Genomic DNA, 72,089 nt, shown 5'->3' on the forward strand with positions numbered 1-72,089 from the left:
TTTGCCTTCAAATTTTGGTTTCTCCTTGCACTCATTAGCTTTATGACCATGTTTACTACAATTGTAGCATTTTCCATTGAATTTTACTTTTCCATTGCTCCAACATTCATTTGATGTATGACCTAACTTACCACAGTGATTGCAAGTACATCTTTGATTCCTTTGGGCACCTTGTTTGGGAGATTCACCTTCTTCTTTGTAACCAAGTCTTGCTTTACCTTTTTGCCTATGAAGATTCTGCTCACTTTGTTGATTCAATTGATACATATCTACTTGAGATTTCATCATCCTCTCATTGATTTGTTTTTCAAAGATTAGATTAGCTTTCAATCTTTCATTGATCTATCTTTCAGTGATTAGATCATTCCTTAAGCTTTCATTTTCAGATCTCAGATTCATGATTTCTTCATTTACATTGGAGAGTTGATTGATAAGACTTTCTTGCTAAAGGGATTGATTTTGATTTGCATAGTTCCTTGCCTCCAAGTCGTCACTTGCCTTATTCCTTTGTTCCAAGATTTCACACACTCTTATTAACTAAACTTTTTGTTCTCTTTTCAATTTTCTTACCTCTTCTTGTAGAGAGTCATTCTTTGCTAGGAGTTCTTTGATTGCCTCATTAGCTTCATCTGAATTGCTTGATGGGAAAAATTCTTCAATCTTTTCTTCAACATACTAATGATCATTCATTTGTCTTACAAGTTCCTTCCTTAATTTTAGGGATTGGGAAAGATGCTCTTTTTCTTCCTTGAGTTGAGCTATGGCCATTTCTAGATCTAGTTTCTAATTCTCAATAGCTTTGTAAAGTCTAAATATCTCCATTATCCTTGATCTTTGCTCAAGGTGTCAAACTTTATCCTGAGAACCACAATGCTTTGATACCAATTGTTGGAAATAATCAAGACTAGCTCGGTTACTGAGAGGGAAGGGGTGAATCAGTAACCTCAAAAAATTTAAATCAATTCAACACTTAACTATATAAATCATTCACCATTCATTCTTCTAATCTACTGCATGCATGAGAAAAGATAAACATTCATAACACATGAACACAGTATTTTGGTGACCCAAAAACCTTCCAAATAGAAAGTAAAAGTGGGGTGGGGATGATACGCACAAAAATTCACTAATGTAGTATAAAATTGGCCTATTAGGGCTTACATTGATCACTTCTAATGATCTACCCTGTTAAAAGCAATTTGGACTGCTAGGTCCACCTTGTTAGAGGTTTTACAAACATACAATGAAGTATGTGCTCTATTAAGAGATTTATACAAAGACTATTAAGTCTACCCTGTTAAAGGATTCAGAAAACTAATTCACCTATTAGGATGAAACAATAGATCTAACTTACAACTTGATTTCTGAATAGATCTTGAAGTACAGATCACCTCTTGTGACTGATATGTCTTTGTTGCTCCTTAATGACCTTGCTAAATACTCTTCTCTATTACTTATTCACATTTACTCTCCTCAAACATTACATATTCATTCCTTGACATACTCATCATCATCATATTTTAAATGATACAATACATTACATATATACCATTTCAATAATTATAATTGCAAGGTCAGCTAAAACACAAGTAAACAAAATATTACTGAGTCAGCCAAACAGTAGAAAACTCAGGTTCTTCAAGCTGACTTGGTGACCTTCTGATACTCGATGTCGACTGCATTGCTTGGCATCATCATTCACTCAGTAGAAGTAGAAGCTCAGTCCATATTAATCACACAATGTAGCTTTGAACTCAGTAACCATTGGAGACTCAGTAGATATAGTGTCACTAGGTAAATATGGAATCCTTTGTTTACGTTGTTGTCACTCGATAAACACTACATATCCATCACTCAGTAGAAACTAACTTCATATCATGCAAACTAATAACTCGATAGATACTATGAAGCTTGGTGACCACTATTGAACTGCACATTCACTCAGTAGCTTTAGGAATACTTGGTGTGAATTGCTTAACTATTGAACTTACAAGGTAACCACTGAATTCTTGATATAAACTGTAGACTAAGTGATGAGCTCGATAAGCATTTAGAATCAAATAAGTGTTGTCACTAGTGACAAATACAACATAATGCAAACACATATATCACAAAAAAAATCAAACCCATAAAGAGGAGACAAGGTTCAGATTGAAACTTTCAACAAACTTTTGTATTCATTTCCTTTAAACCAATACATCAAATGTATGCAAAAACTTAGCAAATACGCAACGGATGACTACATTATCTAAATCCTTAATAGAAATTATAATCTTGTTCATAATAGATAAATTATTTTAGGATGGTGGTATCACAATAATAAAATTGGAACCAACCTTGTGGTATCATAGTAATAAAAATTGGAACCAACACAAATTGGACCAATTGTAAATAGCATAAGTAGTAAAATTCTATAGACTTTAGACTCTTACTCTAAATCAAAGAAATCCTTTTATAGAAAAGGATTCCAACAAGCTTTAGATTAGAGGATAGATGTCAAAATCTTTACTGGAAAATAAATATAGATATATTTCTAAAATGTTACATTTAAAATATTCTCTCTATTCAAATAAAACTAGGGAATTAGCTACAAAATTGATAGGTGACACTTACTGCAAGATCCTTCAACTTAATTTTATTTGACTTCTATGGCCTTTAATCATGAATATCTTCAACTTCTTCCAAAACATTTCTTTCTTTCTTGGTGAGTCATTCAATGAATCTAATTTCATCTTTGCCATCTAAATCTGATTTTGTTCCACCTAAGAATTAGATCACCATCATTATTGTGTAGATTGAGCATTAATGCTCATCTTTCTTAGTCATTTCCTCCTTCTTGAGCTCTATAATCTGAGCCTTAAATCCAATGTTTTCTACCACCTCAAGTTCTTCTATCCTCTATGCTTTCTTGAAATTTCATTGGTTGAGACCTATGTCACTTTTCCAGCCCAAAAAAAGGGGCAAAAAGTGCTTTCATTTCAAACCCAGGGCTCTTACAATCTTACAACTCACCTAAATTCAAACCCTTCATATTATCTCAGGAAAGGAATTTTGCCTTTATGATCTTATGATTACTTCCTTCTCACATGATCAAGGGTTTCTTTTGAGTTTCTTACAATCTTAAGATTAACACTTTATCTTAAGATTGACACACCAGTTGCAATGTCTTCTCCTTAGCTACAATGTTACACTCAACAATTTATAAACATTTTTGGAGCATCACAAAAATTTATCTTAGCCCATATGATCATATGATCATAGCCTTACATAACATTGGATCTCACCTTCTCTTTCTTTACGATCTCTCGATTACGGTTAACTGACCCTCTTTGTAACTTCAAAAGTTATCTCTTAACCACTACTTTTACCTCCCAGTCATATGCCTAGATATAGCTTTTCTTCATCATAACTTTAGATACCCTAACATTTACCTTGCTTTAAGTCTTATGACCATATGACCACAACTTCACGTAGCATCAAGCTTTGTCTTTTATTTTTTTATGATCTCTCAATCACAATCAACTAGCTTTTGTCATAATTTTGTAACCTTTCCTTTAACTATTGTCTCTAAATCCTAACCATATGTTGGCTATTATCTCATGGCTTCAAAAACCTTCACTATTTACTCTTGAGATCTGATGATCTACTACTCTTTGTATCCTTGAAAGATTCAGTTGCCATGTGTATCAAATTCTTTATACTCATGCACTTGGCCTCACTTTATCCACATGTCATCACATCACTTTTCTACTTTGGCTAATCTTCATGAAGCTTTGAGATGCAAGAAAGTGATGACCATAGATCCTCAAGATCTATTAGTTCTTATAAAATTGAAATTTTTTACCATAGTTAGTACCTTTGACCATCCAAAACTTTCTATTTAGACAACTCAGTCTAACACATTTCCTTTCTTACAATCTCATGATCCTCTTTCCTTTGTATGGTTGAGAGTTCCCCTTTTAGCCTTTACTCTCATTCACTTTTTAGCTTGTCATAACATCATATCACTTTCCATTTACCATGAGATACCTACGATGACACGATATGGGATTATCGTAAGATTGAACACTTTAAAACATACACCCATGATGCTATGATTATATAGGATATCATAAGATCAAAACAACAACACTTTACCTTTACGATCCTCCACTAGCCTTTGCTTCATAAAAATGGGAAAGGGAAAACCTAGGCTTACGACTAGACTCTAAACCCTCGATCGTAAGATCATAATGAAAGATTAAAAATATGAAAATGACATATGATCTCCTGCTTGAACACAAAACCTAGGGTAAAGGTTAAAATTGATCATGGATTTTAAGAGATTTCTCCATGACAAGGTAAAGACATAATCTTAAGGACATCAAAATATCCTACTAGGGAAAAATTTCACACTGGGCTAGGGAAAAAAATTACTAGGTTAAGGATTTCACCTAAAAATTGACAATAATATAGAATAAACCCTAACAATACAACTTGTTTCAAGGTATTTTCACAATAGATTTCCAAAATTTTGGCACGGTGAAAATAAGGGCTATCACATATAATGATGGATGTGTTAAATTTTGTAATGATATCCCATGTGTTATAAAAGGTAAAGGAATTACTCAACTAACTAACAAGATAACATGTGAAAATGCTTAATACATTCAAGGACTTAATTACAATTTGTTGAGTGTTTCATAGTTGAAAAAATTAGGTTATAGAGCTCAATTTCATAATAGAAAGGCCCAGATGCATGATGGTGATGGTATGCTAATTGGAACTGGTGAGCAGACAAGAGGTAACTTATTATATCTAGACCTATCAAGAGAAACATGAATATTTGCACAACAAGAAGATGTTTGGTTATGGCACAAAAGAATATGTCATGTGAATTTTGATAATTTGGTGAATATCAATAAGATGAAGAAAGTGAGAGGGTTTCCTAAACAAAAGAATCCTGACAATGCTATGTGTAAATAGTGTCAATTAGGAAAGATGACCAAGTCTAGTTTTAAGAGTAAGACGTATACTGCTCATGATATTTTGGAATTAGTTCATATTGATCCATGTGGATCCATTGGTGTTAAAATTTATTGTGAAGATCAAAATTTTATTCTATTTGTGGATGACTACTCTAGAATGATGACTATGATATTTCTTAAAGTTAAATCTAATGCTTTTCAGTTATTCAAGTGGTATTTAACCAAAGTTGAAAAAGAAACAAGGAAGAGTCTAAAGTGTTTGAGATATGGTAGAGGTGGTGAATTCATTTCACATGAGTTCAATGCATTCTACGATGATAGAGGAATTAAAAGATAGATGTCAGCACCAAGGACCCCTCCTTAGAATGGGATAGCTAAAAGAAGAAATGGATCAATAATGGATTGTGCAAGAACACGAATGATAGAGAAAGGCATATTACAAAACTATTGGAGAGAAGCGGTTAGTATTGTTGTCTATGCCCTTAATAGAGTTCAAGTCAAGAAAGGTACAAATGCTACACCTTTTGAACTATGGTATGGTTATGCTCCTAATGTTAAGTATTTCAAAATCTTTGGAAGTAGATGCTATATACTGAAAGATAATAGGAATGTAAAACTTGATGCAAAGAGTGATGAAGGCATATTCCTAGGTTATTCCACAAAAAGAAAAGGTTATAAGTGTTTAAATTCTAACACTAACAAAGTTGTGGAAAGTGCAAATGTGAGAGTTGATGAATTTACATAAAAAGATGATAATTCATAATGAAGAACCTAAAGAGTATAGTGCATTCATCTATGTGGATGATGATGCTCTCAACACTCAAAATGAATAGACAAGTCAAGCTGCAAGTTCCCATCGGACAGGAAATGATGGAGTGAAAATGCAAATTGTCGAGTAGTAGAGAGTGGGTGTTGAGAAATAGACTGAAGATGCCGAGTCATAGACATGAAATGTTGATCATTAAATAGTAAACATCAAGCATTCAGAACTTGAACCTGAAATAGAACAAGAAAGAGGACAAATGATAATAGTAATCTATAAATGAAGAATGGTAAGAACAATGAAGAATTGTTATCTAAGATATTTCAGCATATTTGGAGGAAGAGAAGCATTATGTAGATCATTTGCTTCTAAAATGAAAAAGGAATTTGAAATGTCTATGTTTGGTGAAATTTAGTTCTTTATTGGATTACGAGTATGTCAAATGAAGTGTGGTGTTTTTATTTCACAAACCAAATACATCAAGGAAATATTGAAGACTTTTGGTATGGAAGATTCAAGGCCATTGAACACACCTATGTCTATAGGACATAAGCTCTCTAAGAATGATGATTCTGCTAATGTGAACTAGACCCTATATAGATTCATGATAGGAAAATTGTAATATGTTGTTCATAATATACCAAATATTGCATTGGAATGGATATAGTTGCTAGATTTTTAGGAAATCCTAAAGAGAATCACATGATGGTTGTAAAAAGGATAATGAGATATCTAAAAGGTACATAAGACTATGGATTAGACTACAAGAGAAGTGATGCATTTGAACTAAAGTTTTTCACTAACTCAAATTGGGCATAAAATGTTGATCACAAGAAAATCACTAGTGGAGGTGTATTCTTTCTAGGAAAGAGATTGGTGTGATGGAAAAGAAAGAAATAGAATAGTATTTCCCAATCAACAACTGAAACCAAGTTTGTGGCAGTTGTAGTGAATTGTTCAAGTATAATGTGGATTAATAAATTCTTAAAAGACATGCAAGAAAAGATTACATATCCAGTAGTTATCTATTGTGATAACACAAGTTCTATTAACATTTCAAAGAACCTAGTGGTGCATACTAAGATAGAGCACATTGCTGTTAAGCATCACTACTTGAGAGAATTAGTTCAAGACAAAGAAGTGAAACTAGAATATGTGAATACAAAGGAACAAATTGCTAACATATTCACAAAATCATTACCCAAATATGTTCATGAATATCTTAGAGGTAAATTAGGGGTTATTCCCCTAACTAATGCTAATTAAGAAGCCAAGGTGCATTGCATCACATGTGCTAAAAAAAACATTCTACATAGTGGTGCAATACAACTCTACTTTGGGACATGCCTAAGTTAGAACACTTTAGTACAACATAAAAGACTAGTCATAGGAGATGACAAGTATAACCTAACATGCAAAATATACATAATTCAAATGTATGAAGAATTTGAAGCTAAGACAGCTACATGTCTTTGGCATTTTTGTCAAAGAGGGAGAGATTACTAAGAATCTAAGATGAAAGAGGGAGAGATTACTAAGAAGTCATGAGATTACTAAGGAAATAAAGATAAACCTCAGAGGGAGAGAATCATGAAAGAGAGAAAACTAATAGAGGGAGTTTGAAAGTTTGAATGGATGAGAATTAGAATGAAACTGAGGATAGTGGTCACTCATGGAAGTAAAATCTTTTGGATTGTATGGTAACTAAGTTATTGTTAGTATTTCATATTTTTGAGATGTTGTCATCAATGCCAAAGAGGTAGATTGTTGGAAACTTACAATTGGAACAATTTTTTTTTTCTTATTGATGTCAAATCTATGGATGAGACATATTACTACCTAATCTAAATATCACATCTATTTGATTGACTAAGAGGATTTGAGAGTTACTCATAACTATAGCACTGAGAAGAAAGGTTGAAGTTATGAAAAGGAAGTTACAATGGACATTTGATTAGATAGCCTTTGATAAAGCAAAGTAATTGTTTATGTCAAGGAAGCTAAGCCAAGCTGAGAAAAAGAGTAATACAGTAAGGAGTTTTGAGTAATGCTAGTGTCAATCGAGCCATAGTTAGTGCCAAACAAATCTAGTGTTTACTAAGAAAGTTAGTTGATGCTAAGACAAAAAGCTTTTCAGTGACTGAGTATTTCAGTATTGACTATGTGTTAGAATTTGGTGATTGTTGAGTGACAGTTAAAGATCAAATTCAAAGAAATTGTAAGGTCAAGCCACTTAGTTGATTTATTGGGAGATGTAAAACGTGTTGAAGACAAGATTGATGAGTTGGATCATTTAATTCAAGGTGATGATTAGGTAAACACATAACAAAAGGATTCTAGAGAAGTTCCTAGAGGATGATCAAGAAGATGTACAGATACATTGAATCAAGTTGAATCTAATCATAAACCCTAAGATGTACAGTGGATGTAAAAAATGGTAAATCACAAATTGCCTATTTAAGGTGATATAGAACCAAACATTTGGTGCCCAGCTCAACCCAGCCAATGTGTGTGCAAGTTTGTATGTGAAGGAAGTCATAGAGAGAAAGGTTGATCATAAACACACAAGTGAGTGGATGTGAAGCTAAAAGAGAAAAGCTTCCAGATGTGATGTTGTTGTTGTAACTGAATTTGAGCAAAAGGCTTAAGTGTTGATGAGAAGAAGTGGACTGATTGCTTGAAGGGTGTTCAAGCATATCAAGACTAGAGATGACAATGAAAGGTTTATTAGTGAACTAGCATAAGGAACAAATGAAGATCTGAACCAAGAAAAAGTGAGTTTTAATCACACAAATCAAAACCTACTATTTTATTTCTTGTCATTGTAAACAATTTGTATTGAAATCCTTTTAATAGAGGTTGAACTAATAGTCATTTGAAGACTTAACAGTCTATGTAAATCCTTTAACTAGGTGACATTCTAAATGGAATAGTCAAAGTCCTCTTACAAGGCCACTCCTAATAGGGTGATTAAATTCTCTAACCAAGTTACATTTAACAGTCTGTATTGTAACCTTTAACAAGGTTGGCTCCTAATAGAGCTCACTTTGAGAGAGTGAAAAAAAGTGACATGTTTTTGGAGGTTTTTTCCAAACTGGGTTTCCATGTAAAATCCTTGTGTCAAATTGTGATGAATGTCTTATGAATATTTTATATGTGATTATGTTTTCATTATTCAATGCAAGTTAAGTTTATGAAAATTTTACAATAGAGACCGAGCAACATCAAGATATGGAGTATAAGAAGAACAGTGATGTGTTTAATGTTTAATTGTTAAAGTGGTACATATAGACCTTGAGTAACTAATTTACCTTCCACACACCCCACCCCCTCTTAGTTATTCTAAACATTTCTAATAGTTTACACATCACTTTATTAGGTTTTCTCAATCTTGGCACTCCTCTTACTCTTTTCATCTTACTAATACTTACCAAATTATCAAAGTTCACATGACATAGCCTCTTATGCCATAACCAAACATTTTTCAAATTGTGCAAATAGAAATATATATTCATATAGGTCTAAATAAAATAAGTTACCTATTTTTTTCTCTCCACTTCCAATTAGTTCACCAATAGTATCATACATATTTGCCTTCTTGTTTTGAAACTCAACTCGGTAGCCTAAATTGTTCATCTCTGCCACTGTTAATAGATTGTTTCAATCCATCAACCCAATATGCATTGTCAAATATGATCTTATCATTCAAAATAATATATCCCTTACCTTTCACATAACCTGGTGCAAATTTTTCAAACTTAACACAACTACCATTATAATGTTTTATCTTTTCAAACTTAATTGTATCACCAGTCATATGATGTAATCAACCACTATCAATTATCCATTTAGCATTCTTACTCACATATGAAATTAGAGAAGTTTTCTCAAACTTTTCATCTTCATCATATTCATCTATCATTTTAACATAAATAATTTCTTCATCATGTTCATCAAAATCACTTTTAGAACCATCTTCTTTAGCAATGAAACAAGATTTCTTACCTTTTCCCTTGTAGTCTATGTTACCTCGGTTGTCTTTGTTGTCTCTCTTTCCTTCATTTTTTTTTTCTCTACTTTCCTCATTCTAATATCTATTAGGACCAACTTTGTTACATGTAAAATATATAATATGAAGTTTACCTTTGTATTTACCTTTTCCTTAGGTAGCCTTCTTACCAATGATACTTCTAGATCATCAAGATCATCATTTGATTAACTATCATAATCCACAAGCTTACTCTTTGAAATTTTATTTCTTTTGGATCCATCAAGGGTTAGTTGAGACTTGAAAGCACATTTAACACTAGAATGTGTGTAATTATCAAAATTTGATAATTCAAATGCAATGAGTCTATCAATTAGACTATCAAAGGTCATATCATTACTAGATGTACATCTCAATTCTTTTATTGCAGATACTTCAATTGCATATATAGGAAGTAAAGTCCTCAATACCTTGTTGATCATAGTTTCATCAAATATTTCTACTCCAACACCTCTAATTTGCATTCATCGCCTCTTTGATTTGGCCACAATACTATGCAATAGTTTCTCCTTTCACTCTTATGTCATCAAACTTACCTCTCAAACTTTTTTCTTTAGCCCTTTGCACATTTTTGTCACCTCCATGAATTTGTGCCAACTTATCCCACATTTTTTTTTTGCAATAGTGTAATCCTTCACATCGTCAAATTTAGAATAACTTAGGGAATATTCCAAATCTATCATCATTTAACTATGCTCCTTCTTCTCTTTGATTTTCTCAATTATCATGGGTCTAGGTACTTCAATGTATTCATTATCCAAGTAGTATAGTGTAGAATCTCCAACTCCAAATAGATGTAATCTCATCAAATATTTCCATGCTAGGAAGTCTTCTTTGTTTAGCTTGAGTAGCTCTCCCTTGTACATCTTGATCTTTAGCTTAAGTCCCTTCAAACTTTCCTTACAAGAATTAAATCTCTAATACCAATCATTAGAATGATTAAAATAACTAAGAGGAGGGTGGATGAGGGTAAATCAATTATCCTCAAGTCCAGATGTACCAATTCAACTTTTAAAAACTTCAAACAACTTATTCAAACTCATAAATCTACTTGACCAATATAGAAACTCATCAGTAAACCGACTTATTCATCTCATCACTAGCTCTCTATTTAGTGTATGCTGAATAAAATAAATATATAATAGTAAATAGCATGAAAGATGTAAACAACATTCACACAAGTATGCCACCATGATTTAACGTGGAAACCCATTTTGGGAAAAACCACCTAGTAACATGCTACCACTTTTCACTCTTCTGAAGTGAGCTTGGTTAAGAGCCAACCCTATTAAAGGTTACAAAACACACTATTAGGTGCAACCCTATTAAAGGATTTGATCACCCTATTAGGAGTGGCCTTGTGTGAAGTATTTAGATCATTCCATTATAATGTCACCTTGATTAAAGGATTTTTATTGCCACAATGGTTAGAAAGTAATAACTAGATTTGATCTAATAAAATACAACTCACATTGCAAATTCAGATCTTCATTCGACTCATTCTTGGTTCATTGACTAGGCTTAATCACATACTCCATCTTTGACCTAGTTGGTAACTCTTCAAGCAATCTCATTTCACCAACTTCTCACTTTTCCTTTGCTACTCTGTTCTTCACAGGTTCTTCACAAATTCACTAGTCCAATAGCCATAAAATATCTCTTATGCCTCCTTAAATAGACGAGTTTGATCTATTTTTTTTTAAACATCAATATAGATGTTAAGGTTTGATCAAATTCATTGAATGCAATCTTCGATTTGTTCTTCTTCTTTCTTGAAACTTCTAGAAAATTTTCATTAAGTCCTAATCTTAGATCGCCTAACAAACTCAATTGATGCATTAAATATACCAGCTCATCAATCCTTATCATCTACACATTTTGACCAATTGGTAAATTCAACTACATTGGCTCACATCTTGATTCTTTCACAAATTGTCAATTTGTTGACACTTGGTCATCACTATGTATCTTGGTCCCTACTAATTTTGTCTCACTTAGTTTACACTAGCTTGCTTAGCCTTCACTATGCTGGGTCAATACTATAATTTCTCTTCATCTTGTTCTTCCGTAGCCATCACTTGGCTAATAATATTTGCTCGAATGTCTCTTAAGCTCCTTAATCTTCTATTTCAACTTCTTCATTAACCTAGTAAATTGTCACTTGGTCAAGCTTGTGTTTTTACTCAAGCATTCTTTACTTAATACAATGATCAAACAACACGTCATTTTGTCAAAGACTAATTGATCAAGTACCTATTGTGATTCCATCATACTCACTCCTCTTTACTCAAAAACTTTACAAGTTCACTTTGTCAATTCTCTTTTCAAATCCTCTTCATTAGTTAACTTGTATGACACTCTACACTATTAGCAAATGTCTTATCAGTTAGATTTGATATCAATGACAACATAACAATTGTTTCAATTGTAGTTTCCAATAGTGACACTTAAGATTATAATGTGTAAGATGAACACACTAAAGAATATGTAGAGTCCATTACTCCCACCATAGGAGGTCCACAAGATAGTGGCATGCAACTAGAAAATATAAACTACCAAAACTTTGCTAGGCATTTATATGGTTAATTATTGAAGGTGAACCTAGTTCTTTCAAGGAGGCAAAGCATAGTGATCCATGGACGTAGCATGTGTAGGAGGTGGTGGACTTGGAGAGTGTAGCCCCCATATCCATATGTCCAAAGGACTTAAATTTTTGTAGATTGTTAAATGACTAACTTTAAAAATATGAGTTATTTTTTCCTATTCCAAATAAAATTAGGTTAGATTTGACCAAGACAATATCAAATTATTTGTTGAAATCATTTTGATTTTATGAATTATGTTAGATGGTTTTATTTCTATCCTACTATTCAAATTTATGAAAAAGCTCACCTTAGTCAAAGTTAAAATAGGTTAATCCTACTTTTCCCTCAATTTCATGAAATTCATTAACCACAAAATTAAAAAGAAATTAGTTAACCTTTATAAAATAAGTCAAACAAAGAATTATTTGATGCAAGAGCATCCTAGGTGTAAGAGCAATCTCACATCAACCAAAAACATTTCATTTCAGTTGTTTGAATAAGGGTTGTCTTAATGCAAAGTTGTTGTCTATGGAGGCTTGCTACTTAGTAAGTAGTCATACAAACTTGGATTGTCCTAATTTTAGAGGTGAATATTCATCTTGGATATATTAGCCTACCAATTGAGGCTTAGTGTCATATCATGTGTATTCATGAATTTATTATGGATTTTTGGTTTGCAATTATGGTATATAAACTTTAGGCTCACCGTTGAAGGCCTAAAAGCGCTCAAATGAGGCCTAAAAACTCAATGGATATGCGCTTACAACAACCCGAGCCTATAGATCACAAGAAGAGGTTTTCAAAAAGTGGTTATAATAGCTAATCAGAGCAATGATTTGAGAGTTATGGCCTTCCGAAGTTGGACTGACTAAAACTTCCAAAATAAATGTCAAAAATGTATTTGGCCAACTCTATATGTATTTTTAGGGTATGTCGGCCCTAGGTATTAAGTTTGAGTGTCTAGAACCTTTGCCTCTTTTAGAAATGCCCAAACATTGTCTAGGACAACTTTGGGTGATAGTTCGCAACTTTGTCTTGTAGATTACTATAATGAAGGTGTCCATGTGTGTTAGCATATTGTATTTATAAATTTTTTAATTCTGCACTTGTGGAGATAATAAGAAGCCCATATTTTGTTCTTACAAATTGTTGTTGTTTCATTGTTTCTATTATGTGTTTATAGTATTAAGGGAAGCACCCTTCATCATTAATTAACCTCTTATTTAAATGAAAATGGTTGTTTAACTTTTAGAAAATACATGAAATATAAGAATTGATTAACTTTGTTCAAAATCATTAGAGGTTAATTAAGTTGTTTTAGAATTTTGGGAAGGTTAATGCAATTGTCCAAGATGTGCAAAACCAAGAGGTTACTTAGCCTCTTTTTTTGCCAAGCTTTGGGTTCTTTAACTTGGAGGTTGTGAATGAAGAATTTAGTTATTTTAACTGCACACTATAAATTTGTCGATTCAAGGTACTATGATAAATTTAACAAATGTCCCATGAGAAACTTTCATACTAATCAACATGGAGATCTACATGTGACTTTAAAGTCATTTTGATGGCTAGTAAGCTTCAACACTATTAAAATATCAAGATTATTTCAAAATGGTGTTTTTTTTAATGAATAGTCCCTTTCTACTATAAAAGTACACATTCATTATTTTATTTTATTTTTTTAAAAAGTCTTAATAAAAAATGGACCATAGACAATATAATTAAAATGATTCGATGGCTACCGAAATTATTTGTCTCGATAATGCAAAAGCAGTAGATTTGTAGTGGGTGAATTTATCAAAATAAGGATCATTGACATTAGCGAAAGCTCAACCATGGGGAAGCTTTTGTCAAACTTTATAGCAAGAAGTTGTTAGGGTGGAAATCTGAGTAGAACATTGATTGTTAGTCGCCGCCTTATATATAAGGCAGGGAACCAATGTTTTTGTTTGACCCCCTCTATTTCTTTTTTTCCAGAAAAAAGTATCATATTCCTAAAGTTTTGAACTGAATATTTTTAAATTCATTTATTATAACCAAAATCCGTTATTCTTATTGGTCTATCATAATTTTCCTAGGCTTTTATTATTTTTTTCTATGTAAAAATAGGAAAAAAAGGAAGTGGATGAGATAATGAAGCATTTATTGTTGTCGTGAGAATTAAGAAAATGAACTACTAGAAAACATGGAGATGATTCTAAAACTGATTCTAAAATTGCCAACTATCCTATTTTATCTAGATTGATCTCGTACCGACTCCTCTTATTCTCCATTAAAATATTCTAATTGTTACAAGGAAAAAGTCAAATACCAGAAATATTTGCAAAATTAAATCTTAAAGATAAGGCAGATAAAATGTGACACAAATTGAACCACATAGAATTTTTGCACAAGGCACTAACCAATGAGATTAACTATTATAATGGAAAATATGATTTACCCAATTTTGAATTTTTTAATTTTTTAATTTTTGCAATCTTATAAGCTATAATAAGTGAGAGAAGTAACACAAATAGATTATATAATTTATTACTAAAATTATTTTTAATATTAAAATAATATTTTAAAAATAAAATGAGAATATGAATATTAAATTTTTTAAACTATAATCCTATTTTTTAATAAGAAAAGAAAAAGATAATATGTTCTTTATATTTATTTTTAAAAAGTAATTCTCAAATACAATTTTTTCATATATCCTTAAATTAACAAAAATAATCTTAATCTTTTATAACATACTAGAAGCTTAACACATAATAATTAATCTGAGAAAATATTGAAATTCTACCTGTCTTTATCTTTTCAATTTTCACTTGTTTAGATATCATATTATGATAACTAAACTAATAATTTTACATTAAAAATTATTATTATTTATTGAACAAATTTAATAATTCTTTAATCTTCCTTCCTTACTTATATTCTAATCTCACATCACTATGGTTAAATATGGTCATAAATATAAATTCTTATTATTATGCATCTACAATTTCTACTTTATTTGATTTCTTTTTAGGCAACATTAATACAATTCTTCATAATCTATAGTATTTTTTAAAGATAAATGGATATAATTTAAATGTAACACGTGTTGACATAAAGATTGCAATTTTTAGTGAAATTAGCACATCAAATATAATATTAATATAAAGACATTATAATATAGTATACATTAAATATAAAATATCTTATAAAAAATTATATAATTATAGAATAGTTTCATATAATAATTTACATTGGACTATATATATAAACATATAAACTATTAACTTAATGTCATATAAATTATATTTTTGCATTCTTTAACCCCTTCATAAGATAGGGACTCAAGCTCCAAAAGCTTTCGTTTATAAGAATGCCTTCAAGGAATGTCATCTCCGTGGATGGCACCATCTGTTTAAAGCTGTGTTTTCACCCACTTTTGTTATGAACAAGAGAGAATTATGCCCGAGCAACAATGTCAGGCGTACCCAACGTGGAATCCTAAACAAGAACTGTTTTGAGAGTGAGCGCCTACAGTCTGCAAGTGGGGTACTCGAAGCAACCTGCATGTCCTGCATTGTACTCGAGTTGTAGACTAAGCGTCCAGTTGGTGGGCCTTCCCTGTTCTGGATTGTTCAAGGGAAATTATTGTTTTGTATGCCCTGTTTGTGTGATTTTATTTTTCTCTGTTCATTCATGTTTTCTGATTTCCTTTCTTTCCATCCTCTAATTTTTCTATCTGTGTGTTCTGCATGTGAGAACCCTAATAATTATAAGGTAAGTGCCATTTAGGGTTCGTCTTTGCTGAATCTCGAATAGTTTGTGCTTTGAATGGCTGAATCATCAGGTAATGATGGAATGGTGGGAGGAATCAAAGAAAGAAATGGGAGTTCGAATGAAAAGACTCCGTCTAAAGAGCATACTTATGTTAAACCAACTTATAAAGCAGTGGTTACAGAGCAAGTATCAACCATACCAAAGAAAGATTTGAAGGAAAGTTGTGCATGAAGCAAGTAGGTAATGGCGGAGATAGCAGCTGACATGCTGACGCCAATGGACATTGAGTAGGAGCTGGAGATGGATACACAAATATCTACCCCAACAACAGAAAGCGTGGTGAAGGTAAGGTCTCGTCGGAAAGTATGACGCTCGCCCTTACTTCAAATGTTGACATGGTTTAGGCTATTAAAGCAGAGCAAGGCAGGTTAAAGAACATTGCCATGGACATCAAATTTCTTTCTACAAGAAAGTTCTTTGATGATTAGATTAGCAATACTTGGGAAAAAAAAACTAGGGATTGTTGTTAATTTCAACCAAATGGTGTAGAAAGGATTGTTTGTTGTTTTTTTCCCTCAAAGTCATGAGATGCATTAAAAAGTATTAGAAAAAACAATGGTATATAGGGCAAACCTTTTTTAAAGCTATTTCATGGTCTTCAAAGAACATGTTAGACCAATATTTTTTCCGTCCTCCTCTCTTCTAGGTGGAGTTGTTGGTCTCAGATTGGTTTTGACAATTGAGTGTCAACACACTTAACCAATTCTTAAGTTGATGTCGAGTATAATACAGAAATCGAGCTACAGTGTGTGTCGAGCCAGAGATTCAATAGATGCCAAGTGAACTTCAGATGTCAAGCAAGTATCAGGTGCCAAGTGATAAGTGATGCCGAGTCATTGTAGGTGCCGAGCAAAGTGTAGATACTGAGTGAAATAGAATTACTATAGGAGCTGAGTGAGATAGAATTCCTATATGTGTCGAGCATCAACAACTAGTAAGTGTTGAGTAACACAGAATCAACATATGATTTTGTCTTTCACAAATTTCGATGTAAACCATTTTTTGAGCCAACTTAGGATGAATCTCGAAGGATCTTGAAGATAAGATCGAATCTTTTGGATTACCTATGTAATCAACATGCAGCCAATTAGAAAAATGGAGAAAGCATGCAACCAATAGGAAAAGTGAAAGAATTGAGTGGGAAAATAAGAATGAATATTGATTTTAGATTCATACCTAACCCTAAGTCTTTGATGTCTCTAAAAGGAGGACAAAACCCCATTGTGTGTGTGCATGAGTAAGAGTTGAAGGGAGAATGCTAGCAAAGTGCAGAAGGGGTGTAAAGACCTAGAAAGAGCAGAAAAACATTGCAGAATTTAGTTGATCAAGAACAAAGTATCAAAATTTCAAGGAGAGATATATGAGATCAAGGAAGAATTAGAACAGATATAGCAGAACAAGGATCTGGAATTAGTAATTGAAGATTGCAAGTCATCAGGTCAAGACTTTCTAATACTTTCTAGCCATTGTCTTAGGAATGAAAATCTTATGATGATAGGTTGGTTTAACAGCCATGTTGTAAGCCTTTAAACAAGGTACTAAATCCTTTAATAGGGTAACATTCCAAGTGAGTGTTTGTAAATCCTTTAACCAAGTCTCTTTTAACAGGGTGTAAAGTCGTTAATAGGACAGGCCTTTCACAAGGCAAACCATTGGAAGTGGTCAAACTTTGTAACCTTAAACAGTTACATATTGTTGCAGTGATACTTTGTGGGTGTCATCCTCACCCCAGTTTTACATTCTCATTTTGGAAGGTTTCTGGGTTACCATAATCTTGTGTTATCTGTTTTCATGCATGTCTTTACTTTTATGTTTGTTAGATAAATTAGATGCATGTGAATGATTTCAACTAAAAGTTTTAGAGGTTAAATATAGTTACTTCTGATTCAACCCCCCCACCACCACCTCTCATAAGTAAATCTTCCCACTTGTAAATTCCAACAATTGGTATCAAAGTTCTCACAAGGAGGAGCCTTATATCTTGGAGAAAAGATCTGGAAATGGAAGTCTAGAAACTTGGGAAGATCATAGAGAATCAAGCAATTGATGTACAACTTGCTCTACACACTTTGGAAGAAGCAAGAGAAGAACTAAGAAAATCCTTAAAGAGAAGAAGAGAGATTGTCATAGCTGAGAATGATACACAATACAAGGAGATTGACACCTCAAAATTGTTTGCAAATGGAGATTCCAAAGAGTTTGATACAGCAATAGTAGACCTAATGGAGAAGAATAGAGCCCAAATAGAAGAAATCAGAACACTCAAGCTTGAACAAGAATCACAAGCCATGATGCTTTGTGAAGTAATTGAGAAGAAGAAAAGAGTCATTGAAGATAAGGCTATGCTAGAAGGAGACAAGAGAAACCTTGCTAGCAGACTGGAAGAAAAGTCAATTGAACTTGCAAGAATTTCAAACATGCAGCAAGACACCCTAAGCTAGATGATGAATGCACATCATGAACTGAATATCAAAGATATTGAGATCTCTACACTAAAAATGCAAAATGAACAATTGCAAAATGACTTGAAAAGAGAGAAGGAAATTGTAGAGAGCTTCAACAAGCCCAATGAGGCCATCAAATACTTTGAGTAGCTACTAAAATCACTGAGGGCTAGCAATGATACTTCAAGACTAGGATACACCAACACTAAAAAAGGAGACTCATCCAAGACTACAAAAGAAAGAAGTAACAAAGGTAAGAAAACTAAACTTACTTGTCATTTCTTTAATCAAAAAATACATACCTCTAATGTATGTAGGAGCAAGAATGCCAATCAGCATGACAAACCTAAGAATGTGAGTCCCATTCATAAGTGCAACAAGCAAGGACATCAAGCACATGACTGCGGGACTAGGACTATCACAACACCAATATCTGAAGGTCACTGCTACAATTGCAAGAAGTATGGACATATAGCTTTTGAGTGCAAATCAAAGCCTATGTGGACACCTAATTAGCTAGCAAGGGGAAATAACCATGGACATCACTACAATTGGGACTACAACACTAGGTATAGCTATCATTACTGTCAGGAATATGGACACATGCCTAAAAATTGCATAAGGACATATTTTAGTGGAAACTACAGCAGATGGTTAAGTCAAACCACATGTTTTAATTACTTGAAGGCTGGTTATATTAGCAGGAATTGCCCAACAAGGTTAAAGGCACCCAACTCAGAGATCAACAAAGGAAAAGGAAAAGTGGATGTTGAATACATCAGAAGAGAAATGAATAAGACATGGAAGAAGAAATATGGGAGCAACACATCAAATGAAGGGATCACTTCACCTAAAAGGTCAAGTGCTCACACTTCATCAAACTAAGCACAAAAAGGCATGTGGAACTAAGATACTAAGCTTTATCATACATTAGTTCCTAAACAAGCAAGTACTAAAACAAAGAGATCAACATGAATAAAGATGTAAAAGTTAAAATTTCAAGATTTCATAAGTGTTGTTGAATTGCCCTCAGATGCCGAGTAAAATTTCAATTCAAGCCGAGTTGATTGTCGAAGTTAGTAGAAGCCGAATGATTATAGCCGAGTTGGTACTAGAAGCCAAGTTAAAGATTAGTGACAACTACTTCTGTGGATGCCAAGTGGTGGAAAGGCAATGGTGTTGAGTAATGCAAAAATGCTTAAGAAGTCGAGTGGATAGCTGTAAATGCACTAAGCATTAAATGCTATGAAAATAGGGTATATTATCGCATTTTGAATCTTTTTTTTTTCATCACGAATAAAAAGCAAAGATGAAGAAGAGTGCAGAATGACTTCAAAGTAGAGAATCCAGCATTTGAGCCAATTACAATAGTGATTCAACATAGTTTCATCGAATTCAAGGTATTTACATTTGTACTGAGCTACACAGTTTTAAATTTCTTCATGTTAAAACCCTAGCTAGCACAAATGGCCTTAGTTCTAGGAAACCATAGGAGAAAGAACCATTTGAGGTCCAACTAGTGTCAAATGAAGTAAAACAACTTGATTTTCGGCCAATCCTAGAGGTGGCATACAAAAATGACCTAGTCGGAGCCCTATCTATTATACCCCTTAAGGTAGTTATGGTTCAAGATGTTAGAAGATGTTACAACTGCAAAATTGGAGCCATAGGAGATATGGAGATTAGGGAAGCCTATGAGAGATTATGTGAAAATGGAGTTTTGAAAGAAGAGTACCAAATTGTTGAGAAGAAGGGTTTGATGTGTGCCCTAGAATTTTCCATTGTTTTCAAAATTGAATGGATCAAGATAGTGCTTAGTAGGATTCTTGATGGAAGTTTATAGTTGGAGGATGGTCCAATAAAAATAACAAAAAGGATTGTACATAGAGTGACAAGGTACCCAACCCTAGATCGGTCAAAAACCCTTAGAAGTGATTCTAAGGAAGCAATTGAAAAGAACACTGGTGCCAAATGGAACAAGAGAGGAATGACAATAGACACTATTCAAGACTCTCTTGTTGACTTTTTTGTTAGAGTTATTGCACACAAATTTTACCAATCCAATAGACTTAACAGTGTACCTTGCATTGCAGTGGATGTGGGTTATAAACTAGTAAAAAAGGATCATACTTATGATCTTGTACAACTACAATTGCAACAAATTAATGAGAATTTAGTAGCAATAAGAAGAACCAATGGGAGCACAATGCAAGTTTGGTGCAAATTTGATTTGCATATTTTTCTATGTACAGAATGAATTTCCATCTTTTGGTAAAGTTGTCTGGAAAGAAAATAAGTCAATAATAGCTCAAGTTAATGAATACATTGAACAAATGGGAGCTAATTTTGAGACCCTAATGACTAGCTATTTTGAAGACTTCAAGAAGACCATGAAGCAAAGGCTAAGAATACCAGTTTCATTGGTAGAAAAGCATGTAAATGATGTATGATTTCTTGTAAATATTGATTATACTTACATACAAGCAGCCATACCAAGAGTTAGATGGTTAAGACCTCATGGCTATGAGATAAATATAGATGAGGCATCTGCAGCTATAACTGCATTATTAGCTGAGGAAGTGGACAAAAGTGCACCACAATTTGGAACTTTTGATGTGGTCAAATCAAAGGCAGATATGGAGTTGAAGACTACCTCCACACTGAAGAAGAAGGACAAACTTGTAAAGAAAATTAAAGCCAAATTTGGTGAGGGCACAACAAAGGGAGAAGAAGATGAAGAAGCTAAAGATGATGAAGAAGAACAAGGACAAGAGATGCTTCGACCCAAGGTATGGGTGAGGATGCAAAGGAAGAAGAAGGTGCCAAGCAGGAAGCACCCAAGGCTAAACCAAAGAAGAGAAAGACACAAAAACAGTCAGTTGCACAGCCCAAGGGGAAGAAGAAAGCAACAAAGCCAGGCCTAGCCAAGCCAACTCTAAGGGCAGACACCAAGGCAACAACACAAGTGACAAAGGAATAGGGGAAGCAAAAAGCCATAGAGCAAGGAGGGCCTATAGAACAAAAGAAAAGAAGAAAATATGTTGCACCCCCAGAGTCAGATGAAGAAAAGATAGAATCTGACAATGATCAATTCATATTGGTAAGACATTCCACCAAATCTAATTTGGAAAATGTTTTTGATAACATTAGGGACAATGCAGATTTGACTGGATTGAAAGGAGTTGATTTTAATAAATTTTCAAGAGAAGAACAAAACATAGTGGAAGAGTCTATCTACACTATGATTGCCAAATTTAAGACCACCCCACTTGAACTAGACAATTCTATGCCTAAGAAGCCAAGCTCCATTGTAGACAATAAATGGCATTACTGCCTTAATATGGAGAAGGAAATAAGGGAGTCAACATTGGCTTGCATGATGCTAGACCTTACTAAAGGTCAAATAAGCAAGGCCAGTAAGAAACATAGGAGCAAATTTGCACTCAAATACAGGGCCTTTAGTATTTTACAAAATAAAATAGAGGATGTTGTAAAGAAATCCACACAAATGTGGAAATTAATTTATGGATTGACTACTGTCAAGGAAGGGCAGGAAGATCCCTTTGAGGGAAGAAATGATGAGGAAGAAGAGGAGAATGAAAAGGATGAAGAAGGATAGAAAGAGAAAGAAGAGGTAACAATGGAGAAGACACAACAAGGTGACAAGGCAACAACTGAGGAGCACTAGCCAGAATAGAGTGTCTAAGACACCCAATTTCTACCACCAAGTCCTCCACATACAGCACCTACACCTATAGAAATGGTAATTGTAAAGGATGTTCCTGACACCTCAGGTCAGAACATCAATCCACTAACTATAGAGGATCTCAAAAAGATCATTCACCAAACAACATTGTAATCACAATTGTGCACAAATCCTATTTTGGTGAGTGTAGAGTTACAAAAAGCTATAGTAGAAATTACCAAGGAGAAGGTGAACACACAAGAACCATCTTCACAATCTTCCATAGCTATAGATGATCAACCAAAAGAGCAAGCAACACAAGACACAATTGCTAAGGTTGATCCCACAGTGACAATAACAACAACTGTCGAGGAGCCAGCAAAGGAGCAGACGGGACAAGATGTTCCTACAACACAAAGCCAAGGTGCACCTCCTCAAATCATTGTTATTGATCAGGGAAAAAGAGAAGAAGATAAGGAAGAGGAGACAACCCCCAAGGAAGGAGAACAAGAGGCAATACAAACATTGGTAAATTTTCCTACCTTAGGGACTTCTACCAAACAGCCAAGCATTGATGCAGTACCACTACAAATCTCAGCACTAGGCTCGAGCTCCACCATGGTAGCAAGGGTAATTCACAATGGAGACCCTGCCCTTCATGAGTAAATAGTCATAACTAGTTATGACTACAAGACAATAAACCTAGCACAAATAAATAAAGTGCAAGAGGCACTTAAGAGAAATAAGAAGCAGGAGATACTCAGAAATGAGTATAGACAAAAGCAAGCATTAGTAGAAATTAAAGACATATTCCTTAATGCATTCAGCTTGCCTGTACCTGATGAAACAAAGCCCATCATGGAGCAATTGTTTAACATAGTGGACCAAGTACAAAATGAAGACCTTGATACTAATGTCAAATTATTAGAGTGGTCTGCAAAGAAATTCAAATGAAAGTTAATGAGAAGATATCCAATGAGATAGCACTTTCATAGGTTTAACTGGCTAGGAAAGTAGAAAAGGTGAAAACAATACTTGAGAATATATTCTCATTGTACTCCAAATTGTGTAACTCATCATACTTTACACAAGAAACTAGCCAGAGAATACTGAGCTTGGAACAGAATCTTAAGATATCTAGCACACAACTACCTAAAGATCTCACTCAAAGTGAGAAGCATTTTGCAACAATGCTTCACACTTCGGAGTTAGCTATATTGAAAACAAAAGAGGCCAATTTTGAGGCCAAATTCATACAAATATAGTATGTTATCACCCCACACCTAGAAGTACTACATAAGGAAATGACCTATGCAAAAAATGTTTTAAGGAAAGACCCTAATCTTTCTACCTTAGAAGGCCTTGTACATCTTGCAACAGAGATAACCATCTAGCACAAAGCACTGGAAATTGTCTTAGATAATTGGGATGCTTCTCTGAAGATGATAATGGAGGTAAATAAATCATTTTTGGCTAAATATTCTATTCATTCTTAGGACCTTTTGACATAAGTGTCAAAAATGGGGAGAAATTCCATTTTTGGATAAATATATGGAGATAATACAATTTTTTTTTTTTTTATGGAAGTAATAAAGAATATCCAAGGGGAAGACATTCATAAAAAGGGGGAGACATAATAAAGATTGGAGATAATAAGAATGGATGTGTAGATAAAGGGAGAGATAAGGAAATAAAGTCAAAAGGACAATAAAATTGCAAGAAGATGTGAAAGGGGGTGCAGACATAGAGCAGAAACAAAAGGGGAGTACAAACAAAGTAGATACAGAGTATAGCAAAGAGTATTAGACACATTAGCATGAGACAAATTCAACTTCAGGGAATTGTGGTTACAGAAATGGCGCATTAGCTCAGGGGGAGTTACAAATTTTTGAGGTATATAGTCTTCTACAAAATATTGAACAAGTTTATGAAGTCTTGTACATACGCCGAACATAATGTGTATTATACTCATAGAGATTAGACTCATAATGCTTAGTTAAGTGTTTTTGCCACTCATGTCAAAAAGGGAGGTTGCTGGTCTCAAATTGGTTTTGACAATTGAGTGTCAACACACTTAATCAATTCTTAAGTTGATGCTGAGTGTAATACAAAAGCTGAGCTATAGTGTGTGTCAAGCTAGAGATTCAATAGGTGCTAAGCAAGTATGAGATGTCGAGTAAACTTTAGGTGCCGAGCAAGTATCAGGTGTCACGTGATAAGTGATGCCAAGTCACTATAGGTGCCAAGCAAAGTATAGATGCCGAGCGAAACAAAATTACTATAGGAGCCAAGTGAGATAGAATTCCTATATGTGTTGAGCATCAGCAACTAGTAAGTGCCAAGTAACACAAAATCAAAATATGAGTTTGTGCCTTCACAAACTCAGATGTAAGCCATTTTTGAGCTGACTCAGGATGAATCTCGAAGGATCTTGAAGATAAGATCGAATATTTTGGATTACCTATGTAATCAACATGCAGCCAATTAGAAAAATGGAGAAAGCATGCAACCAATAGGAAAAGTGAAAGAATTGAATGGGAAAAGAAGAATGAATATTGATTGTAGATTCATACCTAACCCTAAGTCTTTGAAGCTTTTAAAAGGAGGATGAAACCCCATTGTGTGTGCACATGAGTAAGAGTTGAAGGGAGAATGCTAGCGAATTGTAGAGGGGTGTAAAGACTTAGAAAGAGTAGAACAACATTGCAGAATTTAGTTGATCAAGAACAAAGTATCAAAATTTCGAGGAGAGATATGTTAGATCAAGGAAGGATCAAAACAGACAGAGTAGAACAAGGATCTGGAATCAAAAATTGAAGATTGCAAGTCATCAAGTCAAAACTTTCTAATACTTTCTAGCCATTGTATTGGGAATGAAAATCCTATGATGATAGGTTGGTTTAACAGCCATGTTGTAAGCCTTTAAACAAGGCACTAAATCCTTTAACAGGGTAACATTCCAAGTGAATGTTTGTAAATCCTTTAACCAAGTCACTTTTAATAGGGTGTAAAGTCTTTAGCAGGATAGGCCTTTCACAGGGCAGACCATTGGAAGTGGTCAAACTTTGTAACCTTAAATAGTTACATATTGCTACAGTGATACTCTATGGGTGTCAACCCCACCCCAGTTTTACCTTCTCATTTTGGAGGGTTTCTAGGTTACCAATTTTCATGTGTTATCTATTTTCATGCATGTCTTTACTTTTATGTTTGTTAGATGAATTAGATGCATGTGAATGATTTCAGCTAAAAGTTTTAGAGGTTAAATACAGTTACTTTTGATTCACCCCCCCTTTCAGAAGTAAATCTTCCCACTTGTAAATTCCAACAGGAGTTAAAAGGAGTTCAACTTGAATTTTGGCCCTTCATTCCTCTAATGTTGAAGCTGTTAGGGTCTGTTTTGCAGGTGGGGGACTGTAACGTTACTCTCCCTTGCCTTAATGCTTGTATGTTGATCTCTTTGGATCAAGATATGGTTCTCCCCCCAAAAAAAATTGTGGATATAGAAGGGGATTCTTATTGCTTGGATTTGGTGAAACTTGGTGGCTTAGGTGCTTGTTTTCATTGTAAAGTAAACATTTGTAATAAGAAGGATTGTCCTTCTTTGAAAAATATTCATAAAATCTTTAATGTCTCTAGTAATAATCAAAAGTCTAGGTAACCTAAAAGTGAGGCCAAACAGAAAAATGAGTCAATTCCTATTAACTCCACCTTGAGTAGCATGATGGAGATTCTCTCTGATAAAAATAATGAAGATAAGGGTGGTTCATTAGGCAAACATTTGGGGAAGTTTGTCTCATTTACAAACCCTCTCCTTGAAGATGATTTTGATGTTAGACATGCTAATCAGTCTGTGAATAAGGAAACCCAAAACCCCTTCACTACTCATCCATTATATATGTAGGTGAATAGAGAAAAAGTTAATGTACATGATGCCCTAAATCAAAATTCCCAACAATTAGCCCTATCTAGTATCAAAGAAAAGGCTAGTAAAGCTCATAATAAAGAGCAACAAGCCATTATACAATCAGTGGCCAAGATTGGCACCATACCATCTAGAATAGATAATACTAAGGATAGTTTAAGTTCCCTCTCAGAGAAAAATGGAAAGTATGATGACTTCATTGAGGTGGTTGAGAAGAAAAAAGAAAGACATATGAAGGACGAAATAGTACCAAAAATACTGAGAAACACAATAAGATCAAGAGCTCTGAACTGCCTACTTGTTTCAATAGATTATGTAGTGTCTCTAAACCCCAATGAGTTAAACATGATGATAACCATTCAAAATTGGAATATCAGAGGGTTGGAAATGCTAGATAGGAAGTACATTGTCAGGAATTGGTGTAATAAGATGCATAAAAAGGATATTATCTACCTTCAAGAAATCAAGGTCACCAACTATCATGCCTTTAACACTCTCAAATTCTTATGGGATAAAGCTAAGTGTTTCTTTTCTAGTCATATTAGAGGTAGAGGTGGTGTGGCCATATTAATTGGAACTCAATGGGTAGATAAAATTATTAGTGGATAAGAGTCATATGGATTCTTGTGAAAACTAATGATTTAGTTTTTGGTATATGTAATATATGGGTGAGCCCATAATAATGGGTGCCACTTTTGTGGCATGAATGAAATTGGAAATGTTAAACAAAAATTGAATTAAGACTATTCATGTGAACTCTATTGTTTGTGTGAACCTTTTTTCATTATATGTTTGCACAAACATAATAGTATATGTTCAGCTGAACATATAATGAAAAAGGTTTGCAACTACATACATACTTTTAAAAAATATGTTTGCTCAAACATATGTTTGCGTGAACATATAATATATGTTCAAGGTTTGCACGAACATGTTTTAAAATAAAACTTTGTTCTTTTTCAAAAAAAAATTTAAAATGCCCTTTTGACCCTCAAAACTAGGATCAAATGACCTCCTAATTTAAATCTTAAAATATCAAATTGTTCTTCTCAAAGAACACTTTCCAACTAGTATAATTTTAATAGGTATTATATTCATTAAGAATTTCAAATATGAGTTTAACTCATTATAGGTTGATTAACGATTGAACATCAACTGACTTCGACACTTTGGAAAAAATTGTAAATTAGTTCAATTTTTTTTGAAAAAACTTTAGGAAATAGATTACTAAGTTAGATTTCTATTGAAAAAATAAAATTTGATTTATGATATATTGAGTTCAAGTTATGCTTGTCAAAATGAACATATGTCTAAAGTACGATTGATGTCACTTCAAAACTTCATAAACTATGCAATATTCAACCAAATTGAATCAAACAAAATGGATCCTCTAGATATTAATGTTATGAATCCAACATCAAAAGAATTACCTCATTATCATTTGTAGAAAAAAAGTTATGCTTGTCAAGAAGATTGTCACTCCTTAAAAATATTGATTTTTCATATGTACTACTTTTCAAGGGAGAAGAAAAAAATTGACTTAAATAAATTTATTTTTTTAATAAAAAAATATGATTACAAAATAGGAACAAAGTATTAGAAATCACTAGTTTACATCATCTTCAAATTATTAATAGTTTTAGAGATGTAGTCACTCGAATGTGAGGTTTGTTTCGAAAATGTTGATTTCAATGTTAAAATTGGTCAAAAAGTGACACCCACTATTGTGGGATCACCCATTATATATGCTCTCAATGACTATAGATAAATGACCACTCAATGGGACTAGTTAACCAACAAAATCCCAAATGCTTGTTGGACTTTTATAGGTGATTTCAACACGATTGAAAACAATCAAGATAAAGTAGGAGGGAATACACATGAGTAGAAAGGAAATGAATTTTACTTCCAAAATAAATCGAAGAGAAAATTTAACGTCATTGACCCCTTAGATAGGATGAAAAATGAGTTTGATATGGTTCACATGGTGTAGTAACCAATCTAGTAAAAGGAGAATTTACTATAGATTGGACAAAATATATTTGAATACTTCTATGCTTAAACTAATTCACTAACTTAGTAGTAACCCTATCACAGTTTCTCCAACTAGCATCTCTAACCACTTACCCATCCATACTTGCATTTCCTTGAGAGACTTAAATCCCAATGCTAGGGATCATAGAAATAAGAAGTTGTTCAAGCTTAATACTTCCCTTCTCCAAGGTGAAGATTCTTTATAAATCATTAAAACAATAACTATCCTCTCTAAATTTTGCCCAAAAGATGTAACTCCTAGGAGTAGATGGGAGAATTTGATAGAAGATTGGAAAAAATTATTTCAGTTAATTGGCACAAAGGAGGCTATAGGTGGCTATGGATCGTAGTTAGAAGGAGAATTTCTATCAGAAAAAGCCTAATACTATAGAGAGGGATTTACATGTCAAGGGAATGACCTAAATTTGGAGCAAAACCTCATTCATGCCAAATCCCAACTTTGTCAAATTTAGGAACTACAAAATTCAAGGCCCAAAAAAGAGCTAAAATTAGATGAAGGGGACAGAGGGACCACATATTTCTTTAATTTAATTAGAACTAAGCATAGTAGAGAAGAAATTGATGGCATTCAGGGGGTGAATAGATATACTAAGGATAACTATGAAATCCTAAACACCCTTGTACAATTTTATAAGAACATTTTTGCCTAAGATTTCAGTGTTAGGAAATAGGCAATGTTGGATTAATGCCTTTGTCTTATACCTAGAAAGGTGAATAATGAACAAGCCAAGTCCCTACAAAGGAAAATTAAACTCAAGGAAATTGATGATGTCATTGCTTCACTAGCCAATGGGAAGTCTCCTGAATTGGATGGACTCCCAGTTGAGTTCTACAAGGCTAATAAAGATTGGATCTCATGTGAGTTATTGGAGCTTTATAATTTTTCTTTTAAATGTGTCACTTTGGGGGAAAATCTTAATAATGGAGTGATTAAAATCTTACCCAAAAGTGAAAATACATCTTTTGTACAAAATTGGAGACCCATAACCCTATTAAACATGTCCTACAAGATCATTTCTAAAATCATGGCCAAGAGAATTTCTAAGATGCTAAAATTCATTATCTTTGATACCCAAACTGGTTTCATTAGGGGTAGATACATTCTTGATAACCTCATCACCATTTGCGAGGCTATGCATTGGGCCAAGATGGATGGTCAAAATATTTCCATGATCTTGTTGGACTTTTAGAAGGCATATGCCAATATCGAATGAAGATTTGCACAAGGAATATTGAAGGCTTTTGGATATCCACCTTACTTTTGTGACTAGGTTAACATTCTTTTTTGAGACTCTTCAATATTCATCAAGGTCAATGGTGAATTTTTTGATCCTATTCCTTTGGGAAGGTCTATTAGACAAGGGTGCCCTCTAGCACCTTCTCTCTTTGTAATTGTTGCAGATGACTTATCTTACATTTTAAAGAGTTCAAATTTTGGTCCCCTTGCATAAGGCATTACCCTTCCTAATAATGAAGAACTCCTAATTGAACAATTTGCAAATGACAGTGCTCTTTTTGTTGAACTAATTGAGGAAAATTTTGATGACATTCTTAATAGGCTACAATTGTTATGTTTAGCCTCGGGTGTAAAAATTGCTCCAACCAAATCCATTGTGTTGGGTTGGGTTGATACTCCTCCAAATTGGCTAAAAAATAAGGGTTGGCATGACATTGATACTAGTGTGAGGTATTTGGGTATTCCCTTTTCTCTAAATCCTTCAATTAAAGAAATGTGGTCATGGATTTTTAAAAAGATTGAAAAAAGCATCTCAACTAGAAAACTCATATGTTGTCCACTGCTAGCAAAGCTCAAGTAGTACAAAAAGTTTTTACCTCTCATGTTGTTTACTATGCCTTTGCTTGGCTTTTATTCAACTAACAAACCAATAAGTTGGAAAAAAATCTAAAAGAATTTCTTTGGTCTGTATGGGCAGTAGGAGGAGATGGGAATGATGCTACTCACCAAAGAATATTGGAGAAATGGATCTCAAAGATCTGAAAATGCAAGGAATCACCCTTTCCTCTGAGTGGATAATCAAGGCCCTAAATAGTAAAGAGCCCTAGAATTTTTTGACAAGGAACAACATTAAAAGATCATCTACTGAAAAAAGGAAAGGAATGACATAATATTCCATTACTAGATATATTATTTGGAGATTTCAACATCAAAGTTTTTGGTTCCAATGTATTTTCTATTATTTAGAAGGCTTGGTGTCAAGTTAGGCCATTGATTTGTACAAGATTTGTTGTTGGAAAAAATCCTTCTTATGTTGTGTTAGATAGGTCTACTTGGTGGGGAGTTTGTTTGGATGATAAGCCCCTTTCTTTAACTCAGTGTTGCTTGGCCAAAAAATGATAGAATATTGACATATCTACTTTTCAAGATGTGGTGGTTGACAAACAACTGGGGTCTTGCGAAGAATTAAGTTCTAAGTATAACATTCTTTATTCAAAGAAAAAGACTTACACCCTCATTTCTAAGGCAGTTGGGGCATTCTTTCTTGGTAAAATTTTGAACTTCCAATAGTAGCTTGATTGTGCTAAATGGACACATGGTAATGGTTTGAATAATTGCTCTTGTAAATAAATGTATAATATGCTTAAGCTGAATGATGACATCATAAACAAAATCAATCAAGCTTGGGGCTTTAATTGGCTAAACTCTAGATGACACTTTATCATTGAATTATTTTGGCTCTCTTATTGAAGATGTTACAAGACATTGGTATATGTATTGACGTGTTAAAAGATGTTACTTGCAATAAGTCAGAAGGCATCATACAATGACATGAGATTTGAAATAGATTCTCCACTCAAGAAGACCAAGAGTTGACAAAGCAAAAGGTTAATAATTTTCTACAATTGAAGACCCTGTTCCTAAAGGATAATTTATTAATGAATAGATGACTTTAAGACTTAGGGAAGACTCAAGGATTTCTTCATCAACATCAATTATTCAACCCATTTTTCAAAATACATAAGTTAAAATTATCAATTTCACAATTTAAAATAAATTCGAACATAAATTTTGTTCACTTTAATTGTTATATACTTAATAATATAAGCTAATATAATTTTTGTAAGGTAAAATTTCTTTCTTCCAATGGAATATACCTAAAAAATTATGTTAGACACAATGTTGTAATAAAATAAAATACCTTTTCAATAAAATAGCCACGAAGATTAAAGCCTGCCACTGACTATTAAACAGATTCCTCCATATATATATATATATATATAACTTCAACTAACTAGATTCCTCCATATATATACAAGTTTAAATTACTACCACAAAGTTACCATTTTACACATTCCTTTTCAAACTTCAATCTCATTATTATGTGGAATTTACTGGTCTAATTGCCAGGCGAATATCAGCAAAAGATCATGGAAATAAAGTAATTCCAAAAGCAGCACAATTGGTGAAGCACTAAGGGAAGGAATCATGAAAATCACATAAAGCCAACCCTGCCATGACAGCACAAACATAGCACTTCACGTGCATTATTTTATTGTTGATCACACAATATCAATAATGAGTTCACATTCCTTCAAAAAAAAAGAGTTGGGGTCTTATCATTGTCAGAGAGACTGCTCAAACTTAGTTAGCGGCCCATTTTGATTCTGAACAATCATGAAAACTGCCCATTCTTTTTATGGTAAAGTTCCTTTTCAATTACAACAACAATGCACAAACATCATTACAAAATGATAAGAAAATAGATGACTTTGATCTAGTTTAAGTTATAATGAATAATCTCATTATTGGCTGTTGAATCTTATCAGTAGCTCCAGAACAAATGGTATAATAAAACAGCCTGAATACTTATTTATACAATACAGAAAAAAAAAACGGTATAATAAAAGAGCCTGAATTTTTATTTATAGAATACAGAAGAAATAGTTACTCTGACATATACTGATCTTAGAAATCCCCTTTTCTTAAACTTAATCATTCTTCCCATTCTTCCCGTCAAATCAATTCCTAAAAAAACATTGCCCCCAACCCCCCAAATCAAATCCTCGGAAAAGATAAGACAATGAGCTTAATCATTTTTCCTCTCGGAGTCGAATACATATACATGGAAAAACATGAACAGTGTGTTGGGAAATAGAAGAGAAAAACAACTAAAACAGAGTAAGAGAAACAGAGTAAATAATAATCAACAACAATGGAGAATACACAGAATGCACTTGATAAAAATTGGTTGAATTTTATTGATTTAATCACCAGCAGCAATCAGCAATCTACAGCTTCAACTTTCAATCTCACATTAACAAATGATACATACAATGTTTAAAATACAAGAAACAGGGTACCAAAAACCAATTTGAAAAGACCAAACCGGGTGCCAACATCTGGAACCTTCACTGCAATATCATGCAAGTTTGTCAACAGAACTCTACTTCATTTGCTTCACACATATAACACAGTGAGCAATATCAAAGAGTTGCTAGTTAGAAATGTTTCAAAAGTTGAACATGTATAAATCTTTTGAACATTTTAAATCATATTTTTTATCTGTTTAACTCAAAATCACACAGTTAAATCCTGATAGCAATATCACAATTTGACATGCTGTGGAAATTATCTCCTACTTACAATTGATGAGCTTAAGGGGCTTTCTAGGTTCATAAGGCACAACACTTGGTGAAGGTTTTACAAATGGGGTTGCAAGCTTTGGGTTTAACCATGGAGGAAACTTTGTAGTTAAGCACGCTCAGGCTAGAGTAGTACTGGGATGGGTGAGCTCCCAGGAAGTCCCGGTGCTTCACCCCTGTGAGCATCACCTAAATCCAATGAGTGCTAAGTATTCCATTTATTCTTATGACAGATGGATTTATGTTGACTCACTACTCATGAAACATGGAACATGGGTCAATGAGGTTGACTCAAAGTCACACAGTTAAATCCTGATAGCACTGTTTAACATTGTTAGTTTAATATGTTTCAAAACTAAAAAATATTTTTTTCTAACATTTTTAATCACATTCTATAATTGGGTAGTTTCTAATTTGAAGTATTTCTGAATTTAAATGTTCTTAATCACATTCCACAATCTATCCAATCTATCCATGATCAAGAAACATAGAATACAAAACATAAATTTATGTTTAAAATTACTTCTAAATTCTGACACCATAAAGAATTTGGCCAGAACTATGAATATCTTTTGGCCAGTAAGAGTAAGAAACTCTGACACATAAAGAATTTGGCCAGAACTATGAATAACCAGAATAACCAGTGCAGAAGAGGTTTCAGGCTGCCCTTGATCCACAAGTGTACTCACACTTCATGCCCTTTAATCTGAATCTGTATTATGAGAAATCCTAATACAACATAGCTAACATGGACTTTTAAAAGAACTCTTTTCAATTCAAATGCATACTATCACACACCATGCTCCTAAGACCAAAAAGCTGATTCTCCCTTATATTTTCCACCAACACAGTCAGCATATACACCTTACAATGCTACATACCATCAGTAGTGTGGTATATGCTACATACAATATATGAACAAACACAGATTATCTAATATTTGCTTCAATAGAACTAGTTGCTACAGCAATAAATCATGGGAAAAGGTGGGCAATTTGAAGGAGGTGGGTATGGAGTTCCAGGGGTGAAGAGAAGAAAGGGCAGTGATCAGTATCCATGCTCAGGACAATATCAGGAGACCAAAGTTTGATCATAGTCTCCTGCTTTTCTATTAATATTATTCTGTCCTGCAACGTTTTCAAATAAACTCTTGGAACCTTCATGAATTCCTCTGACTCTTCAATAAATTTTGCTGTCTGGAATGCTAATAATGGTGCTGGTTTTATGAGGATTGAAGCCAGAGCCGCATCCTGAAAAATAAGAGGCAGATATTGAACAACCATAAGTAATTTCACTTAAAAAGACAAGAAAGGAAGTTTTAGAGATGTAGATTTGATTTATACCTCAGGAGGGCTGAATGGATAGAGAGTCTCTCTTTGGAATTCTGCCCTGATTTTGTAAGTTGTTGGGGGATGCTCTGGACCAAGACCGTAGTGGAATTCACTCACTTTCAACATGTCTGGAACTCCCTGCACAAATAACGAAGGGGTTAATACTCACAATTGTAATTAAATAGAAGCCTTAGCCTCACTTTCTATAAATGACAAGCAGATGGCCAAATTTGCATATCTCAATATGGTTTGTGAAGTAACAAAAGCAAGTGTTTTCTCAACATTAATATTGAAAGCTTCAGAACAACTGCCGCCTTTCTTAGTATGTACAGAATATCACTGACTGACAGATCTTTCATGCCCATTAGCTTATATGGTTACAACATGTTAAACTCAATTTCTGCAATACACTAAGAAATATTAGTTGGATTAATAGCAATGTAATGATATTCCTTTTAGCAGGCCAGTAAGAATTATAAGGTTTCCAACTCAAAGAACTAAACTTTTCTCAATTTCTATGAAGAACAAATCACCCAACTGAAGAACTCCACCAAGAAACATAGGTTATATGAAAAGTGCAAATAGAAACTACCCAACTGAAATACTCAAACTGCTCCGCCAAGAAACATAGTTTATAAAACTATGCCAAAATTTTACAAGAAAAATAAAGGTGGGGATCACAATCAGCACAATTGATCATGAGTTGTTTAAACAAAATCCCCATAAATCAATTGAATCACTTGATAGCGAAAGAGCCTCTATTTTCTCTAAACAAACCAAATAAATATGAATGCTCCCATCCGAGCATTTCTCCTGTAGGATTTTGCTTCATGAAAATGCATATAAGAGACAATTCAAATGTAGGAATGTAGAACAAACCAGCTGAACGTCTTGCTCTGAACAAAACCCATTTGGGAGCATTGTTGCAGCAATATAAACAGCAACTGCAATCTTATGACCAAACGCATGAATTGCATGGCTCAAGCTCAGCCCTCCTGCACTGTGACCAACCAGCACAACCTGAACAAATACATAAAATTGAAACAACACCCATTTCATCAATCCAGCTCAATTTGACAAGATCACAAACAACTTGTTTTCACTCACAAACCTTTTCAGAGTCGGGTAATTGAGATAAAAAATCCATAAGGGGAGCATCATAATCTTCAAAAGATGTGATAGAATCAGGACTGGCAGGGTTAATGCCCGCCCCTGCAAGATCCAAAACAGTCACCTTATGCCCTGAGCGCTGAAGAAGATGAACAATTTTGTACCAACACCAAGCTCCATGGCCTGCACCGTGTATCAGTACAAAGTGGGATTGGCCATGTTTATTATCATGGCATTCATTTCCATTTTCCATTCTCATTGCTCTATCTTGGCACTCAATATCCACTGTCATGCTTTCTTTTTGTTCTTTCTTCAAGTGTCTAGGAATTCTCTTATACTTAATTGTAACACATGTAAGGAGCAGCCTGTACAATTGCCTCTTTAATTTTACAAATGTCTGCTATAGCTTTACCAGCTGGAATCACAACTACCGAACTTTTCCAGATTTCATTAATCAGCTTCTGTTTTATTGTGGCGTCTCAATGTGGTGGAAGTATATTTGACTGTTAAAAAGATAGAGAATGAAGGGATTTTATAATATAGTTCGATATATTTTTATATGAAGAAGAAACACTAAATATGCCCTTAAAAACACAAAGATCTGTAGGCTACCTAATTAGGTGGCATAGAATTCGAACTCAGTCAGTAAAGAGGGAATGGGAATTCTAACGGTTTGAACTATTTATCTTCCCAATCTAAATCATCTCTATCTAAATCTGAAACGACCAGTTCAGGGGAGAATTTATAACAGTTTAAGGGACATTTCAAATAAAAAAATAAATGAATAATAAAACACTAGACGACCCCCATATCCCAGCCAAGGATAGTTTTAGAAGAATTTCTATTGTAAAAACTAAGAGGGAAGTCCCTATGATAATAAAATACGACATGCAAAAGAAAAATTTAGTATAACCAGCGCTGACTGCTGGGTTCAATTGGTAAAGCTAAACTTTCATATCCCTGGGAAGGACGAAGGCAGTAACAAATATTAAATATCTTTGAAAAATGCCCCTAAAGTCTTCTCTGATCGCAGTCAACACTAAGTAAGAAATAAAATCCATGAAATAACAACTTAAAAACCTAGACAAACCAAGCCCAAAGAACATGCATACCCAAAAATATCCATTGTTTTCTGAACATATGATTGTTTCTTTCTGTGACTCTGAAACAGTGAAGAGAGTGACTTTCTCATGGGCTAATATACCATACCTTGGCATGGGCTAATATCATAAGAATCATTGGTTAAGAGGGGTTTTGGTCAACAAGCAACTCCTTTGACTTGACGAGTATAATGTGTTCTTAATGGGGGACAGTTGTAGATATTGATGGGCATCATCAAAGTCTCTCAAAACATAAGTCTTGGGTAAATAAAATGTATTCTCATAAATTTGGTGATGAATATAGCTATTATAATTTAGATGATTATGAATGTTTTTGTGATGGACGAAATTTCTAATTTAAGATTATAATATTTAAGTACAAATGATTTTATATCTCTTTTCATCTTTGCATATGTTTAAATGTTTAAATGTATGTGATCATAGTATAATTTAGATTGACTAGTGCATAAGTACAAATGATTTCTAATCTATTTTGAACTTTGATATGTTTAAAAGTATGTAATCTTAGCATGATTCAGATTGACTAAAGTAAATGATTTTTAATCTGTTTTGAACTTTCGATATGTTTAAATGTATGCAACTCATATTGGCTAATGCATAAGTTCATTTGATTTCAAATCTATTCTAAAGATTGGACATGTTTAAAAGTATGTTTAATCTTATTGTGATTTAGATTGGCTCATTCATGAGAGGAGACTAATTGGAGGTGGCATGCATTATGTGATCTTTGTAAGCATTATGCCACTAAGGCCCACTTTATTAGAGTCCTTTTAGTTGTCATAATGGTCTCATGTGTATTCTCAATGAATTATTTTAGTCAACAAGTCCTAAGTACTAATTGGGACACATTAAGCTATTTGTAGAAAGTTTTTTGAATTTTTGCTATAGTGATTTTAGGATCACTCTTAACAAATTGATTGAAATTTATTACAATTAGGGGAAAGGGCTCAATGGTGGCGTACACTTAGTTTAGAGTTATCCAAAAATAAAATCACTATCATATTAGGATCTCAAAATATCATTAGTTATATAGTTTGACTTTTTTGTTAACAATATGAGTTATTTTTTTAAATACATTTTGATACAAGTTTTACAAACCACCTAATCGTTATTATGATATGTTAATAACATCAACATTTGCATAATATTCCTATGTTTAGAAATATATACCAATAGCTCTTTAATGCAGGAGCATCCTGGGTGTAAGGGCAATCTTGCATCACCCATAAATATTTCTACTTCCATTTTTTTAGTTGTGTGTTTCTAATAAGGGTTATTCTTGTGTAGAGTAGCTATTTGTGGGAGCTTGCTAATTTTAGAAAGTTGGTATTGTGTGCTCAGATTGTTCTAATCTTATATGTGGGGGTTCTTCTTTGAGTCACTTTATTGTCTTCTTCATCAGAACTAGTGATGTAAGTACTGCTCTGATACCACTAATGTAGATATGCTCTGATACCACTGATGAAGGTATGCTCTGATACTACTGACAAAGGGCCACACCACCCTTACCAACTCATGACAAAGAATGCAACAAGATCTCTCAAGATCCAATCCAAACCCAAGCTAGCCCAGATCCACAATCTGGTAGAAACCTCTGAGATCTCAACTTGTGCTCGCAAGCCACTAAGCAATCTCCTTGTTTCTAAACCACAACCACTAGCTCTTCTCCAACTTTATCCAAGATCCAAGTGTAAACTGCCTCACATTCAGCGCTCTGTCTACACACTCACAACTCCACCATAATCCTGCTGTAAATTGCCTCACATTCGGCGCTCTATTCACAGACTCAGGAAAACTCACTCTTCACTTCCTCCTTCTCTTTCACACCTTGAAGCCTTCCAAGCTTTCCAACTTTCACACATTCAAGCTTTTCCTTCCAAAGCTTTCACCTTCTCGAGCTTCTCCTTGTTGAGCTTCTACTCCTCAAGCTTCCACTTCTCAAGCTTCTCCTTGAGCTTCTACTCCTCAAGCTTCCCCTTGAGCTTCCACTTCTCAAGCTACTCCTTGAGCTTGATTTAGAAATGCTCATATGCCTTGCTTAAATAGGCACTTACCACCCCATGCATGACTTATCCACAACCTTCTAGAATTCCTCCACAACCTTCTACAACTTCCACAACCTTCTACATCTTCCACAACCTTCTACAACTTCCAAAACTTTCTACAATATTCATAACTTTCTAGAATTCTTTCCACACACCTCGATAAATGAAATGACAACCATTTTTTTTTTCCCTATTATGCCACTTATGCACCTCGAAAATAGAAATCTTCTTTTCCTTTCTTTTCTCCTTTTTCCCCTTTTTAATTTTTTTAAAATTATTTCTTCTCTAATTTTCGTCACTTTCTCTCTCCTCCACAATTTTTTTTTTTCAAATTTTTTTTTTCCCAATAATTTTCCCATGCAAGCTGCTCCTGCATCAGACTTCCCACACTTTGATGCCAAAAGAAAGATCTACCACCATCTTCATCTTCACCAAAGGCTTCCACCTCAATAGGGACAACAAAACCACCATGCAAATCCTCCACACCAACATCTCAACCATCCAATCAACATGCTCATTCCCAGGAACAAACTGAACATAATGCTTCAACAGAAAATTCCCATCCACATCAGCAACTAGTGAATTCACACCCATAGCAACAAACCCCACATCAAAAGCCACATGTAGATCTCCATCAACACATGCCAAACTCTCTACACCAGCAACCTCATTGCTCACAAGAAGATGCTCTGCAATACATAACTCACCTCCAACAACCGGATCATCCATGACCAAGTGCTCTGCAACATACAAGTCACCACCAACATCAACTAGATCATCCATGACCAAATGCTCTGCAGTCTCCATGTCAGACTCAACCAATTGATCATGAAAACCAACCTCTGTCCCTGCATCAACAACATTAGGAATATCTTCAGCAACAACCTCTAGTTGCTCTGCAGGTTTTGCATCAGACTCCACAATCTGATCAACAAAACCAACCTCTTCCACCTTGACCTTCTTAGCTTGATCAGCCAATCTAGCATCCAACCAAGAAATCATCTTAGAAAAATTCCTCTCCACTATATCATGGATTTTTGCAATCATCTTAGGGTCCAATCCTCTTGGAGCCATCTTCCAAGATCTTCGTAAACCCTCTGCAACAAATCCTTTCCACGCTCCTTGTGACAACCAAATTTTTTGCAAGTCAAATTGCAACCCGCCACCTCGCACAAACAATCAGGAACCACATCACAAGTCTAGGACAACGAATCTACAATCCACCAACTCTCCACAATCATGCCTCACCAAGTTCAAACTTTCATCTCTGCATCAATCCATCAATCTGCATGTCCTCCCAAGGTCCTAGTGCAAACTGCCTCAGCTTCGGCAATCTGTTTACACACTCAAGAACTCCCACTCTAATAAACTTCACCCAACCAAGGTCCTGGTACAAACTACCTCACACTTTGGGGATCTGCTTGTACACTCCAGAACTCCTGCTCTGATAAACTTTACCCAACCAAGGTCCTGGTACAAACTGCCTCACACTTCGGAAATCTACTTGTACACTCAGGAACTCCTGCTCTGATACCACTTGATGTAAGTCCTGCTTTGATACCACTAATGTAGATACACTCTGATACCACTGATGAAGGTACGCTCTGATACCACTGACAAAGGGCGACACCACCCTTACCAACTCATGACAAAGAATGCAACAAGATCTCTCAAGATCCAATCCAAACCCAAGCTAGCCCAGATCCACAATCTGGTAGAAACCTCTGAGATCTCAACTTGTGCTCGCAAGCCACTAAGCAATCTCCTTGTTTCTAAACCGCAGCCACTAGCTCTTCTCCAACTTTATCCAAGATCTGAGTGTAAACTGCCTCACATTCGGTGCTTTGTCTACAAACTCACAACTCCACCATAATCCTGCTGTAAATTGCCTCACATTTGGCGCTCTATTCACAGACTCAGGAAAACTCACTCTTCACTTCCTCCTTCTCTTTCACACCTTGAAGCCTTCCAAGCTTTCCAACTTTCACACATTCAAGCTTTTCCTTCCAAAGCTTTCACCTTCTCGAGCTTCTCCTTGTCGAGCTTCTACTCCTCAAGCTTCCACTTCTCAAGCTTCTCCTTGAGCTTCTACTCCTCAAGCTTCCCCTTGAGCTTCCACTTCTCAAGCTACTCCTTGAGCTTGATTTAGAAATGCTCATATGCCTTGCTTAAATAGGCACTTACCACCCCATGCATGACTTATCCACAACCTTCTAGAATTCCTCCACAACCTTCTACAACTTCCACAACCTTCTACATCTTCCACAACCTTCTACAACTTCCAAAATTTTCTACAATATTCATAACTTTCTAGAATTCTTTCCACACACCTCGATAAATGGAATGACAACCATTTTTTTTTTCTATTATGCCACCTATGCACCTCGAAAATAGAAATCTTCTTTTCCTTTCTTTTCTCCTTTTTCCCCTTTTTAAATTTTTTTAAAATTATTTCTTCTCTAATTTTCGTCACTTTCTCTCTCCTCCACAATTTTTTTTTTTTTTCAATTTTTTTTTCCCAATAATTTTCCCATGCAAGATGCTCCTGCATCAACTAGGGTAATCTACTATATTACCTATAACCAAATTACCAACCTCATAATCTTGTTGTCCTACAAAGGGGTCTTCTATAGTGCTAGCAAAGAGATCTCCATCAATGTCTATTGTAATTGTAGCTCTCTCTATCATCATGTTGTCATCTTGCTATTAGGTGCATCCTCAATATCCATCACTATGTTGTCTTGTGGCTCTGATGCTACTCATAGTTCACTCATCATTTGATATACTAATGCAAGAGCATCTTGCATCACCCAAAAATACTTCTATTTCCAGCTTTCTAATTTTGTGTTTCCAATAAGGGTTGTTCATGTGTACAGTTTCTATTTGTGGGAGCATACTAATTTTAGTAGGTTGGTATTATGTGCTTAGATTGTTCTAATCTCATATGTGGGGGTTCATCTTGGACATATTAACCTACTAGATGAGTTTTTATAGTCATATCATATGTATTAGTGCAGTTGTAGATTTTTGGTATGGATTTTGGCTATCCAAACTTCAGTTCTAGTGATGAAGGCCTAAATGGCTCTGAAATGAGGTGAAACATCAGTTGGTGAACATTTTTTTTATGAACTATTGTAGATCTTTAGCTAAGGATTCTAAAATGGGGTTATAATAGCCCATTGGGTCAATAATTTTCTAGTTATGGTCTGTAAAAGTGCACCCATCTGAAAATGTAGTTTGTAATTTGTCTTGAGCAATCCTATTTAATAAAGTACATAATAAAATAATATAATATGAGGTTGGTTGGCCTTAAGGGTTGGGACTTAATGTCTAGAAGGAAGGCCCATAGGTTATTTAGGGTAGTTTTGGGTGATAGTCATAATTTTGTCTTTAGATTGTTTTAAGGAAGATGCCCATGTGGATTTGCATATTGTAATTTTTTAATTTTGTATTTGTGGTGATAATAAGAATGTCATATTTTGTTCTCTCAATTTGAGTTGTTTCTATGTTTTTGTTGTGTGTTATGGTATTAAGGAGAGCACCATTCATCACTCTCTCAACAACTTATTTAGGATACCATGATGTTATTTTGATTTGGAATTCATTACAATTAAGTAAGAAGGCTCAACACTGGTGTACTCTAGTTTTAGAGTCATCCAAAAATGAATCAATATCATATTAAGGTCTTAAAATATCAGTACGAATAGTTTAACTTGTTAGCAATAAAAAATTCAAATATATTTTGACACAAGTTTTATGAATTACCTAATCTTTATTATATTTTGTTGATAAAGTCAATATTTACATAATATTCCTATCTTTAGAAAAATATATCAATAGTTCTCAAATATTTGACTCGGTTAAGATCATGATTTTTCTATGTCATTGAAGCTAGCACCTTTGAATTGTCAAGTGTAGTATGCTTGTAGAAAGAGATGCTTGTAGATATTGATCAATAATCTCACACTCACCAACATAAATATTGATGAAATATAAGTCATTTTTCAATAACCACAATTATTATACTATTTGATAAGATTCTAGACATGAGGTAAAGTGAATGTATCCAAACAAGTATGTCCAGATGAGTGTATCTAATAAAAAATTGAGATGGTTATGGATCTTCCATGAAAAATAAAATTTAATGTACATGTAAAGTAGAATTAGAAGTACAAATGATTTAAAAACTATTTTGAACTTCGGATATGTTTAAAGGATACAATGTAGATTGACTAAGTGGTATGAGATTAATTGGAGGTGATATTCATTATGAAGTCTTTGTAAGTGTTATGTCATTAAGGTTCTACTTTATAGGAGGATTTTGAGAAGTTTCCTTGAAGATTTCATTTACATTCTAAACAAATCATTTTAATCAGAAAGTTCTAAGTAGTGATTAGAATATGCTAAACTATGTATACAATTATTGCTATAGATTTTTATAACCACTCATAAAAAATACTTTGGTAAAGCATTTGTTTTTTTTGACAAAATTTATTATGATTAGGAGTAGGGCTCACTGAACATGTACTAACACACTAAATAGACACTAATCCATTTATATAATTCTTTGAAATTTTTGTTGAAGTAAATTTATGATCTCTCTTAAGAAATCCTTTTGGCTAATAATTTGTTACTTTTATTTGGGATTCATTAGAACTAAGGAATTTAAATCTATGTACCATCTTACATTGGAAGAAATTAAATTTGTGATCTTTTAGCTCATCTTTAGTGTGTTTGCATTGTACACTTGCACTTGGAGAACATGTGTTCTCTTTCTATTTCTCTCTCCTAGGTAAAATTGAGAGAGGACCCAACACATCCTCCTCAATTTCCCCTTTTCCTCTCATTTAAAAATTGAGGCAGGATCCAATTTCTATGCATCCTCCTCTTTCTAGATCCTATTTTGTTATTCTAGTATTGATTTCTTAGTTCTCAATGCAATTGTAGGTGTATGCAAGAAGTTAGGTCTCACTTTTGGGTAAAAAGTGGAAGTGTTATTTTTGAAATTTCATATCAATTAATATTTTTGATTAAGTAAAATAGGTTTTTTATAAGTGTTCCTAAAACCCACCAGTAAACAACATAAAAAAAACTAAAAGTTTAGGTCTAGCAACCAAGCAAAATAAAAAACAACAAGCCTAATCTAGCCAATAGACGAAAAACAAAAAACAAAAGGTCAAAAGCAAGGGAATAATCATAAACTAGGATAAATGATTAGGACACTAAATCTTTAGCCAACTCGACTTTCTTGAGCTCCAACTCTTCCTTGGGCTCAACCTCATTCATCTTTGATTGGCTATCATCCAAGGAAACCTCCTCTTCCCTCTTCCTCTTTTCCACTCTCCTTCTTTTGCTCGAGCTCTAACCCTACAAAGAAGCATTCTCATCAGTCTCCTTGGTTTTCTTTTTGTCCTTTTCCTCCTTCCCCTTTTTTCTTTCCTCTATCATCATGTGTAGTTGAATGATGTTATCATTAAGACTTTTACTTTTGTTAAGGCTCTAGTTAGCCAAGTTATGGAGAGAGATCTCCATCCTTTCCACCCTTTTTCAATCTTAGAAACCCTTGAATCCAACATACCAATTTTGACATTCTGGTCCCACCCTTTCGATGATTCCTACCCTTGCATCCTGAACTTAATCTCTTCAATTTCATGGAAGATCCATTTAATGGATTGAAAATTGTCCACCAAACTATTGTTGGCATTGTTTAGGAGGTTCATTCCCATTTGCCAAGTGTTATCGCTAAGAATCACCAAAGTCAGGTCAATTAGCTCTTCCAACTAAATTTTTCCATCCCTTCCCTCTAGAACCTCAGGTTGATATGTCCTCTAACTAGACCCATTTTCGCAGTGCTAGCATAAAAATTCCTCCATGTAGTTTTCCTTCCCTTTGCATCTAGAGAAATAGTAGTATAGGCCAAGCCCTCTTCCTCTTTCCTTTCTTCTAGAGCTTTATTAGTGCTCTCCTTTCCCTTATTGTGAGCCTTCTCAGTATCCTGCTCCCCTCCTCTTTTCCTTTTGACCGAGTTGTCCACCTTCCTATTTACTTGTGCCTTACTAGTTCCCTCCTCTCTCACATTTCCCTCCTTATTTGTGTCCATCCCCTCTTCCTCATCATTATGATCCTCCTTCAAGTTCTCCTCATACTTTATCCTTTTCTTTGAACCTTTCCCTGGCTTCTTTTTCTTCTTCCTACCCATATCCTTCATGATTTTAGCCACCTCCTCTTCATCTTCCAAGTGTAAACCTACACTATCCTCCATATCTGATATGATGTAGGAGTTCTATGTCTACTCTAAAGAAGCTCTATCTTTTGGAGAACAACCCTTTTGTGAGTTTGAGCTTTAAAATGCCCATATATGAGCAATAAAAAACCCTCATAGAAGGCTAGATTAGTGTACACTTTCTTCTTATAATCCATAATACTCTTATTTGCAGAGAAAAACATGTAGAAGAGGATGGAAATTTTGGTTCTATAACTAAAATGGTTTAGGATAATGAAATGGTGGGTTCGAATCTTTTCAAGCCTTATGTCAAGCGTAATGTAGGAAATAATTGCCCTTAGGACAAACCTCCATAGTTTCTTAATAGATATAGGTTCATAGTAGGCACCAGTCTTCACAAGATCCTTCATCTCCTTTGTGTCCTTTGCAAAATCTTTCACTGCATTCAAGGATATTTTTTATCCTTATAGAATTTTATAGCTTAATTTGAAGAGTTAATGACCTCGATGATAACCCCTTCATTAACTTGGAAGTGGACCCCATCAATCTTCACCTTCCCCTCTCTCCATGTCTTCACCATAAGGTCAGTAATCTTTGGATCCCAGCCATGAAGCTTTTTAATAAAGGATGAGATACTGCCTTCCCTCAACTTCTCCCACACCTTCAAATGCCTCTTCCACTTCTCAACTTCTCCCTCTAGCTCCCTTCGATGCCTCTCCCCAACCATTATGTTGTAGAAAGAAAAAGAACGACTTTGTTTTCTCTAGGCATTATGGGTCGAACCTTGATTTATCTCACAAAACTCGTACTTGCCTCCAACCTCGATAAAACAATAGAAGTAGTAATTACTAGTTGCCCATAAGATGGCCCATAAAACGTGCCAAAAAGCCCCCTAATTATGATGCCTTTGAATTGGCCCAGGCCAAGCTCTCATTACTTTATAAGTTCGATTGACATCATTAACTACCATAATTACACTTTATGTTGCTTGTTCTCCCCTGTATTCTCTCCAACTCAATAATACTTTTTGCATTTGTCAAAAGATCGTCTCAACTAGACCATCTATGTGATGTGTTCCTCCTCATTAGCCATCCAATCGACAACCATGTTTCCCTCATGGTAAACATGTAACACATAGACCTTTTCAAAGGAGAGGAAAATATTTTCATTTCCTCCATCATATTCTTAATACTCCATGATGGAGGGTGTTCTCCCCTTAGGCATTTAATTATGTTATTTGAATCCCCCTCCAACCAAAGGCATTTGACCTCTACCTCTTTAGCCAATTTGGTAGTTTGAAGGGAAACACAAGCCTCCACATAATGATTTGTTTGGTATCCTAGGGGGAAAGTAACTGCCGCAATACCATACCCATGACTATTTCTGATCACCCGTCTGCATCTCACCACTCCTGGGTTGCCTTTGGCCACACCATCAAATTTGGCTTTGTGCCAACCTTATGGGGGTAAAGACTAGTGACACTCATTTCTCCTTGTCTGAGTATTTCTACCATTATCACCTACAAAAGGGTTAGATCCTTTAATAAACATATAGTTTTCCATGAGGGCATTTTGAATTTTATGAGACACAATCCTACTAGGAAGGTTAGCATCCCTAAAGATTCAGTTATCGTGTTCCTTCCAAATACCCCATCCAAAATTAGGCAAGGCCCATTTACTTATAGTTTGAAGCGCAGAACCCTCCCAAGAATTTTCCCACTACCTAAAGAAATCAATAATTGAGTTAGGAGCACACCAGCTCAACCCTAACGCTTGACTGAAAAAGACCAAACCTCTCCAATGAAGGAGCAATGTATAAATAGGTGATCCACTATCTCAGCCTGGTTTGTACAAAGGACACATCTATTAGGAATAGGAAGACCCCTTTTGCTCAAGTTGTCTATAGTCAATATCCTATTCTAGAGTAAAAGCCAGAAAAAAATGTTGATTTTAGTGATAAGACCAAGGAACCAGGCCTTAGCCCAGTCTGGTCTCGAATCTTGCCTAATAATAGCTTGGTATCCCAAGGCCATCGAATAGGTACCATTTGAAGTATTCCCCTATACATGTCAGTCCTGATCCTCATTCACAACCACAAAGTTAAGAATAGTCATTAGAGGTTTTAGGTCCTCTGATATGGTAGTAAGATCCCTCCAACCCTGGCCTTGTCTATAATCAATTACAAAACTTCCAAACCTTTGGATGCAAATGAAAGCCCATCTTTCAAAATTAGGATTGACAACAAGAGGTCCCAAAATCAACCAATTATCCTACCAAGAAAAGGGTGTCCTCTCCATTCCCAAAACTCCATTTCACCTTACTATTAGCAACTTCTCTAGCACTTAGAAAATCATTCCATATATTATATCCTTTAGGAATAGATTCACTAAAGAGCAAGTTTTTGATTGAAGGTCTTTGGAGGTATTTGTCTTCCATGATGTCTCTCTAGTGCCTGTTGCTAGAAAAGATTCTCCAAACCTATTTAGCTTGGAGGGCTTTTTTGAAAGGTTGCAGTTTCCTTATCCCCAATCCATCATTCTATTTTGGGAGGTACACATTATCCCATGCCACCAATGGTAAACACTTGATTCTTTTTTATTTTGACCAAAGAAATTTTTGCTGGATCTTCTCCAAGTGATTTCCGTACTTTCTTGGAATCCCAAAGAGATTCAGCACGTAGGTTGGAAGATTCTAAAGGGTAGATTTGACCAACTGAATCTTGATAGCTTGGCTAAGAGTGACTCCTTTCCAACCTGCCAGTTTTTTATTAAACTTTTCTATAATGTTACTCCAGAAAGAGTCAAGGGGTCTCTCATCCATGAGGATAGCCAAACAATTAGAAGGTAGGATTTCCATTTCATAGCCTAGAATAGTAGCAATCTTTCTTTGATGCTCAACTGGAGTATTCAAGAAGAAAACAAAGCTCTTGTTCTAGTTGATTAGCTACCCTGAGCCCCTAAAGTAAGAGCTCGATACCTTTTTCACCACCTTGGCTTCACCAACTATGGCTTTCACTCCCATTATAGTATCATCAACAAATTTTTGGTGGGAGAAAACTAGGGGGCCAAAAGAAGGTTTGATTCTAGATAGAGCACCCACAATTCAGTTTGCAGAAACCATCCTTCCAAGAAAGTCAACCAAAATAATGAAAAGAATGGGGGAGATTGGATCTCCTTGCCTAAACCTCTGGAAGGTTTGAAAAAAGCTAAGGGGGAGCCATCAACCAGCATGACCAAGGAGGTAGTTATCACCAACTAGCCAAAAAGTTTGATGACCCTTGAATTAAACCCAAAGGCCTTAAGAATTTTGAAAAGAAAGGCCCAATCCACATGATCATAAGCCTTAGACATGTCAAGCTTGAGGAGGAAACCTTCTCTCTTACCTTCTTCCAAAGAGTGGATAAATTCATGGAAAATCATAATAGAATCCAAGATTTGTCGCCTCGAGACAAAACCAGAGTGTTGAGGTGCTATAATGGAAGGTAGAAACTTGATTATCCTTGAAGCCAACACTTTAGAGATAATCTTATAAAAAGAGTTACATAGGCTGATAGGTCTTAATTGGTACATTGAATCCACCCCTACCACCTTCAAGATAAGCACTAGGAAAGTGACATTGACCTCCTTGAGAAGACTTCTTGCACTACCTTAGTGACATCCTATTGAACCGCATTCCAGAACATTTGAAATAAAAAAGATAGGAACCCATCCTGACCTGGGGACTTGTTAACTGCAAGAGAACTTATATTAGTTAATGTTAAAATTTGAGATAGTTAGAGATTGAATCTCAAAAAAATCTTACCAATAGAAATTATAGTGCTCAGAGTCTATTTTTCCAATATGCAATTTATTTCAACATTAACATGGTAAAAATTGATTTTTGGTTGGAATCTTTAGAAAACCACTTTTTCAAAGTGTTCAAGAATATACTACGCTTGTGTACAACCACCATATAGTGACACAAATGAATATTTTTTTGCAAATGCATTATAAGGAAGATACCTAACATACCAGATAATGATGATAATATTTTTTCTTAATTTTCAATTGAATATTTTTTTATTAAACTTTAATTGACTATAAAGCTAATTATTGAAATCTCATGTATGACCACCATAATTTGATCAAAATCTCATATTTTTTATTTTTTATTTTCTAAAATTTTATAAGAATTGTATTTAGACTGATGATATATAAATAAATTTTACAAAAACTTAAAATCAAGAAGTTATTAAAGCTTTAATGAACCTCACTTTTTTACATTTAGGTGCCACTTTTGATTAATAAATAATGAAAAAATAGTTAACAAATGATAACAATATGAAATTTATAATTTTGAATTAGGATAGTGAGAACTATAATGGTGTTTCATTTGTTAAAAAAAATCGTGCAAGGCCCTCTAAAAATCATAATGAGACTTAGATTTGCCAATCCAATGTCTTAGCTAAATCTTTGGAAGTTAAGGCGTAGGCTTGGTCTCACCAAACCTTCTTCAAGCATGATTAATTTTTGTGGTGGTTGACAAGTTTTTAAAGATGACACATTTTATTCCTTGCAAGAAGACTAATGATGTTATTCATGTGGCATAATTAATATTTCAGAAAAGTGGTGAGACTACATAGTCTACTAAAGGGCATAGTTTTAGATTGAGACACCAAGTTTGTTGGTACTTTTGGCACACTTTATGAAATTTTTTAATGAAAAATTTAAAGTTCATCACATTGTATCATCCACAAAATAATGGAAAAATAAAAGTAGTGAATAGGAGTTTGAGAAATTTTCTTAGACATTTGGTTGGATATAGACCAAAGGGATGTAACTTGATTTTACCACATGCATGATTTGCATATAATAATTATGTCAATAGGGAAATGATAAATCACCATTCCAAATAGTATATGGAAGTAGTCCCAAAAATGCTTCTAAATTAGGGAAGTTAGAAAAATGGAAGATAAGTAGTGCTAAAGCTGAATAATTTGTAGAGCACTTGGATAAAATTCATGAGGAGTTAATGAAGTATATCAGTCAAATTAATATATAATACAAGGATAATGTTGGAAAGTTAAGATGCTAAGAGGGGTGGGGCAAGGTAGGGTGTGTGGGGGGGTGAGTCAATGCCTTCCAAAACTTTAATCCTTAATAATTATTTTACCCTTTGAATCTTATATCTTACTTTGCATGCATAAGTTCATAACAAGTTATTGCCCAAAGAAGGTAAAGTAAATTATTTCAACCATAAACCCATAACACACATGAACACATTTGACACATGAGTTTGGTCACACTTAAACCCTTGGTTAGAGGGAAAAATGTGGTGGGGATTGCGCCCACACTCCTTCACTACTGCAACATAAAGGTTGTTTGTTTAGAGCTTACAAAAGTATTACTTCTAGTGATTTATCATGTTAGGAGTAATATGAAAACACTTGCTAAAGTCTACCTTGTAAAAGTTTTTTGCAATATCATTAAGTGTGCACTCTATTAAGAGATTTACAATATTAAAGGCTTGTTAAGTCCTACCCATTGTATGGGATTTAAGAACATAATAACAACAATACTATTCAGGTGCAATAACCAATCTAGAATAGTGCAAATCTACCTATATGGTATATCATATCCTTTATGATTTGTGCACTCTCATTACCTTTATCTTATTGATGTCACCAAATCTATCCACTTTCACAACTTGATATCATTATTTTTTTATCACTGTTATGTGCTCACTTCTTCTCTCTTGTGTATGTATAATTATCTCTTCTTGATCCATACTTATATAGTAATCATGTAGCTTCCTTTTTACTTGACCTAATGAGGGTTTTGATCCTTCTAGATGTTGGAAATATAGATGGAGTAACTGAGAGGAGGGGTGAATTAGTTACCACAAAAAAAAATCCATAGATCTCTTAGATATCTTAAATAACTATTTACTACTGTCACTCGGTAGCCATACAAAAATGTTGTAACTCGACAGAGGAACTGTGTATTAACTTATTACTGATCTTTAAGCACTCACAATTATTAACATGCATGCAAAAAGAAATAACATGAACACAAGAGACACTAGATTTAATGTGGAAACCCAATATGGGAAAAACCACCAAGTAACTAGCTACCAATTTTCACTCTTCTGAAGTGAGCCCTGTTAGGAGCCAACCCTGTTAAAGGTTACAAAAACAAACTGTTAGGTGTGACCTTGTTAGAGGATTTAATCACCGTACTAGGAGTGGCCTTGCTAGAAGACTTTAGAAAAATTCAGTAGAACTATCCACCTTGTTAGAGGATTTACAAAATGGCTGCTAAACCAACTCTATTAAGAGATTTAAAATCACTGCTACAATTGTGAGAAAGTAACAATGAGTGACCTAAATGAGATGCAACTGATCTTTGTTGTTACAGATCTCTATTCTGCTTCAATAGATCCTCACTGATCGAATACACCTTTGCTACTCTTCAAGCATATCTGATCCTTCAAAATTTGTTCACACTTCTTCTTACACAATCAACTCACTTGCATGATCGCTCATTCATACATCCATTCATACTTTAGAATTCACAACTTGAGCTTTTATTTATTCCTTAGAAATTGTCAAGTTGGCTCAAATACAACTTATATTTACCAATAAATAATACATCAGTTGACTACAATCTTTACATGAAACAATTAAACATTATTTCCCAAAATAATGAAATCCTTCATTGGCCGACCTTGCTCGGTAAACACTACTCCATAAATAATTTCTAGTGTTAACCAAGTGGAGCTTGGTAAACACTGCGAACTCTACAAAATCCTTTGGAGACCAAGTGAACTCGGTAAGAACTGATTTTCCTTCACTGACCTTGTGAGCTTGGTAGAAATTGTCTTTTGCCATAAAATCCTTCAGCGCCCAAGTGAGCTCGGTAGAGACTGTCTTCTACCATAAAATCCTTTAGTTCCCAAGTGAGCTCGGTAGAGACTGTCTTCATAGTGTGACTACCAGAAATGCTCGGTAGACTCTGTAAATCACTTTGTTGACTAGCTAAGCTTGGTAGACTCTGTCCTATAACTGATATGACATTTTTGTAACATCAAAGACAACACACAATTGAACAATTGTATCCAACAATCTCCCTCTTTGACATTGATGGCAACACAGCATGTCATAGCATCATGAAATTTGAAAACAAGTCTTTTTCTGATAGAACATTTCTCCCTCTTAGATTTTGTTCTACAATCTTCTCAAATACAGTAATCTCCCTCTGTGAAGGAATTACATAGCTTCTTATCAAACATCAAACTCTCCACAAATAAATTCAAATTTTAGAAAGATATGATAGTATACTCTCCCTCTTTAACAACACATGCCAGAGACAACACAAACCAAATGAAGAAAAATGTACCTAATGTATTGATCATTCTTGAGTAATCATCAACAAAAAGAATGAAGAACTTTTCTCCAGTATAGCTTTCAATTCCAATAGGTCCACACAAATTAGTATGCACAATTTCCAAAAATTCTTCAAACTGATAGTTCTTACTTTTAAAACTATTTTTTCCTATCTTACCAATTTGACAATTCTTGCATAAACCAACATCAGGTTTTTTTATACCAGGGATGTCTCTAACTTTCTTGAATTTTCTTATTTTCACCAAGTTATCAAAGTTCACATGACACAACCTTCTATGCCATAGCCAACTTTCGTCAACTTGAGCAATAAAACATGAACACTCACCAAGTTCAAGGTAGAACAAGTTACCATTTGTTTGAATACTAGATCCAATCAGCTTTCCTTTGCCATCCAGCAATCTTGCTTTTCCATGCATGAATTTCACTTTGAATCCATTATTGAGTAGCTATGCCACGCCCAAAAAATTGTTTTTTATTCCTTCTACCTAATATGCATTATCACATACAAGCTCTTTGGTTAATGAGATTCTTCCTCTTCCTTTTATACAACAAGGTTCATTATTACCAAACCTCACACTACCACCATCATAGTCTTCAAATTGTTCAAACTTAGTTTTATCACCAATCATATGATGAAAACAACCACTATCTATGATCCATGTATCATTTTTGCTCACATGAGATATAAGTGCCATTTCCTCATCATTATCAGATTCAACTTTCATAGCAATGTAAACAATTTCATTTTCTTCTTCATCAAAATCATTAGAATTCTTAGCCATGAAACATGTTTTCTTACCTTTATCCTTGAATGATTTGAAATATTTCTTGCCAATGCACTTGTGACCTTTCTTCTCATCCTTGTTTTTCTTTTTTGGGCACCTAGCAACAATATAAACAATTTCCTCACATGAAAAATAGATTAGAGGAACCTTACCTTTGTATTTAACTCTACCTCTAGAATATTTCCTTGCATGTAGAGCTTCAACTACCTCAAGATCACTGTCTAAACTTTGTTTTGATTCTTCTTCACTTTTTGATTAAGAATCTTTTATTTTCTTGCCTTTCTCCTTGAGTGAAAACTTGGCTTCAAATGCTGACTCAATGTTCTGGGAAGCTGGAACATAGTTATCATAGTTATCTAGCTCAAATGCAGTCAATTTTCTTACTATGGCTTCCAAATTTATCTTATGATTTGCTTCACATCTTCTTTCTTGAATTGCAAAAACTCTAATTGCATAAATAGGAAGTAACATTCCAAGAACTTTACTTACAACTGTTTCCTCCTCAATGTCTCCTCCAAAATCCTTGATTGCACTGAAAATTACTTTGACTCTTTCAACATATTTGGTAATGTTTTCATCCTCTCTCATCCTCATCTGATCAAATTGTCCTCTTAGAATTTCTGCTTTGGCTCTTCTTACATTATCATCACCTCCATGGATTTCTTTTAGCTTGTTCCAAATTTCAAAGGTAGTTTTGGAGTTCTTGACATCATCAAATTCCTCATAGCTTAGGGTAGATGCAATGTCTATCATCATGGTGTTATGAGTCATTTTCTCATCAATGTCATTAGTAGATAATGTACCAAAAGGAGTTACATAAGCTTCATCCAAATATTTCAATCTTGTATCTCCAATGGAAGCCAGATGGAGTCTCATGAGACCTTGCCATGTTGAAAAGTTATCCCTATTAAGCCTTGGAATTTCCCTCTTGTAAGACATCTTGATCTTTAGCTTAGATCCTTGAAATCCTTCTTGCAAGCACCAAAAGCTCTGATACCAATTGTTGGAAATATAGATGGAGTAACTAAGGGGGGGTGGGGGGTTTGAATCAATTACCACAAAAACAAATACACAAATCCCTTAGATGTCTTAAATAACTAGTTACTACTATCACTCGATAGCCATACAAAAATGTTGTAACTCAGTAGATGAACTGTGTATTAACTTATTACTAATCTTTAAGCATTCACAATTATTAACATGCATGCAAAAAGAAATAACATGAACACAAGAGACACCATATTTAATGTGGAAACCCAATATGGGAAAAACCACCAAGTAACTAGCTACCAATTTTCACTCTTCTAAAGTGAGCCCTGTTAGGAGCCAACCCTGTTAAAGGTTACAAAAATACACTGTTAGGTGTGACCTTGCTAGAGGATTTAATCGCCCTGCTAGGAGTGGCCTTGCTAGAGGACTTTAGAAAAATTCAATAGAACTGTCCACCTTGTTAGCATATTTACAAAATGGCTGTTAAACCAACTCTGTTAAGAGATTTAAAATCACTGCTACAATTGTGAGAAAGTAACAATGAGTGACCTAAATGAGATGCAACTAGTCTTTGTTGTTATAGATCTCTATTCTACTTCAATCGATCCTCACTGATCGAATACACCTTTAAATCTCTTCAAGGATATCTGATCATTCAAAATTCACTCACACTTCTTCTTACACAATCAACTCACCTGCATGCTCGCTCATTCATACATCCATTCATAGTTTAGAATTCACAACTTGACCTTTTATTTATACCTTACAAATTGTCAAGTAAGCTTAAATACAAGTTAAATTTACCAATAAACAATACATCATTTGGCTACAATCATTACATGAAACAATTAAACATTATTTCCCAAAACAATGAAATCCTTCATTGGCCGATGCCACTTGATAAACACAGGTCCATAAATAATTTCCAATGTTAACCAAGTGGAGCTTGGTAAACACTGCAAACTCTGTAAAATCCTTTAGAGACCGAGTGAACTCTGTAAGAACTAATTTTCCTTCACTGACCTTGTGAGCTCGGTAGAAACTCTCTTCTGCCATAAAATCCTTTTCTGCTTGAGTGAGCTTAGTAGATACTATCTTCTGCCATAAAATCCTTTAGCACCCGATTGAGCTTGGTAGAGACTGTCTTTATAGTGTGACTACTAGAAACACTCGGTAGACTCTGTAAATCACTTTGCTAACCAACTGAGCTCAGTAGACTCTATCTGATAATTAATGTAACATTTGTGTAACATCAAAGACAACACACAATTGAACAATTGTATCCAACACTAGAATGCTCAAACAATTAAATCTACGATCCATATTCATTTTCTTCATTTTATTGGTTCAAACTTTTCCTTGGAATTATATACAATCATGTTTTAAACCCAATAAATATGACCTATCTTTCTCCTTGATCTTTGTAAGCTATTTTTTTGCTTGGTAGAATACAATATCCTAGTATTTTGTATATTCACAAACTTTTATGTTCATCATGTGTCTCTTGGTAGCATTTTTGATCTTCTAAGTTATCATGTTTTCCTGCTCGATAATATACTTCCTCAGTTAACGTACATACTATTAGGTGATACTTTCATCTATGCTTGGTAAATTTTATTTCGTGTCTTTACCAAATGACTTTCTCACTACTAACCTAGTTCTTCACTTCATCAAAACTCATATTTTCACTAATGACAATACATAATGCATATATGAGCAACATTCTCCCCCTTTGACATTAGTGACAAAAACTTTCATTACTTTGGCAAAACTTGATATCTACAATAAGTGATAGCTCCCCCTCAACACATACTTCTCCTTTTTAATTTTTTTTTCCAAAACTTGTATTTGTATCTACTATCTTCCTTATTTCCCTTTTCATATATCAATAATTTATTTTATCATAGTATCCCCCTTTTTTGACAATAATGCCAAAAACAAAAATCTAATGTATAGGGTATACTCATAGTTTATCAAGCAATCATTAGTGAGATTTCTTTGCATTATCAAATGTTGCCTTCCATGGTGCCTTCAATGCCTCAAGTGCCATATATTGTGCTTGTAAATATGATGACAAATCCTCCATATGATCCATCATAGAAATTTTAGGTGCAACAATGAATTCTTTGGCTTTCTTGATATTTATCTAAATTACCTCCAAATGAGGAATCATAAGTGCTCAAAGTTCAAGAACTTCTCTTATCTTCCCCTCTTCCTTCCTAAAGTCTAACTATAAACTAATAAATTGTTTTAACTTTAGATAATGAACTTAGAATGACCAAGGTTAATCAATCAACTTATCTGCACTTTCTTTATCTCTTCATCAATCTTTGTCATTTGATCTAGAACATGTTAAGTAAAATAGGGAACATTGTATAATTTTTGGAATAACTTAATTATTACCATTATAACCTCCTCCAACTTAGTAGCAGGGATAACTTTAAGAAACCCCTCCTAAAAAAAATGCCTCAAATGTTGATGAATCCAACATTTTATGGGCAAGAAAATTTTAATATCAAGGGCAATTTTTTTGTTCCATGTAGGGAAATAAAATATTATATGTTGGCAATTTTTTCCTTGCCCTAAAAAAATTATTTTAAATGTGGCAAATTAAATTTTTTTCTTATTGATAGATAAATAAATGATGGCAATTTTTTTCCTTGCCAAAAATGAGATTGTAATGTCAAAGGCAAATTACTTGTTTTGTAGGAAAACAAATAATAATGGTCTTGGATAATCTTCAGTGATAAACTAAAAAATTGTTTAATTTGAAAGTTAATTTGCAAGTGTATTCATAGTATAGGGTGGGGTCGAGGGGCAACACCCCTACAGGGGTTTTCGAGGGTAGCACCCCTGAAACCAACAATGACCTTATGTTATAATAGGCGTCAAATACCATTTTTTTATTATTCTTGCCCTAATTTTTTAAGTGGCAAAAATCTTGTATAAAAAGGCTTAGGGTTAGGAATTTTTCATAATGGATTATGCAAAAATTGGTTCTTGTAGAGGTATTGAGCTATAAGGGATTACATATTGTAATCAAGTTGTAATCACTCGATCATTATAATATTGGACATGCTATTGGTGGAAGTAGCCCAGGGATTGGGTGAACCACATTAAATCTTAGTGTCTTGTATTCTTTTATGTGCAATCTATTATTTTCTGATATTTGTTATATTTGCATGTAACTATTTTTTTTCTGAGGTTTAATCCTAACAAGTGACATTAGAGCTCGATTGGTCATCATTCTTTTTTAGCAATTCTCTATAGGAAGTTGTCACGATTGAGTGGGAGTGATGGTAGACAAGGGTAAGCTAAGGGTTGACAAGTTTAATGGGTAGAACTTTTAGTTATGAAAGATGCAAATGAAAGACTATCTCTATCAGAAGGATTTATGGAAGCTATTGGAAGGAAAAACTAAAAATTAGGGAACTATGACAAATAAGGAATGAGATATTTTAGACAAAAAGGCATTTGGAAGCATTCGATTATGCCTAGCACCATTGGTGGCATTTAACATTGCAAAAGTAAGACGAAAAAAGAGTTGATCGAAACCCTAGAGAAATTGTATGAAAATCCCTCCGCTTCAAACAAGGTATTTCTCATGAAGAATTTATTTAAAATGAAGATGAGAGAAGGTGGATCTATTGTAGATCATTTAAATGAGTTTAATACTATTACTAGTTAGTTATATTCTGTGGGTAATAATTTTGATGAAAAAATTAGGGCTCTCTTGATTTTGTGTTCTTTTCTTGAAAGCTGGAATGGCTTGGTAATGACTGTGAGTAATTGTATTTTTGGATCTAATACCGTAAAATATGATGATGTGATCAGTGTTATTTTGAGTGAGGGAACTCCTAGGAAAACCTTAGGTGGATCTTTATCAAGAAGTGCTTTGAATGCACAAAGCAGAGATAGAATGACTAAGAGAGGAAATAATTCTAGAAATTATGAGAAATCAAGAAGAAAGTCAAAGGGGAAGAGGTCTCAATCTAGAGGATTGAGAGACTACTGACAATACAGTTAAAAAAGGCATAAGAAAAATGAAGGAGATAAACTAGAAGGGAACAAGGGGGCAAATGTGGTAAGTAACAAATTCAAAGAGGATGCTTTACTTCTATCTTTAGAAAATATTGATGATTCATGGGTTTTAGATTTTAGTGCTTCATTTCATGCTACACCTCATAGAGGCTATTTTATTGATTATGTCCAAGGGGATTTTCGGCTTGTTTATTTGGAGGATAATAAACTCTGTTAGATTTTTAGAAAGAGAAAAATTAAGATTAAGTTGCAGAATGGGAATCATTGGCTACTACATGAGGTAAGACATGTTCCAAGGCTAAGTCAAAATTTAATTTAAGTAGGGCAACTCGGTGATGAGGGTTATGTAGCTACTTTTAATGATAAAAACTAGAATGTTTCAAAAGGTTCCCTTGTAGTAGAAAGAGGTGTGAAAGTAGGCACCTTATATCTTTGTATAGGTCATATTGTTTCTTCTACTTTGGTTGTTTTAGAGAAAAATGAATGTTTAGGAATAGTTGTTGTAGTTGAGGAGGGATAATAAATAGTTGTTGTAGATTCTAATACAACACTATGGCACAACAAACTTGGGCACATGAGTGAGAAAGGTATGAAAGTACTTCATTCAAAGAAAGTTTTACCATGTTTGAAATGTCTCAATTTGGATTTCTATAAAAGTTGTGTATGAAAAAAAGAGAGAGAGTGAGTTTTGTAAAGACTGGGAAGGAAAAGAAAAGTGAGAGATTAGAGCTTGTGCATACAGATGTATGGGAAAAAACTTAGGTATCTTCCCTTGGCGGCTCTCATTATTATGTTACATTTCTTGATGATACAACTAAAAAAGTATGGGTTTATTTCCTTAGATATAAATCTGCTGTGTTTCAAACTTTTCAGAAATAGAAATGCTTGGTTGAAAATGAGACTAGAAAGAAATTAAATTGTCTCAAATCTGATAATGGTGGTGAGTATTGCAATCATGAATTTGAAGATTATTTCTTTGCTAATGGTATTTATAGAAAAAAAACTATTCCAAGGACTCCATAGGAAAATGGAGTGGTTGAATGCATGAACAATACAATAATGGAGTCTACAAGAAGCATGATGTTGTATGTTGGGTTGCCCTTAAACATGTGGGTGAAGGCTATTAATACTATTGTATATTTGATTAATAGAGGTCTCTCTACTCCTTTGGGTTGTGGTATTCCAAAGGAAGCATGGATTGGTAAGAAGGTGATTTATTCTTTTCTCAAAACCTTTGGTTGTGAAGCATTTACTCATATAGATTCTGAAAATAGAACCAAGCTAGAAGCTATGTCAAAGAAATGTGTATTTGTTGGATATGACATTAATGAATTTGGTTATAGGCTTTGGGATTTTTTAAATCATAAAATTGTAAGAAGCATGGATGTCATATTCAATGAGAAAGTGTTGTACAAAGATCTATTGCAACAACATGACAAAAAATAAAATGATTATGTAGTGTTGGATGATACTCCAAAAGTCGATGTTCTAGTAGTTCCTCATTATTTGCAACAAACGCAACAACAAATACCACACACCGCAATGAATGCTAGATGATCAACAAGGCTAAGTAGACCTCCAAAAATATTTTCTCCTTCCTTGTATTCTATTTTACTTAGTGATGCTAGTGAGTTTGAATGTTATGATGAAGCTATGTAGGTGGATACAAAGATTCAGTGGGAATTTGCAATGAAAGAAGAAATGGACTCTTTGCTGAAAAATAAGACATGGGATTTATGCAAGTTGCCTATAGGTAAAAATGATTTATAGAATAAATGGGTTTATAGGTTAAAATAAGAGGATGGAGGTAAGAAACTATTTAAAGCCAGGTTAGATGTAAAAGGATTTGCATAGAAAAAGGGCATTGATTTTGATAAGATATTTTCTCCTGTTGTTAAAATGACTTCTATTCGCATTGTTTTAAGTATTGTGACTACTGAAGATTTGCATTTGGAGTAGCTTGATGTTAAAGGAACCTTCCTTCATGGTGATTTGGATGAAGAGATATATATGGCTCAACCACAAGCATTTGAGATCAAATGTAAGGAGAACTTAGTTTGTAGATTGAAGAAAATTTTATATGGCTTGAAGTAGGCACCTTGGCAATGGCATTTGAAATTTGATAGGTTTATGCATGAGCATGGATATAACAGGTGTCATTCAGATCATTATTTTTATTTTAAGAGGTTCGATGATGACGACTACATTATTTTATGTTTATATGTTGATGATATGCTTGTAGCTGGGTCTAACATGCATCACATTAAGGGGCTGAAACACCAGTTAGCACATGCATTTGCTATGAGGATTTGGTGGCAGCAAAAAAAATCCTTGGTATGAAGATTTACAAAGATAGGAAGAATAGGAAATTGACTTTATCTTAGGTTGATTATATTGCAAAGGTGTTGCAATGTTTCTCTATGGAGAATGCTAAAGCTCTCAATACACCTTTAACTGGTCATTTGAAGTTGACTAAGGAGATGTGTCCCAAAACATAAGGAGAGGAGGATAAGATGTCTAAGGTACCTTATGCTTCAGCTATAGGAAGCTTGATGTATGCTATGGTATAGGCTAGATATTGCACATGTAGTGGGAGTTGTTAGCAGGTATATGAATCATCCAAGAATTGAGCATTGGAATGTAGTTAAATGGATTCTTAGATATTTGAGAGGTACATCTAGTAATTTTTTACACTTTGGAGGCTCTACTATTGATTTATAGGGCTATGTTGACTTAGTTTTGGTAGAATATATTGATACCAAGAAGAGTATTATAGGTTATGTATTTACTATTGGTGGAGTAGCACTAATATGAGTTTCTAGGTTACAAAAGGTTAATGCTTTATCCACTACAGATGTTGAGTATGTTTTTGCTATAGAGGCAACCAAGGAGATGATATGGCTTCAATTCTTCATGGAAGAATTAGGACACCCATATAGGGATAATTATTTGTTCACAGATAGATAGAGTGTCATTCATCTTGCAAAGAATTCAACTCTGCTTTCAAAGACAAAATACATATAGTTGTGGTACCATTTCATTCGATCAATTTTGGATGATGGAAAATTAAAGCTGGAGAAGATACATACAAATGATAATCCAGTAGATATTTTTATAAAGGTAGTGACAAGGGAGAAGCTAAACTCCTCTTCAGTTTTAGTTGGTCTTCTCGACTGAATAGAATAAAAGAACACCAAAATCTAAGGTGGTTTGATATTCCAATGGGAGCTATATGTTTAGCAGTGCTATGATCAATCTCCAAGTGGGAGGTTATTGTTGTGGAACCTGATTAGTCTCTAAGTGGGAGATTGTTGTGATGTGGAGTCTAATTAGACTTGGAGGTTTATTCAGTGTAGTTTTCTCCCAATATTATTTCTACATGGGTTTTGGGGCAGTGCCCCCAAGATGAGGTCAAGGGGCATCGCCCCTATAGGGTCTTGGGGTAGCACCCCAAGTGTGCTCCCTATCATAGTATAGGGTGAGGTCAAGGGGCAATGTCCTTGTGGGGGTTTTGGGAGGTGGCACCCCAAAAGCCAAAAATGACCTTATATTGTAAAAGGTGTTGGCTACTATTTTTCTATTATTTTAGCTCTTATTTTGAAAGTGACAAAAAACTTGTATAAAAAGGCTTAGGGTTAGGGATTTTTCATAATGGGTGATGCGAAAATTGGTTCTTGCAGTGGTATTGAGTTGTAAAGGATTACAAATTGTAATTAGGTTGGAATCACTGGATCATAATAATATTGGACTTTCTATTGGTGGATGTAGCCCAGGTATTGGGTGAACCACATTAAATCTTGGTGCCTTGTGTTCTCTTATGTGTGATCTATTATTTTCTAATATTGGTTATATTTGCATGTAACCATTATTTTCCTTTTGAGGTATAATCCTGACACTTTTAAGGCTTTAAGGTATTAGCTGCCAACTATACTAACTACTGACTAGTCACTAGTGTATTGTCTTAGGTCAATTATTAATAACATCATTATGTCAATGTCACCATTACCAACTTGGCTACCATCACTTTTGTATTTTTCATAAGTTAGTTTTATCAATCATTGATTAATTAAAGACCAATGATAAAAGATACATTTGAGGGCCAGCTTCTTGAAAAGACTTGGAACCACATGAAACTCTCCAAAATGGAGACACATGACAAGTTTTGCATGGAAACCATTAACTAGAATGTAGTGAACATCACATCAAGAAAAAAATCATAAATGTGGTATTGAGAATTATAATAATTATATTCCATTTACAACCACCTTCACAAGCACTCCAATGATCTGACATTAATGTGAGTACATTTCCTACACTTGCAAATTAATAGGAATATGAAAAAAGAAGATATGCAAGATCATGAATGTCGAACAATTTAATGCAACTTCCATTAAAGAGTCTCTTCAATTCCTCTTTCATTATCATTTCTCAAATTCTCCAATCTCAATTCAATTTGCATAGTTTCTTGATTTGTAGATTTTCATAGAATCTTAGGGTTGTAATTGTCATGGATACAGCAATTTAGTTGAAATGCACCACAATGGATTTATAAAAGCCCTTTTTGGGCATGATACGTAAGAATTTCCTAGCCTTGGTTTGCAAGGAAGATGCCATAGGTCCTTTTATCTACTATGCTTTGTTCATGGTCCTTGGCCATGAATTCTTAAGAAATGAGAAGAGGTATTGCATGTACACATATATTACCTCTTGATTCCTCATTTGTCTTCTCAACCTTAGAGGTAATCAAGTAGATATTTTGATGCTTTTACATAATATATTTAAGGAAAAATTTTTAGAAGATGACATCAAAATTCTTGTATTGGCCGAGAAGGTATCGAGGTCAAGCATTGACATCCCTTTTTCAGACGTAGCAGACAAAGTGTTGGGAGCAAGGCATAAGGAGCACTGTATAGAAGCATCCTTCATACTCAACATGAATGAATGCCAATTGAATCACCATTTGAAGTGAGTGTAGATCGAGAGATATTTTTTGCAAAAGTGGTTGTTGTTGAACAACTTCAGCACCACCGACTTCACATGGGTGCATGAGTTCTACGGCATTATCATCTCCAAGAGATTCCTTGTTGAGGGGCTTGAAGATCTTTCTAATTGAAGGCTTCAAGCCCTCAACCTGGTGATGATCCCTATTCCTTGGTTCTCTATTCCCTGTTCCCTATTTCCTTGACCCTTTCTCTTTGGGAAAAATATTTTTAAGATATATTTTCTTCTTTAGATTTGGCCTTGCTATTGAACGTAAATTTTGAAATAGTAAAATTAGACTAATTTAATCAACTATTTTGAATATCTATGCTATGAATCTATACATTATACAATCTCAAATATAATAAATGAAAATAATAGTTTTTGAATTCTCAAATTATTGTTCATGTTAGTCCATGACTCTATTTTTGGCTTCTCAATGCACTGTTCAAATGTTAGTCTGTGACTCTGTTATAAAAAATTATTTGTTACAAAGTTAGAAAAAAAAAAAGAGTTTCAACAATCCCTTTATGGTTTCATATTTGATTAATTATTTATAGTAAAAATTTATTCAATTGAAAATCATCGAATGAAAATTTGTAATACGTATATGTATGTCCTTTAAATTTCAAAACCTGTAAAATTCAATAATATATGAATGCAGGGGCCAGGACCATGCAAATTAATAGTTATAATATTTTAAACTATTATTAATATATTTAAAAATATTAAATAAATAAAAAAAATAGTTTGTGATATTGCTATCACGATTTACCTATGTGATTTTGAGTCAAACTAGGATGGGTGACTTCTTGGGAAGTCTCAGTGCTTCACCCTAGTGAGCATCAATTAGATCCAATGAGTGATAAGTGTTCCATTTATTCTCATGAGAGATGGATTCATGTTGAATCACTACACATGACACATGGGTCAATGATTTTGACTCAAAATTACATAATTAAATCCTGATAGCAATATCACAATTTGACTTGCTGTGTAAATTATCTCCCACTTATCAATTAATGAGCTTAAGGGGTGTTCTAATGAATGGTTCATAATGAACACCAATTGGTCAAGGTTTTTCAAATGGGGTTGCAAGCTTTTGGTTTAACCATGGAGGAAACATTGTAGTTAAGCGTGCTCAGGCTAGAGCAAAATTGAGATGGGTGACCTCTTAGGAAGTCCCAGTGCTTCACCCCTATGAGCATCACCTAGATCCAATGAGTGCTAAGTGTTCCATTTATTTTCATGAGAGATGGATTCATGTTGAATCACTAGTAATGAAACATGGGTCAATGAGTTTGACTCAAAATCAAATAGTTAAATCCTAATAGCAATATCACAATTTGGCTTGCTATGGAAATTATCTCCTACTCATCAAAAAAATAGTTTTTTAAAGTTAAACTTATGATGCATGTAACATCATGATTATTGAATCTTGACCACACAATTTAAACTATATAAATAATATAGAAATTCAATTTGAAAATAAAAAGTTTAAATTATAACTTTTATATATGTATATGTATATGCGTGTTCATATAAAATATTGAATATTAATTTATTTATTCATTACTTTCTATTTTCAAATCTAAATCTATTTAAATATCATGATCATCATAATATTTTTTATTTTATTTTTATCATATGTTGAATTAAAAAAAAAATGCCATGGTTATTTAAATTTAAATGATCACTTATCATTATCAAGCTGAAGTAATTTAGCAAAAATTGATTATAATCTAAATTGAGTTTAATTAAGTAAAAATGCTATGATTATTAAATCAAGTTATCATTATCAAGAGATTATTGATCGATGAATGATAATTGATTACAATTTACAAATTATGATTTAATATTCTTGAAAATTTAATGTTTCATTAAATTTACATATTTAATTTTATTCTAATCCAAATCAGGGATTTTGGAAATTGTCAAGAAATTCAAATAATTTGTATGTTTTAACTAAATCATTTAGTTAAAATGTGAGCAACTAGTTACTACACTTTGTGATTTAAGTTTTAATTTGCATTGTGCAACAATAAGATAAATTATAATTTAAATTATTAATATTAGTTATGTGAACGGTTTAACGATTCATGAATTGATCTAGACCATTCAATGAACGATAGATCACCGACCGTGGCTCTATTTTGGGCCAAATTTTAAAAGATCTAAGTTAAATTCTATTTCTACCCAAATTTGGGACACATGTAGTCCAAGATTCTTTCTTATATTTATGTTTGAGTCCTAAACATTGATTAAAAGAAGGTCATTACAATGCTTGATTAAGTGTTACGAATCAATTATTAATAATTATGTTTAGTTTTGTTTATTAGTTAATTTTGATTGTTAAGTAAAAGATAGATCAATGAACCTAGATGAATTTTGGGTAAATTTTGGGAATGCTATCACTTTTGTCAAGAAACATTTGGAATCACAACATGCATTTGTGACAAGTGTCACGATTCTAGATGACTCTTGACAATAATGATAATTTTCAGCTACCCAAAATTGGGACACATGTAGTCCAAGATTCTTTTTATAGTTATGTTCGAGTCTTGACCATTGATTAAAAGAAAGATCGATGGCCTGAGATGAATTTTGGATCGATTTGGGGAATGTGTTCTCATGTGCCTAGATTCATTCAAAATTATGACACATATTCAGTAATTGCAATGCTTGATTAAGATTTAGGATGAGCAGTTATTAATAATTATGTTTAGTCTTATTTATTAGTTAATCTCAACTATTAAGTAAAAGATAGATCAATGACCCAAGATGAATTTCAAGTAAATTTTGGGAATACTATTGTTGTTGTCAAGAAACATCTAGAATCATGACATGTATCAAGGACACATATCTATGACAAGTTTCACAATTCTAGATGACTCTTGACAACAATGATAACATTCCACAAATTGACCCAAAAATCATATCAATTATTAAGTTTGATTTAAATTATTTAATTTATTTAAAATATACAACTTTTAAAATTCAAATGTATATTAATATAATTAATTATTACTTTTTATTATTATAATTATGTACATTGTACATAGTAAATTACTTTAAACCATTAATTATTACATTTTAACTTTTAACCTTTTACTTTTATATTTTTAGACTATGAAGTTCAGAGTTATTAAGAGCCTTATACTATAGGGTTTTCAAATTTCAACTTTTCAAAGATTGTGATTGAATTCCATTTTTTATTGTGAAGACTGAAAGTCTAAAACTTGAGTATCATAGGACATCACCAATTATCCGAGTATCCTCTAGCACTAGTATTATCGAATCTTGAATCTTGATTCTTGGTATTTAAATTTTTTTTAAAAAAATTGTAGTGCAATTGTAGCAATACAAATCTTGATTCTTATTGTCTTAGGTTTACACTTACAATTTTTTAAAATAGGACTTGAAGAAGAATTTTGTGTAATAGCCAGTAGCATACATGGGCAAAACAAAGTCAAGAACCTCCATTATGAGTGCAAGCACAAAGGAAAAGAAAGAAATTATAGAACTTAGGCAAGTGCTACAAACCTCAGGTTTCACCGATGAATGTCATGATATTTGTTTATCCAATTATCCAAAGAGATTTGGGAATCATGAGAATTATACATTCATTGTTTAATAATTGGAAAGGTCCACAAAAAGGGATAAATTATTTCAAATATAAAAAAAGTATTGGTGCACATACAAATAAACTAGCTACTTTGATTAGTGGATTAGCAAAACGCGATGTACCTAAAGTGTTCCCTTACCCTAAAATTGTAATGCTATGTGCTCAGAATTATGATAAAAGTAGAAAGGCAATTATAAACAAAAACACTCAGGAGGAAATTTTGTCCATAACTAAAAAACTTTTCACTCTTTTAGACCTAGGGCTAGGTTTTAAACCATAAAGCTTTAACGAGCACATTGACTTGGATAAACTAGCACATGCTTATGACAAACTGGATAGAGTTTTTCAAGATTCATATATTAAGGGTTTAATAAACTCAGAGTCATCTACTTATCATACTAGTGTTACTATTACACTAGACATAGGCCATAAGCCTCCTCATTAATATGAAATTTATGTGCCATGGGTTTAGAATACTATTTCTTTGTTATCATTTTGTTTGGGACTGGACAATAACAAGGAAGTGGGGGCTAGTGTTCATGAAATGATTTATAATATCCATTGTCAAGGCTAGCTAGTTGAGAAGGTAGAAGTAAGATATAATTATGTTCAACACATTGTTGAATCTATGCAAGAAAAATTACTATGATTAAACAAAGTACAACTGCAAGCAAGATGAAGACATTTAGGATCACAAGTTACTTGTGTTACCTTCTTTTAGCAAAGCATCATCCAATATTTGAGATAGAGAACAAGCAGCTTGATATTGAGGTCTATAAGTTTGATGAGAAAACCCAGAAGAAATCAGAGACTCTATGTCGAGTATATGAGTGAACAAATAAGATGAAGATGGTTGCTAACAATAATAACTACAATAATTTTGTAGACTTCTTTTTGGCGGCATTTTACCAAAAAATCATAGGCACTTTGATACCTAGATTGCCTGTGTCTTGTAATGATTGCATTTAATTGGGAAGTCAAATTCAATTGGTTGACTGGTCCTTCATAGAAGACTACATTATGTTAGGGTTTTATAGTTCAATGGTTGAACTGTACAAACTTCCAATGCATATTAAATAAGGGATTTTTTCACTAGAATATTTAAGGTAGATGGAGAGTCTAGATGAACTTTTAATTGGACAACAAAAGAAAAATATATTTCCTTCCTTGCCTTTCACAATTGAAGGCCTCACATTTGAGAGAAAAGATTTCAAAGTGGAGAATGAATTGATAAATGTTTTTAGCTTTGATTTTGTTAGTCACGAGAATTATGATCCAATGAACATAATTAAAATAAGACTTATTGCTAATAGGAACTCTACAAGAAAATATCAACATTAGGAGATGCCATTGATAGAAAAGTTAAAAAAATATGGATTTGTGGGATGAGGTTAAGAAAGAGATGGAGAAACATGCAATACAAAATAATATTTCAATGCTAGAATTGTCATCCCAAATTAGGACATTGCACATATCAGAGTCACACAAATAAAAGCCTCTAAACATACTTAAATTTCTACAAGAAAACATCTCAACCTTCTCAGAGTTCTATGGTGAAATAAAATAAAGAGGCATGCAAATCTAAATTATGGTATCAAACCAAGATGACTACTTTTTGAAAAATGAGACAAAATTTGGGTGAACCAAAGACCTCAGTAGGTTTTTAGGAAATTGAGGAGGATAATTCTTTTTACCAATTATTAGAATAAAGAGCAATGTAAGTAGTTAATTTACCAATGTATGCACTAGTAGCTTGTGTACAAAAATTCTAAAAATAGTTATAAAACACTAAGGTTTGGAATGGGCCAACTTTAATATGTTGGCAATCCTTAAAATACAATTGTAGGTGGAGTAACTGTAATTGGAGTTGAAGGAGCATACAATGATACAACTAATAATTCACCTTTCAAACACTCAACTCTGTCAGAAAACCCAAATTTTAATTTAAATGACTTTGTATCAAAGTTTGATTAGATAAAAAAATGAAATAAGAAAATTATGAAGACTTTGAAAAGTGATGCAGTTGTTGAACATTAAGGACCTAGTAATAGTATATTTCCAACATATGATCCAAACACTAAAATGATGAACTTCATGGCTGTTATGCCCCTAGCTAGAGATAATAATCCACAAGAAAATCTAAAAAATCATAATAATATACAACTTACCAGTCTTCAAATGGATTTCTCAAAAGTGAAAAATATTGACAAAATTAATATATCAAAAGAGAGCAACAAAATAGTCTACTCTACACTTCTGAAAGAGGAGAGGGAAAATAAAAGGCTTGCAAAGAAAATAGAAAAGTTACAGGTAGACCTTGATAATGTGAAGGCCAAGGAGAAAGAAATAGACAATAGGTTCAAAGAATTGTAAAATAGGATAAAGAATTCTTCTTCTACAAAGGCAATTGCAAAGAAAGAAAAGATGGATGAACAACTAAAAAATCTAACTAAAGAATTGGATGAGTGCAAAAAGAGATTTTAGAATGAAAAAGCTTGTACTACATAGTTGTTCATGTAATGCCCTGCCAAGGGATCCAAAGAATTTCGCTAAGTTTACCAAACAATTTTTTTTTTAAACATGAAAGTAAAATCATTCATAACACTTGCGGAAGCAATAGTAACATCCAACTAAAAATAACATAACATAACAGATTACATTCTTTAAAGATCCCTTAACGTTGAATTACTTCTAATCATAACTTATCATCTAACATCACATCTTATGAAATAACAATGATACATCCAATGTTCTTAAACAATATACAAGTGTACATTTTAGTAATTACTTTTTAGATTGCTCAATCATCCACTATACATGTTACAAGGTATGAAAAGCTCAAAAGAATAAAGCATCCACGTACATAAAGTACATCATCATCCAATATTAATCCATGATGCAATTAAAGTAAATGAAACTACATATCATACATGAAACACCATCATCATAAAGATATAAACATCCATCATAAGAGATAACCATAAATCACAAACATAATAAACTAAGTGCACAGTTCCTCTCAATCGTCAATAGCATCATTAGACCATCATGGATCCTAGCCATCCCTCCGTGTGTAACATTCCAAAGCACCGAAGAGATCATCGGTATTATCATAATAAGAATGTCACTCCTAAAACATCCTACTAACATGCAATAGTAAAGCATAAAGTAACATCATCTAACATATGAAAATCATCAATATAAGAAACATATCAGTAAATACATCCATCATAAGGTATATCATCTATCATAATGCTCCACGAACAGAATGAAGACAAATACCAACCAAGAAATCATCAGCCACGGTGTCTCAGATGAAACTCAAATGATAAGAGTGGAAAAAAACACTACCACCCGACCGCGTGGAACCTAAGTGGTCCACTCCCACCGCGCTGAGGAGATAATCTGAAGTCCCAAACAGGCTATCTATAACACATAGCACAAATCTTTATAGTCTAGGAATCCTAAAAGTATACTAACTCAAAGGTTCCAATCACAAAACCGACATCTAATCCCAGAGGCACAATAATAGGTACACCACCAAAAGTACATAAAATCTCTAGAGGAGACTTAGGCTACATACTAAGGAGTGTCATCACATGGCTGCTTGAGTTACCCTGGACTGGTCTCTCATTAGACCCCGAACCCTCAAGCGTTGAGTTACCCTAGACTGGTTACTCTGAACCCCGGACCCTCAACATGGTACATGTGGAAACCAAGAAGCCCTCTCAAGAAGATGAGGCACTTCTCCCATCCTTAGTCTATACAAGCACTCAAGGCATGGGTGGTTCAAATATCTCTAACTTATCTTTTTAGTGTGTTTTCCCTCCCATAAATTTTGAATTATTAGATTATCACTTATTACATAACTTGCATTAGGTTACCCTGGTACTGACTACTTTGGATCCCAGACCCCTATGCAAACCACTCCCATAGTCATGTACCTAGATAACCTCTCCTAGGCACATAAATCCAAAAGATAATCCATAAAAAGAATCATCAAATATCCACAATATAAGCATCAAATATCCATAATAAGAATCATCAAATCTCCATGAGCATCTGAAAAACATTCATAGAAAATCATGACCACAACAATCCTCTATTGGCAACTGAAGGCATCACTGATAATCATAAGTATCCATTGGTTCTCAGTAACCAAAAATATATCTCAAAACATATCACCATATCCATTGTTTCTCAACAAGCAACCAAGAATATCTCAAAATCATATTGATCGAAGACTCCAAAATGGTTGAGTCAAAACGTGTCACAACATGACATCATCAATAAATAAATCAACACTTTAGTCCCATCAAGGCGACTAGAAAGTAATCCAAAGATAACTGATCGATCACTCAAAAATGGTTAAGTCCAATGTCTCGGATACATAAGAATCTCAGCTTCACACATGAAGATTGATAAACAATAACAATCAGTAAATACAAACATTTCATAGAGCATACGATCACATTACCATGGTTGGGCTTATAAAGATCGAGACCAAATAAGATCAACATGACAACACATCTCATAACCCCCGAGCCTCTGGTAACAACCTAGAACTGGTCAACACTAGTCAACCCAAGAACCCAAAACAAGAAGCATAGAGAATACACGATGCAAAAACATGTTTTGGTTTTTCTATAATCTCATAGTTGAATCAAGTGTAGGGGTTTCCAGTTTCCATTTTCAAGTATACTTCAAGTGTATAAAGTTATCATCATTTGACCTACAAGTCAACCCAATTGTTCCCTAATAGCATTATCCTTCCATTATTAAGAATTACATTCTAAGAATAACTTAAAGATAAATATTCACTAAACTGATCATTATTGACCTTTAATTAAATTGTCCTTTATATTTAACCATGATACATATTTTAATTAATTAACTCTTCTTTTAAGGTTACTTCAACTTCCAAAATAAATCAAAGATCATTATTCATTTATAAAAGAACCAATTATCAATCTTCAATTAAGAAAATTATAACTTAATTAAAATGATCAATCTAATCCACTAATTAGCTTAGATGCACAATTCCATGATCCATTAACATTTTAATGGTTAAAACTCAATTAAGTATCTCTAACACTTAAGCCTCTTAATTATAATCATTATTAAATTGTCACTAATAACCGTTAAAATATCTAAGTCATTATTCAAATTATTAGAATAAGACTTATCAACTTTGATATCAATATTTTTTTTTTACAATCTTGTTAAAAGAATTATATCAATTAAATCTCTATTACATAGCTTAATTATTAATTATATCTAATTAACTCTCATTAGTTGATTTAATTAATAATTGCATAACCATAGCAACGTTCCAATTAATATCAGTTGACTAACTAACTAACTAGAATTCTATAAGTTAAAAGTCAACTATAATTCAATATTCAAATGATCATATTAATAATTCAATAATAATTATTGAAAATCTTAAATGACCATATTCATCATCTTCCAAAGAATACCAACATTCCCTCAACAAATTCGTATTATCATTAATCTTTTCGAATAAGACTCTATCGCATAACTTAATTATTAATATCATAATTA

At 33.7% G+C, this 72,089-nt stretch overlaps 1 protein-coding gene across 2 annotated transcripts; it reads right to left on the reverse strand.

The window, feature by feature from the left end:
• Nucleotides 1-33,380: 33,380 nt before the first annotated feature.
• LOC149558884 (methylesterase 17-like) lies at nt 33,381-36,523 on the reverse strand. 2 transcript variants are annotated; one of them, XM_089832902.1, is made up of 4 exons: nt 35,333-36,523; nt 35,101-35,241; nt 34,234-34,359; nt 33,381-34,140 (listed from the first exon to the last, which is right to left on the reverse strand). In XM_089832902.1, exons 1-4 carry the CDS (start codon nt 35,621-35,623, stop codon nt 33,865-33,867), a joined length of 834 nt encoding a protein of 277 aa, XP_089689028.1. In that variant the 5' UTR covers nt 35,624-36,523; the 3' UTR covers nt 33,381-33,864. The 2 variants fall into 2 exon arrangements, with proteins under 2 accessions (XP_089689028.1, XP_089689029.1); XM_089832903.1 differs by having other exon boundaries at nt 35,456-36,490.
• Nucleotides 36,524-72,089: the final 35,566 nt, after the last annotated feature.

Source organism: Cupressus sempervirens, chromosome 5 (genome assembly GCF_028749045.1).
Source record: "Cupressus sempervirens isolate cs-2001-9-10 chromosome 5, ASM2874904v1, whole genome shotgun sequence".
Classification (NCBI taxonomy): Eukaryota; Viridiplantae; Streptophyta; class Pinopsida; order Cupressales; family Cupressaceae; genus Cupressus; species Cupressus sempervirens.

Bases quoted from the DNA above. Each gene is read 5' to 3' on its own strand.
- LOC149558884 (XM_089832902.1), bottom strand. From the start codon at position 35,623: ATGACAGTGGATATTGAGTGCCAAGATAGAGCAATGAGAATGGAAAAT. The intron at 35,242-35,332 runs GTTTGTGAGTGA...GTATTTGTTCAG, and splicing joins AATTACCCGACTCTGAAAAG to GTTGTGCTGGTTGGTCACAG. The intron at 34,141-34,233 runs GTATAAATCAAA...CTTATTTTTCAG, and splicing joins ATCCATTCAGCCCTCCTGAG to GATGCGGCTCTGGCTTCAAT.